Source organism: Anabrus simplex, chromosome 6, assembly GCF_040414725.1.
Source record: "Anabrus simplex isolate iqAnaSimp1 chromosome 6, ASM4041472v1, whole genome shotgun sequence".
NCBI classification, from domain to species: domain Eukaryota; kingdom Metazoa; phylum Arthropoda; class Insecta; order Orthoptera; family Tettigoniidae; genus Anabrus; species Anabrus simplex.
Window position 1 is genome coordinate 161,500,067 of NC_090270.1, and position 72,089 is coordinate 161,572,155.

Genomic DNA, 72,089 nt, shown 5'->3' on the forward strand with positions numbered 1-72,089 from the left:
ATGATGGGGATTGGCACCGTGCAAATTTAAATCGTGAAAACTAGAAGAAGTAGAAGGTCAGTCACTTATGTGAAGTAAGGCGCGATCTTCTGAATAGTAGCACAACACATGCAAAGTTCGGCACTGTCTTCAAATGTTTACGAGAAGAGGTGAACAGTTAAGTGAGCCAGCATGCATATATTATCAGGCACGAATTCACAACATAATTTAATGAATATGAAGTCCAAAATAGTGTAGAAATCGAAGACGAGTCACTTGATTGAAGCGAATTGCTAGCTCCTGAAGATTAGCGCAACACACTTAATGTCTGGCACTATGCTTTCAAATGCCGACGGAACTCGGTGAATGGCTTGATGATCCAGTCCGTAATTGTTTCGGTTGTGAAAATGTGTGTGTGTATATATATATATAAATAATACAATTTGATATAATTGAAGTGTGTAACTAGGATCTTGTAGATTTTTTAGAACAGTTGACGTAATAAACAATTGTGAAGAGAAAAATGGTAAAAAGCGCAACACCAGAAACAAATGAAAAACGTATATGCACAGTGCACTACTTCTTGAAGATAAGAATTCAGGTTATAATTGGGGTAGTCCAAGGAAGCGCAAGACACGAGTTTAAATTTGAATGTAAAGACCCAAAATGCAGGTGGCACTGTAGTATACACAATTCAATTCGGAAAGTAGTAGTTTTTTTCTTTTTCGAGAGGAGAGGTGAAAAGAAAAGATAGAATAAGTTGAAAAAGGAAGAGGATTAGTAGATAAGAGAAGATTAAAAGGATTGGAAGTTAAAAGAGGATGGGAAAGGATAAGATATGGAAATAAAGGACGGGTAGTTTAGGGTGGGTTAGGAGGGTGGTTTATTGGAGGTAGAAAACGTGGGTAGGAACTTTGTAAGGCAGGGAAAATTGAATTTGGAGTTTGAAATTTAGAATTTTTGAGAAGAATTAGGAAGTCAAATAGGATATTTGGTTTTTCAGAAATGTTGTTTAAATTGAAATTAGGGGTGAAGTATTGGTCAAGGTGAATAAAACAATTTTCAGTAGTGTTTAGGATGGGGCCTTTTTTTTTTAAAATGATTTTAAGTATTTTTATGTCTTTTTCAATATTGGTGAAATTATGCTTGGAGTCTTGTATGTGTTGTCCTATAGCAGAGAATCTGTTGTATTTAACGGCGTTGATATGTTCGGAGTATCTGATGTTAAAGTTGTGGCCAGTTTGTCCGATGTATGAGGATCTGCAGCTGTTACATTTGAATCTGTATACTCCGGAATTAGAAAAAGCATTAGATTTATTTACTGATTTAGAGTTGTGTAATATATCAAGATTTCTGTTATTGGTTCTAAAAGAAATTTTCATATTTTGTTTTTTAAGAACATTAGTTATTTCATAAGCATCTTGAGTGAAAGTAAAAGTGGAAAATGCAGTGGGTTTGGCTTTGTCTTTTGATAACGTAGTTTCAGGACAGTGTTTGAATTTGTTGATGATGCGGTTTATGAAAGAGTTGTTAAAGCCATTAAATTTAGCAATAGTAAGGATGGTGTTCAATTCATTATTTAAATCTTTTTTAGACATGGGGGTGTTGAAGGCACAAAAAATTAGGCTGTTATAAGTAGTACGTTTATGTGCTTGAGGGTGTGAAGAATCTTGATGTATTGTGGTTGCTGTTTGGGTTGGTTTTCTGAAAATTTTGTAAGTTAAAGAAGAAGGATATCTAGTTATAGTTAAGTCCAGTAAATTAAGAGTTTTGTTGTGTTCTGATTCAAGGGTGAAATTAATATTAGAGTCAATGTTGTTAAGAAGAAGAAGAAGTGTAGAGGCTGCGTTGGTTGATTCTTCATTTAAGATTACTAATGTGTCATCAACATATCTGGCCCAAAAGAGGATATTAGAGAAATTATTATTATTATTATTATTATTATTATTATTATTATTATTATTATTATTATTATTATTATTATTATTATTATTATTATTATTATTATTAATTTTTGTGTTTTATAAGAAATCGAGGTATATTTGGGCTAGAATGCCTGAAGCTGGTGAGTCCATAGCTAAACCATCTTGTTGGTAAATGGTGTTATCAAAGGTGAAATAAATATTTTTGAGAACCAATTTTTAAGATTGACATGAAGTCTTGAATTTCTAGTTTACTCAGATTACTGAATTTGTTTAAGTTGTTGTTTATTATGGGGAATAATTTGGAAGTTGGAATACTAGGATACATGTTTACGATATCAAATTTTCAGAAAATTGATTTGGATCCAGTGACCAGCCTAATACCACTATTAGGTAGTCTGTTTCTCCATTCACAGATGACCTTTTCAAGAAGCAACTGAAAAGAATGGGTGATGAGAGCCCATCGCTTTGACAAACACCAGTCTTAATCAGAAAGGACCTACGGATTTCCTCCATGAATTTCACTTGTGAATAAATGTTGATCAGAGGTGGTTCTATGATGCAATGAGTCTTGTTATCCATGCCCATCTCTTGAGGACATCAAGAAGACTTAATCGGTTGTTTTGAGTCACAGGCCTTCTTGAAATTAACGAAAGTTAATACAAGTGGTTTAGCATGAAGAGATCTGATTTTGATGATGTTCCTTAGTGAAACTATACGTTCACTGCAGGAGCGGGTCTTACGGAAGCCAGCTGGATATTCACCAATCTGTGGATCAACAGTATGTTCAGTGCAACTTTGAAGTGCTTTTGACAGGATTTTTTAGGAAATTGAATGAAGAGATACGCCTCTGTGGTTGTTCACTTCTGCTTTATTGCCTTTTTTATGCAGAGGATGTAGAAGACTGATTGCCACTCCTTAGGAATAGTTCATGATTCCCACATATCACAGAAGAGTTCCTCCATTTAGGCAACAAAATTGGGACCAGCCATCTTCAGTTACTGAGAAGAGATGAAATGACATAAGTAATATCTTCTCCAATCAGCAAGAAGAGAATCAGGTGATGTAATCTCTGATGCTGAAGGAGGGCAGTTGAGTAAGAACTTAAATATTGAACTATTTTTCACAATTGTAATGATTATTCAGAATAAGATTAACGTTCGTGTCCTGGGGATTAGTAGCCAGTAAGTTAAGATTTGAAAGTATGGTAAAAATCATGAGTGTTGCTCCTCTTGAAGGTTTCTTCTGAAACTTTTCATACGCAATTTTGCTTTACGGATCACTTTAGCAGTCAATTTATGTTGTATGAAGAATTCTTTAAATTTTCATATTTCATTCTGGTAATTTCAGGCTTGTGACCATTTTCCTGGAGCATCATCCCACAGTTCAGTCCACCATGGGTTTTGTCTTCCCACCTGTGTGATTCTAGTGACTTTAACTCTTTCTGGTAATCATGAATGATATTTTGATTTATCAGGAGTTTCCAGAGTATACAAAACCTTGTCTGGAATAATGAAGTACCAAGGAAGTGTAAAATAATAATGCACAAAATGTATTATGCACCCATACTTACTTATGCAGCTGAGACCCGGAATGACAGGTCGGGAGGAGAATAGAATTCAGGCCAGCGAAATGAAATACCCAAGAAGTATGATAGGAAAGACAAAGAAAGGCAGACTGAGAAACAAAGATGTGAGAAAGGAAGTCTGAATAGAAAACCTAAATAAGAGGAGTGATAGCAGTAAACTAAGATGGTTTTGATATGTAAAGAGGATGGAGGAGGAAAGTATAGCCAAAGAGATGATGGAGATGAAGTTTGAGAGAAAGAGAGGGAGGCCTAGAACAAGGTGGAGTGCAAGAAGAAGGAAACTGGACTGGGATAAAATGATGGAAGAGGAATAGTGGAAAGAGAGAGGAATGCAGAGAAATACCATAAATGCCCTGATCAGGCAGGAACTGGATAAGGGGAAAGGAGGATGATGAATTACTGTATAATGGATGCTATCATGAGGACAGAATGGAATGGAGGGACATAATGGAAACATGATGCTAATTTCAGATGATACTGCATTTTGGAGAAAGTATGAGAGAACTGTAAGACCCTTAATTTAGCAAACAGAGAGATAGAAAGATGGGGGATAAGAATCATTATGGAGATAATAAAAACAACATGGGGAAAACAAGAGAGAGAGAGAAGGAAAAGGAGTAATAAAAAAACAGAGATAAAGAAACTGAAGTTTGAGGAGAACCTCAACAAAATTAATTACTGTTTATTTCAAGATTAAATATGGAAAACAGCAAGCTGGTGCAACTTATGAGGTTTCTCAATCACAGAGTGAGAAAATGTTGCAGCAAGCTTGTAGTTTTATGTGATCATACCCATAGGTGTGCTGTCAACTTCATCAATTATAATTACAGTATAATGGATGCTATCATTAGGACAGAAAAGGTAGCTTATGGAGGGACAAAAGGAAACATGATGCTAATTTCTGATGACATTGCCATTTGAAGAATACTTTTGATTATTATTCCTTTTCCTTCCCTCTCTTCTCCTATGAATAAGGATTTATCAACGAAAGGTTGAAGAAGTAATATACAAGCTACATTCTAATCCATTATAATATATTCACCTAAGATCTCCTTATTCAGAAAGAGTAAGGCATGGAGAACAAATCATCTTCTTAAGAAATATGTGATAGAAGAAAGTACTATTCTAAGACAGCATTTGGTGGTATTTTCCCACACATTTTAAGTAAATTGTCCAAGTTTCATAGCCATAAGTAAGGGATAGTGACAACACAGCATTGCTGACATATTGGTCTGGACAGTGAAATCGTGATTGTTGAAGACACTCTTAAGGAGAAGACCAAATGCTATGCTAGTGCATTTGAGGCAATGTTGTATTTCAGTTACAGTTGTCACGAGGTGGCTGCCCAGGTAAGAGAAGTGTTTGATAATGTGCAGGGTTTTGCCAGTCGCAGTAATGGAGAGGATCTACGTCATCTAAGTTTGGTGCAGATCGGTAAAGAACATTTTGTTAATGATAAATTCTATACTGGTATATGCTTCGTTATATGTGTTCAAAATAACTTGTAAGTAAAGAGGACCATACCATGAGTATTAAGGCTATAATTAATAAACATCAACTTTGCGGGGGTATGCCATCCAAATCAGTTTTATTCTCAACTGTGTTACGTACTCCCTAACATACCTACTACATCAATGCTTTACCTTTTCTCCAGCTTCGTCTGCTATCTTTGCCGACCTGCTGCTGTATTTATTTCTACGTGTATTGTCTGCATCAGATTCATGCTGCACCTTGTACTCCGTCTGCTTGCCTGGCCACCTCTATACTGTACTTGTGTTTTGCTCCTTACCCTCCCTTGTTCTACGTCATGACTACGTCACTCATCTTTCTCGTATGTTCTCGCCTCCTCTACCAAATGGCTATAAATATGTGCGCTGGCCCTGAGCTGGCAGTCAGGCATCGAGCGAGGAACTTGCGTGGAGGGAGCATTGACCTTGTACGGCTGGTTTGTGCGATCTTCTTACTTTACATGGAACTGCTACTTCAGAACTGACAACGCTGGACTGGGTGAGCAATTATTGATGTAGTACCTTACTACTTCTACTTAAACTCCTTGTTAATTGTGCCCTTCAGGCATTATGTGCAGCTTGAACATTACACCGCTGGTGTGGCTATTGGTGTGTTCACCATAAGTGAGTTTTTTTCAAATATAATTTAAATTTTGAAACCTTATGCTGCATGACTTGAAGGATAAGCAAATGGATGTCTTTCAACTAGGGAACTAATGCACCTCGTGTGCATGTAAATGAAAGAATTTTGTGAAACCAATGCAGCCCGACTCTTCCTTTCTTTTTACTCACCTGTTCTCCACCTTCTTTCCCTTGGTTAATAAAAGTTATTGTCAATCCATTTTTTTAATGAGTCTTTTAAGGTTTTAGCAGTAACCCTGGTGGTTCTAATTCGTAAGGTGGCCTTTGAGTTTTCATTGTTGAATTGCGAAGTATCAATCTATTGTATTATTTTTCTTGTACCAAGTTGTCGTTCTTTAAAATAGTTTTTTAATACGCTAAAACCAAAGTCTTATCCAAAGTTCTAGTCACAATCCTTAATGATCAATTTTGTTACGAGTTTTGTTATGTGTTAAAATTTAAAACTTAGATGTTGGAAAACAAAACCGTGGGTTTTACAGATGTCTATTCTAAACAAAGATTCAATGATTCAAAGATTCAATGTAAAGATTTTGTTCATTTTTAAAGGTGTCAAAATATATCTTAGTATTGATTTTGTTGTTACGAATAGCGAGTCTATTCTATTTCTCCCCTTTTCTTTGTTACTACTGTACCTACCGTGGACAACCTTCTGGAATTACCTCAGCAACACTTTGCGCTAACTCTGTTGAAACTGTTGCTTGATCGTGTGGTTTGGTCTTTAATTATAAGTTTCTACTGTGCCTATTCTACTTTTGTGATAATATTGGGGCATGAAGATGTTTACACCTTTATGAAAGGTCACCTGCTCCAGCATGGGAATGTTTAAAATCCTCTATGTCATATGATCTTTCCTACTTTTGAGGGCGACTTTTTTCCTCCTCACATCGTAAGCATTTTATCTTGTTCTGTGATGTCTTTTTTTCTGACTTAGGTGAATGGGTTTGGTAATTGGTGTTTGCTTGCCTCCACATTTGGTTTGGTTGGTATGAAAATAAGTGCCCTAAAACGATGTTATCTGTATACATGTGTTGTGTCAGAGAAGATATATCCCTGTCCTCACTGTTCTATCACTTAATACTGTTATTTATTATTTATTTACTAATACCACAAGTTAACTATAGATAGCAAACTATTTTCTACATATTACTACCCAAATAATCACTCAACAAATGGTTGCAGATCATTTCTCCATTTCTTCTTGATTGTATACTATATTATTATTCTCCCTTTTCCTTTTTTGGGGTTTGCTTTTTTTTGAACATGGCATGTTTTTCCAATAACTTCCCATTGGGGGAAGATACTACTTCATCGCCACCCCTATTTTAGCGGAATCTTTCCTTGCCTAACTCCCCTTTTGGTGACTTAATTTCCTTTTCTAGTTCCCCAATTTCATCTACCCATGTTCCTTTTTTTATTCTTACATCTGACTTACTAAATGATGAAGACATTAAACCTTCCTTGTCCTTTCAACAATATCCAATGGCTCCATCTCCACATGTTTATTTTTCTTCTCCCATAACCCAAGTTAATTCAGTCGACAGTTCACTCAATATTCAGATTGTAAAACAATCTTTACTTCAGGTCCCCCAATTACAAGCTACTGACAACGCAATCAAGGAAGAGAACAAAAAAGAAATAAATTTAAAATGATGTTCTACAGTCTAATATGAAGAAGCGTCAAATGGACTTCAGCAACTGGAGGGAGGAAGTTTCTGATTGGCCAACATGTGTACATACTGCCCACGGGGGCCCACAACATTTTCAACAATAATGATGGAGGTACAAGTTCGATTAAAGTAATGAGAGGTAGAGAGAGAGAGAGAGAGAGAGAGAGAGAGAGATGAATGAATTTGCTTTACGTCGCACCGACAAAGAGAGGTCTTATGATGACGATGGGATAGGAAAGGCCTAGGAGTGGGTAGGAAGCAGCCGTGGCCTTAATTAAGGTACAGCTCCAACATTTTCCTGATGTGAAAATGGGAAACCATGGAAAATCATCTTCAGGGCTGCCAACTGTGAGGTTCGAGCACACTATCTCTGGGATGCAAGCTCACAGTTGCGCACCCCTAACCACTCGGCCAACTCGCCCGGTAGAGAAGGGTGAATAACCATGTTAAGAATGAAATGCTGAATGATAAACAAACGTTGTGTTGGTTTAAACACAGTAAATGATAAATGAATGAATGAATGAATGAATGAATGTGTCAGCACTGATCTGCACTCAGACCTGTTGCTCAGGTGGCAGATTTCCAAAGATTTTTTAAATTTCTTTTTACAAGTTGTTTTACATTGCACTGACACAGAGGGGGCAAGAATGGGACTGTAAAGGGCTAGGAGTGGGAAGGAAGCGGCTGTGGCCTTAATTAAGGTACAGCCCCAGCATTTGCCTGGTGTGAAAATGGGAAACCACGGAAAACCATCTGCAGGGCTGCCAACAGTGAGGTTCGAACCAACTATCTCCCGAATACTGGATACTGGCCGCACACAGGAAATTGTGCTCATATTTGCTATACCCACAGTATTGCTCCTGTAAGTGCTGGCTATGCAATATGCCCAACTTTGTAGTTCAAAACGGGGTTGTGATCAGCTGGTGTGACACGGGATTCAAATGGAAACAGAAAGTGAATCGGCACTTAAAACTTCGTAAATAAAGGCTCAATGTACAAAATCTCGTTTTCATCATACAATACTGAGTAAATTGCGATTGTTCGGCATTACCAGGGGTTCACATGCTCATGTGATCTTTAATACAAGACGCCCCTGATATCAAGTAATCCTGGAGTGGGACCAGTACAATGGAACCATATTCTAATTGGAGTCTTACCAGAGATTAATATGCCCTATACTCTACATCTTTATTACAACCCCTAAATATGCTCATAACCATATAAAGAGATATGTAACCATTATATATACAGTCTCATTAATGTGATTACCATAGTGTTGTAGACTATCATCTTGGTGTTCACTGAGATTCATTTTGAGTTGAGTGTTTCTCTGAATGAATATATAGACCCCACTGCTATATTAACACCTTGATACTTACAGTGATCCCCATGAGCTACGTTCACCTCATTAACACAGTAACTAAAACTGACAGGACTTTTCCTCATGATGAAATTTACAAAGTGACTTTTCATCCTGTTCACTATCAAATCATTGTCTGCTGTACATTTCACAACGTTGTCAAGGTCTTTCTGCTGTCCCTCACAATCCTTTAACAGTATAACATCATCTGCTAACAGCCTTGTCTGTAATTCCAGTTTTATTCCTGTATCATTTATATACAAAAGAGAACATAACGGACAATAATACTGCCCTGTAGGACAACCCTCTTAATCACTACAGTACTATTTTTAAGAAATTTAGCCACCCATTCAACCACTCCTTTTTTTTCTAGTCCAGAAGACCTCATTTGAATCAGCAGTCTCCCCAGATTTACCCTACCAAAAACCTTGGATAGGTCAATAGCGATACAGTCCATTTTAAATCCAGAATCTACGATAACTGCTTTCTTGCTACAGTCTTGTAAGTCAAACCTCACTTGAATAACCTTTCTAAAATCCAAACTGCCTCTTTTTTTTCTCAATTTGTTTTACGTTGCATCAACACAGATGCAATGTAACTTAAAGCGACGATGGGATAGGAAAAGCTTAGGAGTGGGAAGGAAGCAGTTGTGGCCTTAATTAAGGTACAGCCCCAGTATTTGCCTGGTGTGAAAATGGGAAACCTCAGAAAACCATCTCCAGGGCTGCCCACAGTGGGGCTCGAATACACCATCACCCGGATGCAAGCTCACAGCGGTGTGCCCCTAACCGCATGGTCAACTTGCCTTTTCAAACTGCCTTTTATCAAACCGTAATTTTGCAAAACATGTCTTAATATAATGAGAAAGAATTCTTTCATAGAGCTTACAAGCTACATGTCATGCTGACTGACCAATAATTATCCGCTTTATATCTATCACCCTTTCCCTTGTACACTGAAGCTACAATAGTAACTCTCCCATTCATTTGGCATAGCTCCTTCACACAAACAATAATCAAATAAATATTTCAGATAGGGCACTCTTTCCCAAACTACTGCCGTTAGCACATTCCCAGAAATCAATCCAAGCTGCCTTTCTAACTTTCAACTGTTGTATCTTTTAGTAAATATCTTTATTTTTATAGGTAAATAGCCAGTATTTGTAACCTACTCTACCTCATTATTTTCCTCATATCCAACTAACTTCACATACTGCTGACTGAATACATCTACCTTCTTTAAGTCCTCACTTATACACTCCTCTTCTTTATTACCACTATCAATACTGAAATATCCTATCTGGAACTTGTTCCTGTCCTTAAAGTACCGATATATACCGCTCCATTTTTCCTTAAAATTTATGAGATTGCCAATTATGTTTGCCATCATGTTATCCTTAGCTGTCTTCTTACTAAATTCAATTTTCTTCTAACCATTCCTAACTCTTATTTCTTTCTAACGTGCACCTCCTTCTTAATCTCTTTGTTTCTCTGTTATAATAAACGGGGGTCTTTACCTTTCTTTACCACTATTAAAGGTACATATCTGTTTTCACACTCCTCAACAATTACTTTAAACCTATCCCATAGGCTGTTTACACTTTTATTTACTATTTTCTACCGATCATAACTACTTCTTAAAAAACTCCTCTATGAAAAATGAAATGGCGCATGACTTTTAGTGCCAGGATATGTCCGAGGACTTCGGCTCACCAAGTGCAGGTTTTTGATTTGATTCCCGTAGGCGACCTGCGTGTTGTGATGAGGATGAAATGATGATGAAGATGACACATACACCCAGTCCCCGTGCCAGGGGAATTAACTAATTATGGTCAAAATTCCGACCCTGCCAGGAATCGAACCCGGGACCCATGTCACCAAAGGCCAGCACGTTAACCATTTAGCCATGGAGCTGAACACTCCCCCATGCACTGCTTATCAACCATACACTAGTGTCCAAAAGTTAAGCATAATATGGAAACTGAAATAATGGAAACAGGAATCCCCCAAGACTGCTGTAAATATGTAGCTCAAAGTGTAATTTGCCTTCTTTTCATATGCAAGCTTGCTGTCAATGTCACAAATGCTCCAGATTGGGCAGTACACAAACCTATGTGAATTCAACCAAGAGTGTCTCATTCTGTATTTGCCTCTCACTATGTTCGGCAAGTTTGGTTTATACTGTGGTTTGAGAGTGTGTCACAAAGATGTCGGTTGGAGCCAGTTTTAAAGGGATGAATCACAAGATGCCTGGAAGGAGGTCAGCCAGACAGAGACAAACATTTTAACCCTTGAATGTCCCAAAAATTGTTATTTCCAGACTTTGGCGATGGTTCCAAGACACAGGAGATCTTAATCGTAGGCAAGTACAGGGCCACCAAAGAGTTACAACTGTACAACAGGACCAATATCTGTCATTAACTGCACAGCAAAACCAGGTGATGCCTGCAAAACAACTCTCCGCAAGACTTGGAGCTGCCTGAGGAATTTGCGTTTCTCGGTAGACTGTGTATCGGAGATTCAGAAGAGCTGGTCTCTTTGCCAGACATACAGAAATGTGTGACCCACTTTCTTGAAACCACAGAAGGGCCCATTTACTGTGGGCTCAGTACCACTGAAATTGGATCCGGAATAAATGAAGGAATGTGCTCTTCAGAGATAACTCTAGATTCAGTTTGGACAATGATTCTCATTGTGTATTCATCTGGAGAGAATATGGAGCACGATTCAATCCCAGGCATGTTATGAAAAGTGATCAGTTTGGTGGTGTGGGCAGGCATCATGTTCAATGTATGTACAGAGCTCCACATCTTCGTTGGAGGTAAGGTTAATGACCAGATGTACAGAGACAAGATACTTGAACATGTAACACTTTTCCGAGGTGCAGTCAGACCAGACATCATCTTCGTGGATGACAATGCACGTCCGCTTAGAGCCATTCTGGTTGATGATTTTCTTGAAGGTGAAAATACCCACCGCATGGACTGGGCGCCAAGATCTCCAAACATGAACATTATGGAGCATGCCTGGGTGCATTAGGGAGGGAGTTGCAGCCCGCCAACCTCCTCCTAAGACATTTCCTGAACTCCGCAATGCTCTTCGTGAGGAATGGAACCAACTGCCAGTAGAGCCCTTGAATCATCTCACTGGGAGTATGCCGCATCATTGTCAGGCATGTGTAGTCATTAGAAATGGTCACACCCAACATTAACCTCTTATCTAGTTGTTGAAGAAGGATGCTTAGTTTCCTTGTTATTGTTGTTCAGTGTCTATGTAATAGAAAACAACTGTTACGTTCATGTAATTTCACTCTGTTGTATACCAGAGAACCTCCACATTAATTTTCATCATGTTTTGTATAATTCTCAAGGTGCTCAAATATGCCAGCCATATGCCAGAAGATTTACTGGCACAACTTTTGTGGGACAAAGTTCTAGCACCTCAGCATCTCCAAAAAAGTGTACAAGAAGTTAGTGGGATGTAAAACCATTATTATTATTATTATTATTATTATTATTATTATTATTATTATTATTATTATTATTATTATTATTATTATTATTATTATGATTATTATTATGCTCAAGCGTTGGAATGGGGCATGCCACAAACAGACTCCAGAGGACGTCGTATAATGGAGATGGTAGCCAGAACAGGTTTGGTGGTCAACAACATTGGAAATGTGCCAACATTTCGACGGCCAGGATGTCAGGGAACAATACCGGATGTAACCTTCTCATCAGAGGATATTACGCCTAAGATTTGCGAATGGAAAGTGATCGAGAACTACACGGGGAGCGATCATCAATATATCATCTTTCGACTGCTCCAAGAATCTCCTCAAGAAAGAAACATCTTGCGCAGGTCAGCACGGTGGAACATAGCCGGTATTGACAAGGATAAGTTCATTGATGTAATTCGGAATGGAATGGACAACATAACTGAAAAATGTTTTGCTCATAGAGGGAAAGAAGCAGCTGGTATATGTGTTGAACTCACTATGCAGCTAATCCATCAAGCATGCAACGCCTCAATGTCCCGAAGGAGACTGCGAAACAGCAAGTGCCCAGTGTACTGGTGGACCGAAGAGATTGCTGAACTGAGAAAGAATTGTCTGCGACTTCGACGCAGGGCTCAGAGGATGAGAGGCAGTCAAGAGAATACCTCAGTCACAGCGGAGTACAAGTCAGCGAAGAAGGAACTCCGTAATGCAATCAGAAAAAGTAAAGCCGATAAATGGTGGGCACTGGCTAAAGAAGTAGAAGATGATCCATGGGGACAAGGTTATAAGATTGTCATGAAGAAACTCGGGACATTTTCAACCCCGAGTGCGGATCCTCAAACAATTAAACAAATTGTGGATACACTATTCCCAGACCATCCAGAGAGGATTGACTGTGACGACGAGAAAGAACTGGATGATATACCCCTCTTTACTGTAGAAGAGCTGAATAGAGCTATTAGCTCTCTTAGAAACAAGAAAACTCCAGGACCAGATGGTATACCTGCAGAAGTGCTAATGAATAGCAGAACTATGCCCAGAACTGTTGCTGAATATGTACAATCATTGCCTGCAAACGGGTGTTTTTAGTCCCTGATGGAAAATGGCTCGTTTGGTTCTGATCAGCAAAGGAAAACTTGGTGGTTATAGACCTTTATGTATGCTGGACACAGCTGGAAAAGGCCTGGAGAAACTTCTGCAGCCCAGAATCCTCTCAGCAGTTCAACTAGCAGGGGATCTATCTGTTTGCCAACATGGATTTCGGAGAGGACACTCGACACTAGATGCAGTGTGGGAGGTGGTGAATACAGCAGAAAGGGCACAAACGGGCCACCATCATTCCCGTAAATTGACACTTCTTGTGACCCTTGATGTGAAGAATGCCTTCAATTCGGCAAGATGGAGCGACATGTTCGTAGCTCTTGAAGAAACTTTCAAGCTACCACAATATCTTATGCGCATAATGAGAGATTATTTCAAAGATCGCACTCTGTTGTATGATACGGAAGATGGAGAAAAGACAAAGCGTCTGACGGCTGGTGCAGCGCAGGGATCGATCCTTGGTCCAGATCTTTGGAACATAATGTATGATGGCTTGTTACGTGTGGAGATGCCAGAGGACACGAAGCTTGTGGGCTACGCTGATGATGTGGCCGCCTTGATAGTAGCTCGTAATGTTGAAATGGCTCAAATTAAACTGAACCAGGTGATGCGGCGCATAAAAGAATGGATGATGAGCCACAGTCTAACATTAGCCGAACACAAAACGGAGATAGTTCTTCTGACGAGGAAAAGGATCGAAACTCTTGTACCAATGACTGTTGGAGAGTTAGTGATAGAAACATCTGCGAGCACAAAATATCTAGGAGTGACACTTGACTACAAGCTCACATTCTGGACTCATATTCAGAGAGTGACAGACAAGGCAGTAAAATACATGACTGCGCTTAGCAGACTAATGGGAAATATTAAAGGTCCGAAATCCAGTAAACGACGTCTTCTCATGTCGACGGTTCAGTCAGTGCTTCTATATGGTTCTGAAATCTGGGCTGAATCCTTGAGATTTGCTTGGTATCAGAGAAGGAAAGCTGCCGTACAACGGAGAGCGGCTTTACGTATCGCATGTGCATATCGCACTGTTTCCGAACCGGCAATCCTCACGGTGGCAGCAATAGCCCCAATAGATCTACTCGCATTGGAGCGGCATGAAATCTGGCATACCAAAGGAGAGCTGGGAAAGAAATGTGCAAAGAAGCGCGCCTTCAGTCAACTGATGAGGCGATGGCAACTCAGATGGGAAAGTGACCCTCGAGGCACATGGACCAAGCGACTGGTACCACGCTTGGATATCTGGGTTGAAAGGGCCCATGGTGAAGTAAATTACTACCTCACGCAGCTTCTAACAGGACATGGATATTTCAGGAAATTCCTGCATAAAGTGGGCAGAGCGAGTGACGCAGCATGCATATACTGCGATGATATTGACGACGTATATCACACCTTTTTTGTATGCGGCCATTGGACAATTCAGAGAAGATGTGTGGAAACTGAACTAGGAGAATTGACAACAGATAATGTTATTTCGGTGATGCTGCGAAACCAGGAATCCTGGGATCGCGTGGCAGTACATGTGGAGGACATCCTTCATCAGAAGAAGAAGGATATGGAAGCATACAAACGTTTGTAAAGGAGAAATGAAGAAAGAAGACGTCTGAAAGACAAAGCACGATATCACCCTGAAGTAATGCGAGAGCGGTTCCGGGGTGATGACTCACATCGTGGGAAAAGGGTGTGTGGTTTTTAGTGGGTAAGAATTCCACACACTTGTGGCGTGCGGACCCTTCACAAGTGTCTTTTTGAAGATTTTCCACAATCCCTCGGAAAAAAAAAAAAAAAAAAAAAAACCAACATTATTATTATTATTATCTAATAGTCCTCATTTTACAACCTTCCCCTCTACCGCATTTATTTTTAACTATGACAAAAACAGCTTTATGTTCACTTATACCATCTATCACTTCAGTTTCTCTACAGAGCTCATCTGGTTTTATCACCACCATGTCAGTATCCCGTCCATGAAGTGTCCCACTGATAACAATCTGCCCTCCTTTAAACTTCTACCTGCTGTCATAACCTGATCCCATACATCTCCAACTATGTTACTACCTATTCCTGCATTCCTTATGTTGAATGATTGATTGGTTGATTGATTGATTGATTGACTGATTGATTGATTGAATGTGCTGCCAAGATTGATGATGATGATGCTTGTTGTTTTAAGGGGCCTAACATCGAAGGTCATCGGCCCCTCTGCTGCCAAGATTAAAGAAGAAGATGAAGAAAAGTAATCAATACAAATCATGTAATTAAAAATAAAAGGAGAGGTCAAGTAAAACCCAGAATTTGATGGCTGCTACTGCTTAAGAACAGCATAAAGCAATGGGACCTGGATGGGAATATGATGGTAGATGAGAGTTAGTGGAAATCTAAAGTAAAATGGAGAGGAATCATATTCACCCAAATGTAACTGCATCTAAATGAGGAGAGATGATGAAGATGATGGTGAAAATGACAATGATGACGACAGCAATCTTAAACATAAATAGGGTACATGAGATACATATTTTAGATCAGAGAACTTCACTAAAAAATTTAAAAAATACTTACTACTACTAAAGTTGGATAAGAAATAGTTTTTCATACTTACCAATCACAGATATACTTGGAATCCTGCAAGAAGAATACATTATTAGAGTATACAATATGAGTCTTATGCATTTTCTATTTAAAGCTATACATTCACAATTTGATATCAGCTGAGTGCCAGGTCAGGGGTTGATATGCAGCTGATGTGCTGATATATGAACAGTCAAAGGCAATGCTAGATATAGTTAAATTGTATTAAAATAAAGTAGGTACATATCTGAAATGAGTAAGATTTATGTTCATGATAAGTTTTCATTAACATGAATGTACACACGTCCACTTCTCGCGGTGGGGGAGTATCCTCATTCAAGAAACGTTTATAGGTCAAACATTAGGTGACGAATGCATTTTTCAGTAAACTTTGTGAGAATAATGAACTTACCTTTCATGAAATATTATTCAGTGTGAAAGCATGGGACACCTTTCCTTTTGTGTTTCCAAGTGAGTCTTGGTAGAGCAATCTTCTTCTTCAACTTAGCGTTTTCTCATAGGTGCAGGGTCCACCCTTGAGTTCAATAAATGCCATTTTAGTTGATCAAATGTAACGTTCAGTGTCAGCTGAATAATCTTCATGTCTGCAGCTTGGGTGTCTTGCCATTGTTGTCTCAGCCTTCTGTGTGGGCGCTTACCATTGACAGTGTTGTATGCATTATGAGCAATGGTACCATTTTTCTCTCTCAGCATATCTCAAACACCCTTCTTACACTTTTTCTTGAATGGGAACAACTCCCAACCTCTTCCAGATCTTGTTATTGGTTATGTGATCAAGAAGTGAAACTCCAGAACATCAACGTAACCTGCATATCTCGATGGTGTGCAGATGCTTTTGGTGACTGACCAGCTCTCAGCCCCATACTATGCCGCTGGACAAACTGCAGTGCAGCACATCTTTGATTTGAGGTTGACCATTGACCGGCACATGCCTATCACACAGCTCTCCTGTGACTCCACCCCCCTCTAAACCATGCTGAATTCACTCTAGCCCACACTTCCTGATCAATGGCACAGTCACTTTGCAGATAGGATCCTAAGTATTGGAATCAGTTTTCACTAGGTCTTGATCATTGATTGTGATGGTGGATGTGTTCAGGTTAGTTTCCAGATACCCAGTCTTCTTAAATTTAGATGCAAGCTGCATTGCCTTAGATGTTCACTGTATGTTTCATCATCATCCTTATTTCCCGTTTCCAGCTTCCCAGATCGGGTTGTGAATCAAGGACCTCCATCGCTGCCTGTCTCTCCACCACTCATCTCCTTTTTAAGTACATCTTCTGGTTTTCCTCCCATTTCTTTTGGGATCTTTCTTGTGGTCTCTTTCCTGTTAACTCCTCTGGAAAAAACTTTTCTTGACACTCTCTATTCTGCCATTCTCATTGTGTGCCCATACCTTTGTTATTTCTAACCTGTCTTGAAGTTTCAAGATTCCTGTCCTTTTCCTTATCTCTTCATTTCTAATTCTATTCTTTCTGGTGTTGCCCTCGATACCTCTTTGTAATTTCATCTCCACTGCCTGTATTCTACTCTCCTCTCGTTTTGTTGTAGTCTACGATCCAGCTGAGTAAGTTAGTATGGGTTCATAATAGGTTGAATATAATACTTTCTTACATTTCATTGGGACATTTTGGTTCCACAAAATATCCCTTACACTCTGGTAGAAGCTGTTTGCTTGTTGTGTTCATTTCCTAATTTCCTCAGTTATCTTTCCATCTTCTGTGATCACACTTCCCAAGTACTTGAAAATTTTAACCACTTCCAGAATTTTACCATTCAGTTTTATCTTTCTTTTTCCAATCTTCCTTCCTCCCTTCCTTCCCCTTGTTGTCCTATTGTGTGTTTTTTTTTCTGTGCTTACTTGCATCCTAAATTTTTCTCTCTTGATTCCATATATCTACTTTGTTTTGCACTTCCGTTTCATTCCCACCCCATATCACTATATCATCTGCAAACAACATGGCTTTTGTTGCCTGTCTTCCCAATCTCTGTTTAATGTTCTTATGAATTTCATCCCTGTTGGAGATCAATTTCAACTTTAAACCATTTTGTTTTTCCTATACTAGGCTATACTATGTTTGATAACGGAACTGTAAATCTATTCCACCAAACATACTGCAGAATTATCAGTGTTGCCTTTGAAGAATCGCTATGGCCCACGAATACATACCCTAAATTGGTATGTGCATTTGTGAAGCATATTCTTGGTCTCTCAATCAAGTCCATGTATGGAATTTCAATTATTTGAACTTACCTGTTAAAATCTTCAATTTCAAATTTTGTAATGTAACTTTGTGGTATCCATTGAATCAATTTTTGTCACATTCATGGACCCTTTTCATGAACTTTAACATTTATTTTTGTGTGTTCTGGCATCCTGAAATATTTTCAAGGCCAACCTGTCTCTTGTTGAGTGGTGGAATCTTACCCAAATGTGGATATATCAAAGAACAATCTGGCAAAAATTTCTTCAAGAAAATACTTTTTGAAACAAAATACATTTGTTTGTTAATAAGGTTGTAATTTCTTAAAGTTTGCTTTTTATTGCACTGGCCATACAACTTTTTATTAATTGAAGAATGCTTTACTGGCTAAGACACTTTGTTCTAGGTTTTTTTTTCCAGATTCTAACCAGTTCTTTTGTAAAAAATTTCATTTTCTACACATGGCTGTTTGTGATAGAAATATAGATGGAGCTTAAAATTATTTCTTTCAACCTTGAATTTCCTATCCCCATTCTAACATATTTTTGTTGTTGTTTTGATGTCATTGAATACTGTGATCTGGCCATCACATGAATGGTGATAGCTATTGCCCTTTTGCCTCAAGTATGGCTTAATTGGAATTTTGCGAACTAGTTTCCTACTGCGTTTGATCCACAGTTTTACCTCCCAATCAGCCCAGTAACTGAGCACTCTGCTATTTGGTGTGGTTTACTACTTTAACCTTATCTTTCCTGCTAGACTTTCTTGACTTTGAATCTTGTACTCTGATAAAATTTGCTCTAGCAACTCATGATGATGGGTCACAAGTAATATTTAATGAGTTGCATTAAGCACGAACTTCCTCATACTGGCGTCATATTGCTTTACTGATATTTCACATATCTTAGGCTGTTTATTTACACTATCAGATGTTATTGTAAAGTAACAGAGCTATTGTCCCTTTGCCACAAGTATGGCTTAAATACCACAGTGACTATTTGTTGGTTATGCCTTCTGTTATTTGATTGTTTAATTGAGATCAAATCACATTCCTTTCTTTGAAATTCTGCACATAACTGATTATCTTACCAACAGATTCCATGTCTGAGTCACTCCTTCCAGGTCTGTACCTCCGTAAACAACAAGTTGCCTATTATATTTAGATATGAGTGTTACAGTTAGAGAATCATTGTTACGTCGAACCCGAAAATCTACCCGATAAACGGAATTAGTCTGATAGTCACACAGGTGATGACTTTTATTTTCCGCAAACTTAAAACTTTATTTACATCATTATTTCTGGTACAAAACAAAACTGTTCTCAAAACCAAAGAGTACAAAATTTGGTGGGTGCATTCCATTTAGTCTTTTTGGTTTTCTTTATTCTCCTGTTAACAAGAAACCAAAATGAACCAATAAAATAATCTGACAGTCATTTCACCTTCACAGTTTAACAAGACAAGAACTTATCACAAAACTAAAGTCCTATAACGTGCAGGGAGTTTCACCAAACTTTTCATTTTCACTTTGTCTTTTACAGCAGAAACAACACTTTCATGCTCATTATCTCCATCATCTTCCACTTGTGAGATATCCTGCGATGAAGTCATCTCCAGTGGGTACAAACACTGAATTGGCCTGATCATGTCCCGTCCAGCAGTCTGCACTTGAACTACTCTTATGTTACCATTGTTACCAGGAAACATCCCAGGAAGCGTCCTTCGACACTTTCCTTTAACTTGCGGCTGTACTAAAAGGCTCAGGTAATCATCACAGAACCTTCTCCTCACTTCCTCCTGTAAACGCTGCAGGTACTTGGCCTGTCTTCTGAGATCAGTCTTGTCAAGGCAATCCAGATCAGGAACTCCAATCGACCGGTTGTCCTGCAGGAACATTGCAGGAGTCATTGGCACTAAGTCGCTTGGATCATAAGACAGGTACGTCAAAGGCCTAGAATTTACCACAGACTCCACATCACATAGGACAGTCAAAGCCTCTTCGTAGGTGAGAGAGGCTCTTCCCAACGTATTCTTCAACAACTTCTTGACCATTTGAATGATCTTCTCCCACCATCTACCCCACCAAGCAGCCATGGGTGGAATGAATTTCCACTGGATCCTCCTTGAAGATGTTTCCTCTTGTATCTTATGTCAGTCCAAAGAGCCAAAGGAATTCACAGTTCCTGCGAAGTTGGTCCAATTGTCACTGTACATAACTCTGGGTCATCCCCGCCTTGCAATAAATTGCCTAAGTCCTTGAAGAAGTGCTTCTGTGGAAAGGTTTAACACCAGATCAATATATACAGCTCGATACACAGCACAAGTAAACAACAAAATCCAAGCTTTCTCTCCACCCCTTAAAATCAGCGACCCAGCAAGATCAACCTCACTGACCTCGAAGATCTTTCACTCTATCTTCTGGCAATGGAGCAGGATCTACATTAATTTTCTTTGACTCAAATCGTCGACATTTGACACATTTTGTGATCACCCTTCATACTGTCTTCCGACCTCTTAAGATCCAGTATTCTTCCCTTAATATTCTAAGTAACACCTCAACATCTGCATGAGAATATTGTATGTGGTAGTCTCTGATTAGAATCTCCACAAGTTTGTGACTGGAAGGCAGAAGAATGGGATATCTAAAATTTTCCTCATCTTCTCTTTGAACAATTTTAGTCTTCAGCCTCAGAAGACCATCTTGGTCCACAAAGGTGCAAAGGGAGTTCAGTCATCGTCATTCAGTTTCTTCCAGAACCCCTGTCTGGACAAGACGCAGGAGCCTTCTCTCCGCCTGTGCTAGTTCTGAAACAGAGAGATCACCCCCACTTTCACAACTGCTACGTTTCAATGATTTTCTAACAAATCGCAGTATCTATCCTATGAGCCTGACAATTTGAAAAAAACTTGGAAAATCTTCTTATGTACCAGGCATCTCCATTCTCCACTGAGGAATTGATCAGTGATGGTGATATTTTTCTTCTCTCTTGTTTGATGATGTCATCATCCATGTTGACTTCTGATGTCGGCCATTCCCCTTCTGCCAACTTCAACCAGTGGGGACCCTCCCACCATTTGGAGTCTATCAGGACATGGTGAACGGCCCCCTACAGTGTTCTCTCAGAGTAACCACATTGAAAGCTTTAGATAGGGAAGAATGGCGGAGTATGGTTCATCGCCTAGAGGGCTGAATATTATGATAGTCACGACGCCTCAGTCATGAGGCAAAACGAAGAAGAAGAAGGACTTCTACAGAACAGCCTCGAGATGGAAGGTCAGCTGGATTCTGCTCCCCAGGAACATGCCTCCAGTCCTCTTGTCTCGTCAGAGATCTAATCTCCTTCACTCGATTGTTCACAAATACTCCCCACGACTCATCTCTCTTGATCCAATACAATGCCGCTGAAGAGTCCGTCCAATGAAACTCAGAGATGTTCAAGTTCAGACTTTCTCTGACCGAGTTTGCTAGTCAACTACCAATACAGCATGCCAGGAGTTCCAATCGCGGCATCGAAATTTCCTTCAGTGGTGAAACTCTTGTCTTTGCCATGATCATCTTAACAGAAACAATCTCTTCAGTACCGGCACAGCTTCATATGAACACAGCTGCAGCATAAGCACTGTGGCTGGCATCACAAAATGTATGTAAACTTCAGGTTTGTTCAGACTTGCTTACTACGAAATGCCTCGGTATTTTCACTGCAGGAAGTCGCCAAACTTCAGCTTCCCATTTTCTAAACTTCTGTACATCCTCTGACAATGGATCATCCCACCCCATCTTTGAATTTGAATTCCAGCTATCCTGAATAAGAAGTTTAGAGAATAGGGTCAGAGGACATGAAAAACCAATGGGATCAAGAATCCTCTGAGCAGATGACAAGATTCTTCTTCATGTAACACATCCAGTCTCATTTTGAGGCCTCACATCACAATACAATACATCATCTTCCTTGTCCCATAATAATCCAAGAACAGGAGAAATCTTCTCAAACATTCTCTTTTCCCCTTGAGGTGAATTCCTAGCAACGTAGTTCAAATCTGGCTCCTGAAAGTAGTTTCATAGATTTCTCAACAAATCGGGTCGTTTCCTACTCTTAGTAAAGGAATGTTACACAGTTGTCGACATAGAATGAGCTTTTAAATAGTTGTGCTGTTTCTTGCAGTTCAGGAGGGCTGTTTTCTAAATGGAGATCAAGAACAGGACCCAACAAGAATGGACTACACTTGGGCCCAAATACAACTCGTCGATGTCGGAATATCTTGAATTTCTTCATTGAGGAATCCTCCCACCATAGGAATCTCAAGAAATCTCTGTCTGAAGGAGCAACAGAAATTTGCAGAAAGGCCCTTTCTATGTCCGAAATGACTCCAATTTCACGACGGTGAAACCTGATCAGAATAGGTGGAATTTGTTCCAGCAGATTTGGTCCTTTCTCCAGGCACTCATTTAGAGATGGACTTTCCTTCCCCCTGCAAGAAGCATCAAATACGGGTCTGAATGGTGTGGTTGAATTTTCTTTGAATACACCCCTGTGAGGTAAATAGTGACATTTACTCTCAAAGTCTTGAAAGGTTACCTCTTCAATCACCCCTTCTTGAAGCCAATCCTGAAACACAACATTGTATTCCTGATACTTGTTGCTACTCAACAGTTTGTTAGTTGTCGTCCTGCACCTCTTCTCAGCAATTTCCAAATTGTCGCGGAGCTCCTCAGATACCTCATTCCATGGCAGATGGACTTCGTAACGGCCTTCCTCGTCGATTGAGACAGTCTTCTTAAAATGATCCAAGGTAGCCATTTCTATTTCTTTCTTCGATGTCTTCTCAGCAGGATCCCTAATTCCCAGGGTGTCCAACTTCCATAAATCAGTGATTACAGTGTTTAAAGTCAACATCGACAATACCACCATACTGAATGAGTCTGAGAGACATTTTTCAGAGATAGCCTCCCCATAACAACCCACCCAAGTCGAGTCTCAAGAGCCATTGGTCCACATCCCATGTTTTTTATTCTTCCAGTGAGAAGTGTTCCGTAGGTGTCCGCTCCTAAAAGAAGTTCAATTTCAGGTGTCCCTTCCCCAGAATCAGAGAGAAAGATTCTATTTTTTTCAAGTTCTTTCATCCAAGGACCACTTTGCATTCTAGGGACAGTACCACAAATAATCGGTTGATCCAATACAGGGATCTTACATGTGTACCTGCCATCTAAACTGCTCAACTGTAGTTGATAATTAAAATTTAGATACTCTTTTGATTCAGTTCCTCCAGAGCATGAATCATGTTTTCAGATCCCGATGGTTCCAGTCCGATGGTATCTACCAGTTTCTTTAATATGTATGATCGTTGTGATCCACTATCTATGAGTGCTCTTACTACCCAATCCCCTTTTCTTCCTGTGATCTTCACCAACAACGTCTGCAGGAGAACATCCCGACTACAGTTTTGGTTACCCAAGGTAACTTTCCCTTTCGTCTTGTGTTTCTTCCACATTCTCCTTGGAAATATTTGAAGGTAATGTTGGACACATTAGAATAACATGTTTCTTTCCACAGAAGTAACACAGTACATTAGCCTTACAGATCTTTGCAACATGACCTGGTTTCAAGCACTGAAAACAATACCCTGTTTTCATCAAAATATTCTTTCTTTCCACTAGAGTCATCTTCTGCGCCCTGAAGCACTCTTTGCTCTCATGAGATTTTCTGCAGAATACACATACATTTCCAAGCTTTTTAATGTCTCCTGTGAACAGACTACTAGCAATGGCCATGTTTTCCACTTCGTTTAACCTAGGTTTCTGCTTTGTAGGCTTCTGATTTGCTGTATTAAATCCTCTTTGGGCAAGTGCTACCCTCTGTTCACCTTCCACTTCATTCTTGAGGAATAAAATCAGTTGCGAGAGTTTGTCACAGTATAATTCCTCGGTAGAGTCACTAACAGGGTGATGGACAGAATTTCTAAGCCATATACTCAGCAAATCTTCTGGTAGAGATGACTCAACTAACGGAAACAAGAATGCTGCGTACTTGTCAGCAGTCATGCCCAGAGATTCAAGGGATTGAAGGTGGGATTCTAAGCGATCATAGAGCTTTAGGAGAGTTAGTCTTTGTGTTGAAGAAACATTTTGAATCACAAGTCCAAGTAGTTCGCGAACATAAAATTCTACGAGTAATTCTTCTTTTCCAAATCTACTTTTAAGACACTGAACTGCACTATCATAATTTTTTGCTGTTGGAGGGAAACTAGTTACCACCTCCCTAGCTCTACTTCCTTCAACAGTACATTGGATCAAATATTGAAATTTATCTTCTTTTTCTATGTCTGAGTCGTCATGAATTCGACGAAACTGACTCCAAAACCCTAACCAGTCCTTAACCTCTCCGGTAAATTTTCAAAGTTTGATTTTCGGCAGTTTGAACTTTTTCTGTGAGAAACCTATGAAACCATCACTCGATATTTGATTTCCTTTATTTGTACGTTGTGTTAATACAACACATCCCATTCTCTGATGAGCTTCATCTACTTTATCATGATATTCATTCACTTTGTTGTATTCATCTGTGTATCGTTCTTCGTCACTGTCGTTGAGAAGCACTTCTAATATTTTCTCATCGGCATCCTTCAGTTCATTTTCTAGTCGTTCTAGTTTAGCTAAATGCAATCTTACCTTGTTGGGGTCTGTTTCCGCCATCACCGCATCGTATGTTTTCGTGAACAATAAATATGTTGGAAGATGGTCCGCCTAGTCAATACTATTCATTTATTTACCTTTTACCTTAACATCTAGTACATGTTTCGAGAATATAATGCATTCTCTTCCTCAGCTAGTAGATTAAAATTCATTATACAATAAGACCTGACTAAAATACGGGGGCCCCCATTAAAATTCAAATCAATGAGTATGACAATGTGACATTTAAAAATTTTGGATAGTACAAACATAGAATTAAAATCCCATTTTGTCAAGTACAATCCCATTTTGTCAAGTACAAAATGGGATTTTAATTCTATGTTTGTACTATCCAAAATTTTTAAATGTCACATTGTCATACTCATTGATTTGAATTTTAATGGGGGCCCCCGTATTTTAGTCAGGTCTTATTGTATAATGAATTTTAATCTACTAGCTGAGGAAGAGAATGCATTATATTCTCGAAACATGTACTAGATGTTAAGGTAAAAGGTAAATAAATGAATAGTATTGACTAGGCGGACCATCTTCCAACATATTTATTGTTACTAAGTCAATACGGATCCAATCCCGACCATCATGGTCAAGATTATTAATAATGTTTTCGTGAACATCGCATGTATTGGTTTTCGCAATTTAGTCAACTTATCCATTTCAAATTACTGCTTTGTTCACGACCTGTCTCGGTGGCCACTAATGTTACGTCGAACCCGAAAATCTACCCGATAAACGGAATTCGTCTGATAGTCACACAGGTGATGACCTTTATTATTTTCCACAAACTTATAAGTTTATTTACATCGTTATTTCTGGTACAAAACAAAACTGTTCTCAAAACCAAAGGGTACAAAATCTGGTGGGTGCATTCCATTTAGTCTTTGGATGTAACAATCATGTTTCATAGCTTACAAATTTTATTAAAACCTCTCTTTGAAGCATTGCAAATGGCTCTGAAGCATGTACTTTGCTGAAGGCATTAAAAAAAAAATGAGAGAGAGACTACTGTATGTGCTAGCAAATGAAATTCTTAGCTTAATAGAATCCATCAAGGAAAGACAAAACAGTTGGATCAGTCATTTACTACATCATTCATCATGGTGCACCACAGTGTTTGAAGAAAAGCGGAAGGAAAAGTAAAAAGAGTATGACCAAGAGTGGAGTTCCTGGACAACATTAATCTTCAGAGCATTGTTGATGAAACAGTTTAACATCAGTGCTACACCATGGTAATGCTAGTGACGAAATGGTTTGTTACTACAAACGCAGCTTTTTCTACATATTACAACAGTTTGAAGTGCTGTCATTTGAAAGCAGAGTTACCTGCAGTCTTATGGTAGTATACAGAACCATTCACTTTACATTTTGCATCACCACAGAGATTGTAAACATAAAGATCCTATAAGGTAAGGGTAAGGGTGTATTTTGCCTGAAGGCAGGTCCAAATCTCCACAGAGGTGTGCCTGAGCCGGAGTTTATGTACGGCAGGGTGGCCTGTTCCTTTCCGCTCCTCCATTCCCTTATCCCACACCAACAGCGAGTGGCAACCCATCCAAGTCTTAACCATGCCCAATGTTGCTTAACTTCAGAGATCTCACGGGATCCGGTGTTTCAACACAGCTACGGCTATCAAAAATTGCTTTGAGCAGTACCACTCACTTCTGAATCACTAAAAGTGAATGAAACTAATGTGATTACATGTGTATGTATATAAAATATAACCCAGTGTTATACGACACCAAGAGAAGGCAAACATGTTAAACTGAGTCGAGGCCTTGATATGGAATGAATCTGAGTGGTGTGAAAATAACTCAGGACAGCAGTTTTGATACAGAAGACTTAAAGAGTTAAAGGATGATGCTCATACTACCAATTGAAAGTTAGCTCAGCAGAGAAAGCCCTTGGAAGACAATCATGCTACCAATCAACCATCAAGATCAGAAGTATTAGGAGACAATGACCAATTAAGTGGAAATGTGTCCTATGCATGCATAGAGGATCAGCAGGAGTGGTGTGCTTGATAACACTATCAGCACAGCATTACCATTTTAAAATAAATTGGGGCAGTAATTTTCCACCAGGTGTGTAATGATGTTAATTCCTGTGGTTCTGGGGGCTTCTTCTTTGCTCCATCCCCAAAATTCCAGCAACTTACACACAACACTTCATTCCTCAACAGTGACAAGCAATTTACTTTCCAACATACAGTACACACCTGACAAACTTATTGGCAGATCTGTTTTACAAGCGCTGCATCAACCAGAAATAACAACATGAAATCATGATTTGTTATCATACTGTCACACATTTAGTGTTCTGGTGTACTTTACGTATGGTACTGATGCAATCATTCACTATTCTGTTGTGAACTATGCCAGTGGAAACACTATTCAAGAGAAATAATATTTATACATTATGTCCATAAATACCTGCGTGGAGAAGTTTCTGCAATATTATCAGGCACTGAAAAACAACAGAAAAATATAATTAGACAAGATCTCTCCTTGTATTTGTGGAAACAATGTTACAAATGAGTTTGTAAAACATTACAATATGCACTGTATAGGTTTCAGTCAAAATATATAATGAATAGGCAAATATTTATTGATTTTATTTCATTTAAAGGCCCAAACACATTTTTGCCTCTCAAAGAGGAGTTCCTAGCTAATGTTTATAGAAAACAACACACTTTTTTGACTACTGTGCCCTGTATTATTACAGTTGCCATGGCCATTGAATTTTATAATTTATTATTAAATGTCTGATATTCTTACAATCCATAAGTCGTGAGCTTTCTGCCAGAGGGGGACTCATCGCTTGTTCCCTATAACAAAAGAGAATATTATTAACTATAAGCTGTGGCACAGTAAAGATAAGTACATGGTGAAAGTATATGATTTATGACCATACAAAATGCAATGCACAGGGTGGGCCAAAAGTCATGATCAGAAAATATTAATAGTGAAAAACATATTTTTTAACAGGTGATAATGACCTGAAAAGTTGACTTAGGTTGAAAGGCATGACTATTCCTCTGTTGTAATTAGTCTGTTTTCCAATAGAGGGCAGTCAGTTCAATGATGTTTCCAGTATGCATGGTACGAGATGGACTTCTCAACTGACCACGCTGAAGCTTGAACTTTCTGCAATGCGATATCTGGTTGTGATCCTTATTAAAGGAAAAGATTAGCAGAATTTATATGAACTTAAGGATTCAAAAGGAGAGATGTCCTCAGAAGGATTGTTACTGAAATGTTAGAATCGACTGGCAAATGCACATGATGGCAAATCTGGCTATGCATCAAGTGTAATGGTCAAAATACCGAGAAGGTGGGCCACTGGAAGCTAAAGTGAATTTAATCATACTGGAATTATCACCATCTCACTCTTCAATTTATCTTGTTCACATTCACTATAGTTTCAGAATTGATTATCTTATATTCCTTCACAACAATATAACATACAACCCATGTCAGATAACTTGAGCTACGCACACCATTCTGCTGAAGTATTGCTTGATTTGTAATATGAAAAACTTCACAATGGGATGGCAGGGCAGCTATCCATTGTTTCTAAACGTTAGCTTCATTGTGATCAGGCTCTCGCACACAGGACTCTATCTGGGGAGGACCCAAATCAGAAAGCTAATTTTATCTAGTGCAACATTTGATATACTTTGTTAAGAATGAAACAATACTTCTCAGTATTCATCATCATCATCATCATCTTCCTTCCAAGTATTGAGCCATGTGACCCGTTACGGTCTTGCATTTTACTTTTTGCAAGACTTGAAAGCAAACTTCTCAGTATTAACTTAGTTAAATGTAACAAAAACTTTTCAGTCCGTCAAACACACTGCAATTCTTCTTCTTCTGCTTTTATGACCGCATAGGATCACTTTAGTCAGTCCATCATTCAGGTCTGTTTGAAGGGATTGTTTGGGCTTTGCAGTCCTCCCAGTACTTCTTCAGACGCTCCGATCTTCGTGCCTTTTCCTCGATTGAAAATATGCATGTTGTTGGTTTGATTCATGTAAGGGTAAACCGGAGGTTTGTATTCTTGAGTTTTGTATTCAATTTTATCTTATTTATGGTGTCTTCTGTTGTAAGGCCTATTTCCTTAAGATCCTCTCTTAAGGGGCCCATAGACGTGCAATATTATTGCGTAAAATGGATTGTGCAATATATTGTTAGCTGCCCATAGACGTGCAATATTATTGCGCAATATCGGGGTTTGTGCAATATAACTGATAGTGTGTACTTAATATTGAAGGGTTGTACAATATATTGTGCAAAGCGGTCACAGACGTACAATATGCGTTGCAATATATAGTCAGTTCATGCCGTTATTTTGTTTGGTGAGCATGTTGAGTGACACTGATCTTTGCTGAGTTTTGCTCGCCGTGGGCGTAAGTGCCAAAAAGAAGCAGAAACGGAAAAGGAGGACATGGGCCAAACAGTGGGTTTTGGACAGAGAAAGGTACACTCAGGAAAATTTACTCACTGAACTGAGAAAATGCGAGCCAAATGATTTTCAAAACTTTCTGCGCATGAATGGTGAATTGTTTGATGAACTTATCGCTTCGGTTACACCTCAAATCGAGAAAAAATATACTATTACACAGAGAATTGATTTTTTATAACTTCTTGTTTATCGGCGTTCGGGTATTTTTCGAGATATTTATCAATAAGCACCTCGTACTGTTCACTTTTTTTAACGCGATTACTGTAATCTTTGCTCTTAACGTCCCATAGAGCCGGAAGGTCATGGTACACAACGATAAACTCCAAAAGAAACTTTTTCTCCTCCTGTTTGTCTGCCATCGCAATACATTCTCCCCCACCTGTTGATAACTCGCGGGAGGATGGGATATTGCACAATATTGCCAACAAACGGCACAGTATTTTGTGGTTTGTGCAATATATTTCAAACTTCTTTGATTTCGTACAATATATTGCACAACCCTTCAATGCGAAGTGCACACTATCAATTATATTGCACAAACCCCGATATTGCACAATAATATTGCACGTCTATGGGCCCCTTTACTTCTCTCATCCATTTACATCCTATTGTGGTATTTTTTTCAGATGAGATTGTGTTGTACTAGTTGTTTCAGAAGTCTCGAATCCTGCATCCTCATGACATGTCCAAAGAAAGAATCTGTCCGTCCATCCTGATCTGAATTTAGGGCAGTCGCCCAGGTGGCAGATTCCCTATCTGTTGTTTGCTTTATGGTGTCAAAAGATGAACATTAAAGGTTTCATCAATGAGCCAATTGAAGGCATTTGAAATGTTGATGTATTGCAAAAGGTTGAAGTACCCATGGGTAAAATCATATAAAGAGTGAGAAGGTACTCTACTGTGCCAAGAAACCATTCAAGTCTAAATCCTCACAAAATGCTTCAGAGCAGGTGATTTTGGTCACATCTTCCGAAAAGACAAATAGAGTCTGATACAACTGATCATAAAAGCAAGATTTGAGGGAGAAGATGACACTCAACACAGAATCTCTGACAATGGTATAATAGTTCATCAATCTCCAATCTACAGGTGTGGTTAAAATGTTACTTACCAAATGTCACTGCGAGCAGGGCTCACCAAGTCTACAGTGCCTCCACTCAATTCTAGAAACAAAAACATATCAATCAATCAATCAATCAATCAATCAATCAATCAATCAATCAATCAATCAATCAATCAATCAATCAATCAATCAATCAATCAATCAATCAATCAATCAATCAATCAATCAATCAATCAATCAATCAATCACCCCTGACCTGCATTTAGGGCTGTTGCCCAGGGGCCTAATATCCGATTGTTCAGAAAGAATAACCTGAAATAACTTTTCCTTAACTTGAACAGTCTTCTATCAAACAAGTTAGTAATTTTGCAGATATGTCTAATAATCAGAAAGAATGCTTTCTGAGAACTTTCATACAACATGTCAGGCTGACCGGCTGACATGTACACTTTTGTACACTGAGCTATTATAGCAACTCTTCATTCATATGGAATAACTCCTTTATGTTAACAGTAATCTAGTAAATAGCCTACTTCAAATATGGTACTATAATTCAACCCATTGCCTTTAGTATATCCTCAGCATTCTCATCAATTCAAGCTGCTTTTTTTAGCTTCCTATTTTTGTATTGTTTTTGTATATTATTATCACAGGTGATTTTCAGTACTTCACTAGCATTATTCACCTTCTCTCCTTATGTTCAACTATCTTAACTCACTGCAGAATAAATATTTCTGCCTTATGTAATTCCTCACATAAACATTCCCTTTGTTCATTAATGATTCCTGAAGTGCTTTTCTGGAAACTGTTTATGCCTTAAAGTACCTCTTTCATTTTTCACTAAAATTCACAAGACTTTCAATTATGCTTGCCATCATGTTATTCTTAACTGACTTTTTTACTAAACTCAATTTCTACTAGGTTCATACAATCTCTCCTTACTTCCACAACAATTTCATAACTCTTTTTCTAGCCTACATCTTCTTGTTAAACTCTTCATTTCTCTGTAATAATGTAATGGGTCTTTACAATTCCTCCCCACCTTTAAAATTACATACCCATTTTCACACTCTTCAACAACTGCTTTAACCCCATCCCAAAGCCTATTTGTATTTATTTACCCTTTCCCACCAATCATAATTAACTTTGAAAGCTCACACATGCCTCTTTTATCAATCAGATAGTAATGCTTAATAATTTTACTTTTACAACCTCCCCTTCTATCTCATTTATTTGTAACTATGACAAAAACAGCTTTATGACCACTTATACCATCTATCACTTAAGTTTTTCTATAGAGCTCATTTGGCTTTATCAGCACCACATATGGAATATTCTTCTCTCTAGTTGGTTCCATCATTTCCTGATTCAGCTGCTCTTCCCAGATTAACTTATTTACCATTTGTTGGTCAGGCTTTCTGTCATTTCCAATACCTTCCCAGTTCACACTTGGTATATTGAGATCACCCGCTACAATAATGTTCATTTCTATGTAATTCCCCACATAGCTCATGACATTATCAAATAATTCCATGTCAGCATCACCCCTTCCAAGACTGCACATCACAAACCCATCAAGTTATCTATTATCTTTAGATATGAACAACACACCTAAAAATTTATGTTTCTCTTCCTAAACTTTTTCATAGCTTATCAATTCTTCTTTCACCCATATTCATATTCCCCCTCCTATCGATTCCGTCTCTACGAACATTCCAATTCCTGGATAATATTTCTGCAACCATAATATTTCTCAGCCATGATTCAATTCCTATCACTATAACTGGTAAATATATATCTATTAAATTACTCAATTCTATTCCTTTCTTTACAGTACTTCTACATTTTAACACTGACTATTTTATGTTATCCTTTCTTGACTTCCAGCTCTCTGTACTCTCATCACTCCTCCTATTCCTAGAATGTATTTCCTTAAAACCCACCTAAAAATCCTCCAAACTTACATGTATCCATGTGGTTCAACCGAAGGCTATCAGCGTGTAGATCGTTATCTCCTACCCACCCATTAATATTTTGCTTCCAGTTTACCACATATCCATTCCACATTCATATCCCCAATTGTCCTGCAGTCAGTATCCCTCCTATAGAGTATCATACTAATAAGAATCTCCACCCCTTAAACTTTTCCTGTTCTGCCATATTCAGATACCACACATGCTCAATTCATTTCAAATTCTATAATTTTAAATTGTTCTTCAAGTGGTGTTACTTTTTTTCACAAGATGATATTATAAACTAGCAAGATACCCGTGCTTCGCTACGGTATTATACTGAAATTTATAATTGAATGCTTATTGTTTTAGATTTATAATCCATCGAAATTCGCGATCTGACTCGTTTACTGCAAGAATCTGCCAAAATTCGCGATCTGACTCGTTTTCCAATAGAATACGGCTAGTTTCCTCCCATTTTTCAATCTTTCTTTCCAGCAATCGATTTCGTACTTCCCGGGCTAGGTCCAGGTATTCCACCTGGTCAGTTGGGTCCCTAAATCTTTGCCATGTTTTCCTATAAGCATTTTTAATATGGATCAAATCCTTCAGGAGATCCAGCGTGGTGTCGTCTTGGGTGCCTTAGCGGTACTGAACCCGCGGCCGGACTGCATTCTTAGTCATTACCAGTCCAGGACATGTTTCCAGTGGGTCCGCACATCTGACGACGGTCCAGAACATTATTACTATTATTATTATTATTATTATTATTAGATGTTCTGGCTACTTGGCAGTAAATTACATCTGCTGCCATTGTCGTTGTTGACAATAATAAGAGAGCTTGGCGCCTGTGGAAAGACTTCCCTAACCCACACACTCACAATACTTCCGTTAAAATCTGCCGCCACGCGAGGTTTATGGTCAGAAGAGACTACAAAACACATGTAGACACTGTCACTGAAAACATCTGCAGCAATCCCAAGCACTACTGGAGTCTCATCAACACACGGAGAAGGACGGAGCGGATTCCTGTCAGCGTGAACCACAATGATGCAACAGCAGATGGTGCGCCGATCGCAATGAACTGTTCAACAGGTATTTCTTCTCCAACTTCTCCCCTCCCTTACAAAACCAACCGCTCTCTCCCGTTGGTACAGCTTCAAACAGAACCCTATCAAGCATAACTACCACACCAAGTGAAGTTCATAACCTTCTTCAAACTCTTTGTACCAACAAAGCTACCGGTGGCGACACTATAGGTCCTCTTTTCCTAAAAAATACTGCCAGCACTCTTTGCGTCCCTCTCTCTAAATTATTTAACAGATGTTTTGCCGCGGGCTATTTTCCTATTACCTGGAAACAGGCAAATATTGTTCCACTTCTCAAATCAGGCAACAAATTTAATGTTTCATATTACCGACCAATCTCTATTCTCCCCACACCATCCTTTATCTTTGAAAAAATTATACACCAGTGTCTCCTCGCATTCACTTTGCCGTATATCTCAACCAAGCAGCATGGTTTTCTACCAGGTGGCTCTTGTCTAACAAACCTGGCCACTCTGCATAGCTTTGCATCACACGCCATTGCAGCTAAATCACAGCTGGATATCTGCTACATAGACATTTCGAAAGCTTTTGATTCTGTAGACCATACTCTGTTGTTCCATAAACTCTCGGAACGATTTAATATACATGGCAGTCTTCTGACCCTTCTTGCTGGCTTCCTACATAACCGTTGGCAGAGAGTGGTAATATCAGGCACTTCATCCTCATGGTTACCAGTTACCTCTGGTGTCCCACAAGGCAGTACTCTTGGCCCTTTGCTGTTTTCTTTGTTTATGGAATATCTGCCATCCAAACTCAACGAAACAGCGAATACCCTACTCTTTGCTGATGACTGCAAGATATTTAGGGAGATCAGGAATCCAGCAGATGCAGCTCTGCTACAGTCCTCACTTAATGCCCTCTCGAACTGGTGCTGTACTTGGAAACTTATCCCCAATCCACAAAAATGCAGCCACATGACCATAACACTGCGTAAATCTCCTCAACCGACATCATATTACCTACTCGAGAAGCCCATCACCGTGGTTACGCAACAGCGCGACCTAGGTGTAATATTCGATACAAAATTACAATTTTAGACCCATATAGAAACATATACAACCAAGGCTATGAAATTACTAGGCATTCTCTATCGCTACACAGAAATTTCTGACCCCATTGCTCTTCATCACTTCTTCCTCACGATCGTTCAACCTCTCTTAAACTACTACTCTCCGATTTGGACAACAGCCGCCCCCTCCAATACTAAGCAGTTAGACAGAGCAGTGTCCTTCTTTGCTGCAATTGTAAGGAACAGAAACCCCAAGCTCAGAAATCTGTCTATGCAGCAGGTATTAATGGCAATTAATGTGTCACCGCTGCACATTAGGCGACAGGTAGCTGACCTGAGTTTCCTCCACGGGATCTTAAATGGACATTACTGCTCGGAACATCTTGTCTCGCTCTTCTCTCTCCGCGTTCCTTCCCGCTCCACCAGAACCAAAGACCTTCTCCACATTCTCCACACTCAGCACTCAATACTTCAACGATCTTTCCTAATCTGCCTCCCAACACTCTTTAACAATATTAATAGGAGACAAGAGCTTGATATAGCATCAAATAAAAGTGTATTTGAGAGGTGTGTAAATAGTATCTTAAAGATAAGTTGATGTGAAGGGATTATACCGCCATCTTGACCCACGACGACTTGGCTATGAACATAGACATTCTCATGGTTTTCGATTTGGACAGTTATTAGTAGGATGTGTACCTGATCTTGTTATATTTTGTTATGTTTGTTATATTTTATTATGAAAGTTTACGTTTGTTAAATAGTCTGTTGACAGTGCAAATGAAATTTGCTCAGTGTAGCTGTATATTGTGCTTCGTGAATAAATAAATAAATAAATAAATGTGACCAGCACCATTGTCGTGCGTAGGCAATAGTGCGGGATTTCTGACGATACGAATGACATACTTCCATGCATTATTGACCTTATTATAGAGGTGAACAATTTGACAGTCAATTTCATTCCTATCGTTTATTTCAAATGTGTTTAAATTTTTATATGCCAGGAGAATCTACTGTAATATAAGAACGTTCTCCGAAGGAAAAGATGGCCGTTGAAAACGAACCCAGGAAAGATTAAAAATGATCAGAATAAGTACATAAAAAATCAACAGCCTGTTTCCAGTCATTCGACAGGGTCAGGAATGGAATGAATAAAGCCCCATCTAGCGGCGACAATAGGAATTGTGCTGGCTGCCGAAGCACTCCTCTGGGGCAATGATCGATGAATGACAAATGAAATGAAATATTGGACAGTGTTGCTGGAATGAATGATGACAGGGAAAACCGGAGTATCCCGAGAAAAACCTGTCCCGCCTCCGTTTTTTTCCAGCAGGAATGTCACATGGAGTGACCGGGATTTGAACCACGGAACCCAGCTCTGAGAGGCCGGCGCGATGCCGCCTGAGCAATGGAGGCTTCTTATAAGTATATTACTAACAGTAAAATCAATTGGTCTCACCTACTTTTACAACCTACCGCCGTTAAGTTTATTTACCCCACCCCCACCCCCCAAAAAAATGAAAAGGTGTATTTCTTTATGTTTAAAGGAGATTCCAAACACCAATGTTCACGTCTATTACCTTCAGTTTTGAGATATAAGTATCCCCATAAAAATAATTAACATTTTTTCACTTCCTTTCACCCCCCCCCCCCAGTGAATTTGCTGGCAAAAAATACTAGTTTCTTTAATAGTAAAGGACCTTCTAAATACCAATTATCATGACTCTAACTTTTTTCAGTTTTTGATTTATGTGTCCTCATGAAAGTAATACTCATTTTCACTCCCCCCCCCCCAAGATGGTTTCCCCCCCAAAACACGTTTTTCTTTGTTTTTTAAAGGAGATCCAAATACCAATTTTTATGCCTGTAACAACTTTAGTTTTTATTAGATGTATGTATTCTCATACAATTAAGTCAATTAATATATTAATAATCCCCCCCCCCCCCCACTGTATTGGACTTTCCGAGAATACGTGTTTCTTTACTTTTAAAGCAGATCCCAAATATCAAATTTCACGTCTGTAACATCTTCATTTTTGAGATATCAGTAGCCTAATTAAAAGAATTCAAAACCATTTTTAGTAACTTTTACCCCCCACCCCCACCCAAGTGGTATTTCCGAAAACTAAAAATACATGTTTCTTTATTTTTAATAGAGATAAAAAATACCATTTTTCACTTCTGTAATATGTTAAGTTTTTTGAGATATACTGTAGAAATTCTCATTTTAAAATTTCACCCCTTTTTGTTTCCCCTTAAGTGGAGTTTCCAAAAACAAATCACCTATGTTTCTTTACATTTACAGGAGATTCCAAATACCCACTTTTTACATCTGTAACATTTTACGTTTCTCAGATATTCTGTAGATATAGTCTTTCAAAAAATTCACCCCAATTTGTCACTCCTGTTTAACCGCCATTAATTGGATTTTCCAAAAACAATAAATACATGTTTCGTTATTTTTAAAGGAGATCCCATATAAAAATTTTCAGTTTTGTAATATCTTCACTTTCTGAGATATATGTATCCTCATTAAAGGCATTCAACCCATTATTCACCCTTTTACACCCCTCCTATTGGGATTTACAGAAAACAAAAAATACGTGTTCCTTTATTTTTAAAGTGAGATTCTAAATACCAATTTTTACATCTGTTAAGTTTTAAGATGTAGAGACGCTCATTTTAAAAATTCACCCCCGTTTTCACCCCCGATTGTTTGGATTTTTTTTAAACGAAAAAATACCTTTTCCTTATTTTTAAAGTAGATCCCAAATACCAATTTTCAGGTCTGTAATATCTTCAGGTTCTGAAATATAAGTAGCCTCATTAAAGGCATTCAGCCACTTTTTCACCCTTTTCCACCCTTCCTATTGGGAATTTCCAAAAACAAAAAAAATACATGTTTCTTTACTTTTAAAGGAGATTCTAAATACAAATTTTTACATCTATAGACTTTAAAAGTTTTGAAATATAGATACACTCATTTTAAAAATTCACCCCCTTTTCACCCCATAATTAATTGGATTTTCCAAAAAAAAAAAAAATGTGTTTCTTTATTTTTAAAGGAGATCCCAAACACCAATTTTCAGGTCTGTAATACCTTCAGGTTCTGAAATATAAGTAGCCTCATTTAAGGCATTCAACCCCTTTTTCACCCTTTTCCACCCTTCCTATTGGGATTTTCCGAAAAACAAAAAAATGTGTGTTTCTTTATTTTTAAAGATGATTCTAAATACCAATTTTTGCATCTATAAACTTTAAAAGTTTTGAGATATAGATACACTCATTTTAAAAATTTACCCCCTTTTCACCCACCCCATTAATTGGATTTTCTGAAAACAAAAAAATATGTGTTTCTTTATTTTTAAAGGAGATCCCAAATACCAATTTTCAGGTCTGTAATATCTTCAGGTTCTGAAATATAAGTAGCCTCATTAAAGGCATTCAGCCCCTTTTTCACCCTTTTCCACCCTTCCTATAGGGAATTTCCAAAAACAAAAAATACACGTTTTTTTTACTTTTAAAGGAGATTCTAAATACAAATTTTTACATCTATAAACTTTAAAAGTTTTGAAATATAGATACACTCATTTTAAAAATTCACCCCCTTTTTACCCCCCAATTAATTGGATTTTCCAAAAACAAAAAATATGTGTTTCTTTATTTTTAAAGGAGATCCCAAACACCAATTTTCAGGTCTGTAATATCTTCAGGTTCTGAAATATAAGTGGCCTCATTTAAGGCATTCAACCCCTTTTTCACCCTTTTCCACCCTTCCTATAGGGAATTTGCAAAAACAAAAAATACACGTTTTTTTACTTTTAAAGGAGATTCTAAATACAAATTTTTCTATAAACTTTAAAAGTTTCGAGATATAGATCCACTCAAATTAAAAATTCTACCCCTTTTTACCCCCCAATTAATTGGATTTTCCAAAAACAAAAAATATGTGTTTCTTTATTTTTAAAGGAAATCCCAAACACCAATTTTCAGGTCTGTAATACCTTCAGGTTCTGAAATATAAGTAGCCTCATTTAAGGCATTCAACCCCTTTTCACCCTTTTCCACCCTTCCTATTGGGAATTTCCAAAAACAAAAAATACACATTTTTTTACTTTTAAAGGAGATTCTAAATACAAATTTTTACATCTATAAACTTTAAAAGTTTTGAAATATAGATACACTCATTTTAAAAATTCACCCCCTTTTTACCCCCCAATTAATTGTATTTTCCAAAAACAAAAAATATGTGTTTCTTTATTTTTAAAGGAGATCCCAAACACCAATTTTCAGGTCTGTAATACCTTCAGGTTCTGAAATATAAGTAGCCTCATTTAAGGCATTCAACCCCTTTTTCACCCTTTTCCACCCTTCCTATTGGGATTTTCCGAAAAACAAAAAAGTGCGTGTTTCTTTATTTTTAAAGGTGATTCTAAATACCAATTTTTACATCTATAAACTTCAAATGTTTTGAGATATAGATACACTCATTTTAAAAATTTACCCCCTTTTCACCCCGCCATTAATTGGATTTTCTGAAAACAAGAAATACGTGTTTCTTTATTTTTAAAGGAGATCCCAAATACCAATTTTCAGGTCTGTAATACCTTTAGTTTCTGAGATATAAGTATCCTCATTAAAGGCATTCAACCCCTTTTTCAACCCCTTTCACCCCTCCTATTGGGATTTTCCAAAAACAAAATATACGTGTTTCTTTATTTTTAATGAAGATTCTAAATACCAATTTTTACATTTGTAAACTTTAAAAGTTTTGAGATATAGATGCACTCATTTTAAAAATACACCCCCCTTTTATCCCTCCCATTAATTGGATTTTCCAAAAACAAAAAAAAAAACATGTTTCTTTATTTTTAAAAGACATCAAAAGTACCAATGTTCAGGTCTGTAATATCTTCACTTTCTGAGATATAAGTACCGGTATCCTGATTAAACTAAGGTTAAGCTATGAGTAGGTTCCCACCTTCCAATACTTATCAATTTTTGTATAATAGGTTTATTAATTACACAACATTTCACCCGCTCTCCTCAGGTCACTTACCTCTCCTTCCGATACTCCCCGCCCACCGCAAGTGCCTTACATACATACACAGGACTCAGTCAGTTAACAACGACACGACTGACTATAAGGTAATCAACTCCATTATCCTTTATTCTCGCGAACATACATTTTTAACAAGGTTTTCTCCTTAAAATATCCTCTATTTTACTCATTCTTTTCTCGTTTCAGACTCATTTCAATAATCTAACCACAACTCAACTTCAACTATGGTTGTTTTATCAAGAGTTTCCCCGATAAATCTACATTAAGAAAATCTTGTATTTCTCCAATTTATCTTCAAGATTAACAAAATGTACACGTCTCCAACATAAAGAAGAACCTTATCGCCGTTTTTACTTCGTCATTTGAACACTGACTTGTTGAATTTTTAACCAACATGAATGAACTATATTTCATCATCATAATTATATGTTTTAATCTTCGTGCCATTTTGTCATATCTTTTAGCTTTTGTATCATCATAACGATGTTCCATAATCGGAACGAAACATGTACTAGAGATTAAGATGGTTTATATTATGTAATTAATAAACCTATTATACAGAAATTGATAAGTATTGGAAGGTGGGAACCTACTCATAACTTAACCTTAGTTGTGTTGAGCCAATACGGGATAAATATGAGATTTATAAGCTATCCTGATTAAAGGCATTCAACCCCTTTTTCACCATTTTTCACCCCTTCTATTGGGCTTTTCTGAAAACAAAAAAATATGTATTTCCTTATTTTTGAAGAAGATTCTAAATACGAATTTTTACATCTGTAAACTTTTAAAGTTTTGAGATATAGATACACTCATTTTAAAATTTTACCCCCCTTTTCACCCCCTTAGTGACAGAATATCAAAAAATCCTCTCTTAGCGAGCACCTAAATCTTAATATGAATATATCCCCAAAATTTCATTTCTTTATGTCCAGTAGTTTTGGCTCGGCGATGATGAATCAGTCAGTCAGTCAGTCAGGACAAGTTATTTTATATATAGGCTATAGATAACAATAACATACAGGAACAAATTTGAGAAAAACAGAATGTAATTACGAACAATAGATAATATGGTAACCGCCGTACACAACCAAGACAGTACAGGACCACTCAAAAAGAAATGAAACAGCATAATGATGACTTGGTGCTTTGAGCAGAAGCCTTGGGAAGAGGAGGCTTTACACCTGGTTATGTGATTGTGCATGAATAACCTGCACACTGCACTCCGGCCTATATAACCCTTGCTCCAGCCGAGACACTTGCTCAAGCCCGGCAACTTGGAATCGATTGTACATTCCCACACTACAGGTTGCTGCTATTCTATGTTAGAGTACTGAGCTGTTGCTTTAAATTAATATTAAAAATCCTTCTGCATATATTTTTCTCACAAACGATCAATGCAGGAGGATTGTGGCCAAGGACAAATTGCTTTTTATGATTGTGGTAAAACATTAGTTCAAGGAATGATAGATGTGGGGAAATTTGACATCATTAATAATGCTATTGGTTTTTACGTCCCACTAAATACTTTTATGGTTTTTGGAGATGATGAGTTGCTGGAATTTGGTCCCAAGGGAGTTCATTTACATGCGAGTAAATCTACTGACATACTTGAGCACCTTCAAATACCACCAGACTGAGCCCGGCTCAAACTTGCCAAGTTGGGCTCAGAAGGCCAGAGCTCTACCGTCCGAGCTATTCAGCCTGGCAAATTTAACGTTAGTTTATATGGAAAATTTTTTGGACCAAATAAATTGAACAATGAATATGGGAAAACAAGTCATGCTCAAGGTTCTACTGCAATTGATAATGGATAAAATAATACACCACCACATCCCTTCATTCTGTATGGGGGAATAAAGTTTAATTTTAGATATACCATTTTAGCGTCTAATACAATAATTTTTTGAACATCAAAAACATCAGTTTCGGATCTACATCCTGAATCACATTAAGGCATCATACTAGATAATGTAACCATGGCAAGAAATGTTTATGAAGAGGTGGCTACTGATCATGGGTTTCGGATCCCAAGATGTGGAAGGTGAGGAACACGGGCCTCTCAGGTCATCATCAGGCAAAATTACTTGTGTGGCAAGAATGAAAGGAGAATTGGAATGTGTCATGTAAGTACTCTTTTAAAAGAAAAAGCAGGATTACTTGTGTGGCAAGAATGAAAGCATAATTGGAATGTGGCATGTAAGAACTCTTTTGAAAGCAAAAGCAGGATAAATAGAACTGAAACTTATGATGAGAAATAGTGATATTGATATTCTATGTGAGACATGATGGAAGATTTGAATGCAGTGTAGGATCCGACAAATACAGAAGGTTATTCGGGATCTCTGGTGACGAGTTTGAAGGCCACTGGCAGCACTATTATCAACTTGATCATGTCAAAATGGGGAATGATGATTCACATCAGTACTATAATGGAGTTTTAATTATTTTACTCGGCCCATGAACTGTTTAGTATCTCCGTGTAACGTAATTACGAGATTTGGGTCCATTGAGTTGGCTGGGAGTTTTTAAAATGTCACCTCATCGTGTGCTTGCTTGGAGAATGCATCCGTGCCGTTAGGTATGTACTTGTCTGAGCGGCTGACTGTACGCTGATGCCATCTTGCGGTATCCTATGAAACTGACTTGATCGTCAACTCATGAGAGGAGACAATGCCTCGTTGCTCTGTTTGTCGAGTTGAAGAAGGAAGCTTGTCACGTACTGCTGCTGGTGTAGCTGATTATTCTGGAAATTAGATAAGAAGAGATGATATTTGGCTTCGATCCAGGCTGAGTCAATTGCCAACTTGGCGTGAAGCCTATCAAATTGGATTTTTTTAAATTAAAAATAACCTTGCCGATAACTGTAAGCAGCTTAGGCCTATAATCTGTATTTCTTTGAAACCGGAGTGACCATTGGATTCAACTAAGAAAGGTACTGTACTATGGAAGTGCAACGGGAACACGTCTGCCTTTATGGATGTTAAAGGGTTACCGTTTATTCAAATTTGAAGAAAACTGGACTTAGCAGTAATGTGGGGAAATTCAGGTCATATCATAATTGTGTAATGTATTGATAGTTAAGAAGGTGGTAATTTAATTGATTATTTACTTCAAAATAACTTCCAAAGTTTTTAAGTGGTATTTTAGGCTAACGTTTAGGAGCTCCTAATAGCTATATTCATTTAAATGTAATGGGTGTAACTCTTGATCTGGTGGTTCAAGTGTATTTCTCTTTAATTAATTGAATTATTGTATAGGTTCTGTTTATCTCACAACCACCTAGATTGTGCGTAAAATGCTAAAGTGAAGGCATTTTCTAATGACTACTGAAGTTGTTTTATGGCTGTCATTTTGCTGGTGGTGTCACATGATTTGTTGCCATGGTAACTTAGTGTAAACGTTTTGTGGGCATATGCCCTGTTGATCTTGACATTTGAGTGTCGTGTTTGTTGTTGAAGGTGACATTTGAAGTTCACCGTGTGTTATGATGATTGATTCTTCTGGTGTACAGTTGGGTGGTGTGATTTGGCTCATTGTATTTAATTTACCTACCGTTCAAGGAGTTTTGGTATTTTAAATACCTTATGTGATTATTCTATTATTACTTCGCGGGTGTTATCTCTGTATGTTTCTCAAGATTTTACCTACCTATCCATGGTTATTTAACCTTTGTTTCTGTCTATCTCGTTGTGTTATTTTAATTTGTTGTTACTCTGGTAGTCGTTAGGAATTGTTCTGACTTTAATTACCTAACCATCGTTTCTTATAGCCAGCGATGGTTATTTATGTAAGGTTATTTACTAAAGAATTAATTTCATGATATATTTAAAAGGATCCTATTGTCATAATTATTAATTTATTTTCAAAACCTTGCCTGAGTTTCTTTATTTGTTCACACTAATTGATTTCAAGGATTTAGATAATCAATAATTAGGTTACTTTTCTTAATTTCATTTATTCATTGTTGTTGGAGTTTTAATTAAAGTATTCTCTTATTGGAATAAGTCTTGTTATTTCAATAATAATAATAATAATAATAATAATAATAATAATAATAATAATAATAATAATAATAATAATAATAATAATAATAATAATAATAATAATAATAATAATAATAATAATAATAACAATAATAATAATAACAACAACAATAACAATAATAACAACAATAACAACAACAACAACAATAATAAGGTAAAAATGCACCTTGTGTTCCGCTCAACCTCTTGTGTGCAGCCTTCTACACAATGTGACGGCTTTCCTACTTGGGATCATGAGTTGGAAAGTATTCCTGAAATATTATGTTACTGTTTTAATGTTTACTGATCCCTGGTCGTGCGAAATGCTCTCGCTGTATTAAGTGTTGTTTGGTGGTGAGAGTACTGAGAATGTGTGTGTGTAGAATTTCGTGACATTAGCTGCAACAATGCCGAGGCGGATTGACCCTTACTGGGAGGGCTACAACATAACAGTCCTTTCCGATGCTAAATAAAGCTATTCTGCAATCCTAGGAATGTGCAAGAAGCAAGATTTCTTGATATCAAAGAACGGGATCAGTGTTGTATTGAATAAAAAAGGCAAAGGCTGACTGGGCTTAATTCCAGAGGGAGAAAACAGGCAAATCCACAACCAGCCATCAGCCATACAGCAGAAGTGGTGAGGAAAGTGAAGGCCCTTGCCCTTGTCTCATGTGGTAACCCTGTCCCCCAAAGGACTATTGCACGTAAGTTGCGGATGTCTGTTTCAACAGTCAACATCATAATCAACAAGGACCCGCAATTTGAAAAGCGGCAGCACCGAATTCACAAGCTGTTGCCTCGTCACATTTCGGAACGTCACACTAACGCAAGAGAGCTGTATGAGGGATATCTGGCAGGGGACAGCTGGAAAAATGTGGCGACATTAGACGAAGCATATTTGTGATGGTGAGCTCTACATACTATCAGCAATAGGTTTTAACACCTATTTACAACACAGGTATCCCAGCACTGTATGCGAGGATGAACAATCAGGTATGGATACATCAAGATAAAGTATCCAGCCCCTCCTCTCCATTTGACTTGTCTGTTCTTAGAGAAAATGGAGACAGAAACTGGAATCTGTTCAGTTCCTTTTACTGACATTCCAGTGAAGGCACCCGATGAGTCATCCATGGACTTCTGTGCAGTTGGACTCCTAAAAAGGACCTTAGGAAATAGATATCCATGCACTATCAATCGCCTCTGGAAAGCCTGTCAGGAGGAGTGGGATAAGATGGACATGCTAACTCTGTGAAAAGTCTGCTGCAATGGAAATTACATTGTCGGTTATAGCTAGAAATGCTGGCTTTCCAAATGAGCATGATCACTTGTCGTGACATGGCTTTTCATAAGCTAATTACTCTTCAAGCATTGTCCCCAGAGATCCTGAACAACCTTCTGTATAAGAGTGTAATGAGAAACAAATGAATTAGGTGAAGCTGATAGATTTTTGCTTACATAATGAAATTGTTATACAGATGCCTTTTATGAACTCTCCATTATAAGGAAATAAACATGGTAGGCACAAGATGAGAGGATATTCCACACCAATGTGAAGAAAAGATACAAGAATCAAGTAAAATCAAGCCATAGTTATCCAGGCGAGGGCATAGACAGTGATCATAACTTGTACTGGCAAGGTGCAATATTAAAGTAGATCTGTAGATATGTAAAGAAGAGCTAGTGCCTGGATAGCTGAAAAAATGAAGCAGCTAGGAAGAAGTTTGAGGTAAAAACAAAGTAGTTAAACAAAGTAATGAACACTATTGGAATGAATTACAACAAGCTGACAAAAAAGTATTATGACTACCGAAAATAAAACCTAGGAAGCAGAATTACTGAAGAAATACTCAACCAAATTCAAGTAAGCAATAAGCTATGAACAAGCAAGAAAATGGAAGAATATGATTTATTTTTATTTAGTGTATGATGCTTGGGCGAAGTACTGGTCATTCTCCCCAGTTGTATCCCTGGCCTAAAGTCTGAATCTCCAGGACACTGCCCTTGAGGCAGTAGAAGTGGGATCCCTCACTGAGTCTGAGGGAAAAACTGACCCTGGAGGGTAAACAGATTACGAACGAACGTATGATGCTTACAAGACAACTTCCAGAAATTACAAAATAATAATAACTTAAATACTAGTAGACTGTAAGTACAACTGACTAACCAAAGTAATAGAAAGTAACTAATTATGAAGAAAAATAAGAAAATGTTACAAGAGATGCTGCACCTAGAAGTATGTATATATACCGTATTTAATACACCAAATACCTAATTTCTCCGCTTAAGTGATCAGGGTCAAGCCGACTCGACATTAAAAGAGTATCACTCTTTACTCTCCAAACTTTGTACATACTTGTAATATATGTTTATGTGTGTTATTTTACATTGTTTCTTTAGTACGAGGACTACTGACATCCACGAGGTTATATTTTTACAACTCTAAGCACCCACACTAGTACTTTGTTCCAAACTTGTTTGTATATATATTATTATTTACTACTCACCTGTACCTACTAACATTTCTCATCTCATTACCAAACTTCACTTTATAAATTATAAAATCCATACGATTATTACAGTTAAAAATAACATGTTTTAGGATTCAACAAAAACTTATGTATGCTTTAATATGGCTGATGATGACCCCTAGGTGGGTCGAAACTAGTTCCATGTAATTTATAACATTGTAAATACATATTAGTACTGAATAGGTGGAAACCTTTACTGTGTTACTATTCATATGTTACCGTATTTATGCAAATAATTCCCGCATATTTTTATAAAAATGTTGAGGCACGAAATGGGGGTTTTATTTGCGTCAAAGTTGCCAACATGCTCCTGGCTCACCTAGTTTTTGATGCTGATTGTACAGTTATGCTTTGTGCAACCATACATGGAAGAAAACTGTCCTCATATGTAGTATTTAAATGGAAAAGAATTCAGACTTTTAATTCTAAACTGACTTGGGGTAGCTTTCCGCACTTTTACTCACTTTGGTGTGTCTATAGTGTGTTTCATAGTTGAAAATAGAGTGAAAACATAATTCTTTTGTATTCAGCATTTTAAGGAACACCACAATATCACATAGCAGGCAGTACGCGGAAAAGCAAAATCCACAAAAACTGGCGAGGGTTGGCATTTCTGAATTACAAAGACTTTGAATTATCGAGGTTTTACTGTATCGCAAAACTGACATCACATTTTGCCGGTGTGTCTATTTCAAGTGTTTACATTGCACAAAAAGAATTATCCACCACCGGTCTTGTTACTGTCCAGTAAAAAGAGACCACATGTGGGAAATGTTTTAGACGTGCAGTGTGACGAACTTGTAAGTAATTTAGGAGAGGATTCTAGTGATGAAAGAGACAACGGATCTTCCCATTTACAGGGAATCAAGTCTATTGCAAGTTCAGATTAATGAAATACCTGTCACGGAAGTAGGCCTACTTGCTCATTTTCATGGAAAATATATTTCATATTAGTGATAGTGTATTTTTATCATCTCAGGCAAAGCAGCTATATCCGTAAATTTACATGTTTATATTTGCGTAAAGACCACGTGGACCTCGTGGAGTGATAAGAAATGTTTGTTTATGCCTACGTTACTCTTTTGATGGAAGAAATTTTAGTTCATTTCATTTTTTTTCAAAATGAGCCTTCCTAAAATGAGGGTGTGGGCATTATTCGATGGTGGGGATTATTCGGGTAAATATGGTAATCATAACACTATCAGATGAACTATGTTATGGCTAATATATACACAGCAACAGAAGATAAGAATAACTTCTCATTACTGTAAGCATTTACATCACTTCAGACTGGACTATAGAAGGAATGAGATTGTTATACAGACTAGGACATAGACAGTGATCACAACTTGTACTGGCAAAGTGCAATATTAAATTAAAGATCTACAGATATGTAAAGAAGATCTGGTGCTTGGATAGCTGAAAAAAGTGAAGTGACTAGGAAGACGTATGAGGTATAATCAAAGTAGTTAAACAAAGTAATGAACATGATTAGAATGAACTACAACAAGCATTGCACGGCTTGAGGCATTGCTGAATGAAGGTCTTCCATGCTTCCAGGGAAGGCACAAAGTAGAAAAGCACAATGTGTTCCATTGTTTGCTGGACTTCTCCACAGTCACAGAAAGTTGACCATCCCCAACTGTATAGAGTAGCAGCAGTTCTTCCCACTCCATACCTTAAACAGTTCAAACTACACCAGCAGGCAGAATCCAGTAGGTTTTAAGGAGGAATTATTAATTTCCACTATGGCACGAGGTGGAGATTATGTTCATTCTGTTAACCAGCTAACATTGGAGTTCTAGTAGCTGGTTTTTAACTTCACAGAAATCTTCCAGGCAGGTTGGCAAGACTAAAGAAGTGTGGTTCTTTGTTGTCCAACATCCTCATGAATAGGGGAGTGCCTCGTACAACAGCATCCTAGACCAAAGCTTGTAGAGGGGCTTCTGTCTTCAGATGTGAGGAGGTTGTATCTTACTGAGCATTGGTAACCAATGAGTTGGAGTAGCTCAAAGCATGCCAGTTACAGTGCACATGGTTCGGTGGAGCTGGATGTCTACTAGCTGAGTATGAGCACTGTTACGCAGTATTCAGCTGCTGAGTAAAATAAAGCCAGAACTGTTGTCCATAATGTGTCCGCATCTGCTCTCCAAGAAGTTCCAGCCAGGCGTAGGAGTAGGTTATTACAGCTTTATAGTTTAAAGGCTGTATTTTAAAGATGGCTTTTGTATGGTAAAAACCTGTTCAACGTTACTCCCAAGTATTTTGGGGTGGTACTTAATTGTAGTTCCAGGTTTCTAAACATAACCTTTGGATGATAGTTTGCTTGCATATTACTCAAGTGAAATGTGGATGTCAATGCTTTCTGAGGATTAGGCTGAAGACTCCACCTTTGAAAGTAAACATCCAACAGTATGAGGTCCTGGATGAGAACTACTTCATCATTGGTGAAGCTGGCTCATTGTACTATGAGAAAGATTTCGTCCGCATATATAAACTTGCGAGACACTGTCTCAGGAAGGTCATGAACATATAAACTGAAGAGAATAGGAGAAAGAATCAATGCTTGTGGCAGGCTATTGTTCAGTTTGTGGAATTTGCTCCTTTTGTGCTCTGAGTAAACTTGAAAGTCGTCTTTTTCTACCACTTTTCTCACACCTGTGGGGTTGCGGGTGCGAATTGTGTCACACATATATATGTATGTATGTATGTATGTATGTATGTATGTATGTATGTATGCATGTATGTATGTATGTATGTATGTATGTATGTATGTATGTATGATGTATGTATGTGGATTTGACTCTGTTTTACGGCCAGATGCCCTTCTTGCGTATTTCTTGATGGTAGTGTAGTGTGTTGTCTGAATATGAAGGGGAAAGCATTGGGACAGACACAAAAACCCAGTCGCTGAGCCAGAAGAATTAATCAAAGGCGATTAAAATCCCCGACCAAGCCGAGAATCGAACCCAGGACCCTCTGAAATGAAGGCCTCAATGCTGAACTTTAATCAGTTTAAGTAGCAGTCCATCTCTCCAGACTATATCGTATGCAGCTGTGAAATCTAAGAAGACGGAGACACTTTTTGACTTCTTCTCGAAACCAACCTCTAGGTATGTGGTTAGGGATAGAACTTGATCACTGCAGTTCTGGTTCGGACAAAATTCTGCTTGCTCAACTGGAAGTAATAACTCAATTGCTGGCGCATTTCTGTTCAGGATCAGCCTTTCCAATAGTTTGAGTGTGACGCAGAGCAGAGCAAATGGATAGTAACTTTGTGGAAGCATTGGATCTTTGCCAGGTTTTAGCAAAGCAATGATTTTTGTATTCTTCTGGTTGGTGGAAGTTTTCCTGACAGTAGTATTGAACTGGAAAATACAGCAACCTATCGATTCAAAGCTGGACCACAGTTCTTAAGTAGCTCACGGTATACACCATCCAGACCTTCAGCTTTGCCATTTTGGAGTAATTTTAATACTTCTTCGATATCTGGTGTTGTGAACGACCATGATAGATGGCGTGGGGCTGTGTATCACATTTTGCTTTGATAAGCTGAGCTTTAACCCTTCTGGTGAACTTTTTATTCTTTGTTGATCTAGAAGTAGAGACTAGGTGGTTTGCTATTACTTTTACTTTAACAGAAGGATGCTGCTTTGGCAGTATGTATGTGCAGTCTAGTTTTCGGATAAGAGACCAATATTTCCTGCTAGAATGGGTGAAATTCAACTCTTCAAAAGCTTTTATCCACTTCTATTTTCTAGCTAGGTCAAGAGACTGTACAAGGTCTGTAGCTTTTTTGTGACTACTGTTCTCCTCAAATTCTTTACTCAGTCTACTGGAGTCCTCATTCCATCCTGGTATACAGTCTTTCCAGATATCTCTTGGAATGGATCTTTTTTACCAAGCCTATAAACCTTGAGAAGTTCTCTGGAACACATTTGATGCACCTGATGTCGGCATCAGTACACTTGGCATAAGCATCCCAACCAGCTTTCTGGAAGTTCCAATGAGGCCTTGGTGTAGATTGTACAACTGGGATCTGAATTCCAATTTTATAGATCATAGGTCTGTGCTGGCTATGGGGGAAGTTGTTAACAACTTGTCTCTGGACACTGAAGGATGGTAACATAAAATTGGGAGAGACGAAGCACAGGTCTGGTGTAAAATCTTGTTTCTAGCAACCTGAGTGAAATGTACCTCTGTCTTTAGGACCATATATCAACGTTGTTAATTTCAGCCCATTCTGAGAGCTTACCCCAATTCTTGTTGTCCCCTTTGTAGCCCTGTTGAAATCTCCAAATAAGATGCTATTTTCAGAGGGGGCTAAGGTGATAGAGTCATGCTACAAGGCAGTTGGTGGCTTCATTACTTTGATGCTCTGTATTTGTACTGATGTGGAAAAATAAGTCTTGAAGGTCTCTTACAGGGAGGACACTGTAATTGCAAATGTTGTTCTTAACAAAGGTAGCAATTCCATATTTAGCATGATGCTGTACTGCTATCAACATATAACCAGGTATCTTTCCCCTTGCCAATAACTCTTTATTACTCTCTTGTGTTTTTCCTGTAGTACTGCGATGTCGTGCTCCTGTAAGATTTTTGATAGGTATTCGCTCTTGGCTCTGCTTATTCCTTTAATATTAAACTTGCAGATGTTAAGCTGAGGGCCAATTATCCATGTCTGAAAAACTGAGTCATTAAAAGAACTCTTTGGTGTATTGTGGCTGTCATGAACATAAGGCCCAGAAGGGCAGTACAGCAGCATCTGTATACTGTTGCTTTCTTAGCACCACCCAAGGGTCACATGTAGAGTACTTTAAGGTTAAATCTACAGACATGAAGCAACTTTCGACCACTGAAGAATATGATATAGAAGAACAGTAAAGAAACAACCTAACCTTAGTTGAACAGTAAAGAATCTCATCACCAAAATGCTTTACTTCACGCCTCTCCCCTTACATCAAACTCCCCTCAACCTCCCCTCACGGTCAGTCCTCAACGACCTTCAAGGACGTCACTCAGTTAGCTTTAGCACTTGAGGTGGAGTGGTTGATGTAGGACGGGCAAGGAGGTGAGTGACTGGATGGACACTTAGTCTACATTTCAATTGAATTTTATTTCTTTACTTCATTCATATATTTTTTTCTTTTTAGGCCCCTATTGTCTACACACTATCAGTTTCAACTTGTATCACCAGTATAACTCCACCTCCTAATCAAGAAAGCTGTTGTAACGTGGCATCACCTCAACACTGTTTTTGTACAATAGGCACATATTATTTTATTCGCACAGCCACTTACTGTGTTTTATACACTGACTGACAGAGCAAATGCAACACCAAGAAGGAGTGGTCAGAACTTTATGCCAATTGCAGGGTAGACTGACGTCACTGAGGTATGCTCATGATGTGAAATGCGCCGCTGTGCTGCGCACGTAGCGAACGATAAATGGGACACGGCGTTGGCGAATGGCCCACTTTGTACCGTGATTTCTCAGCCGACAGTCATTGTAGAACGTGTTGTCGTGTGCCACAGGACACGTGTATAGCTAAGAATGCCAGGCCGCCATCAACGGAGGCATTTCCAGCAGACAGACGACTTTACGAGGGGTATGGTGATCGGGCTGAGAAGGGCAGGTTGGTCGCTTCGTCAAATCGCAGCCGATACCCATAGGGATGTGTCCACGGTGCAGCGCCTGTGGCGAAGATGGTTGGCGCAGGGACATGTGGCACGTGCGAGGGGTCCAGGCGCAGCCCGAGTGACGTCAGCACGCGAGGATCGGCGCATCCGCCGCCAAGCGGTGGCAGCCCCGCACGCCACGTCAACCGCCATTCTTCAGCATGTGCAAGACACCCTGGCTGTTCCAATATCGACCAGAACAATTTCCCGTCGATTGGTTGAAGGAGGCCTGCACTCCCGGCGTCCGCTCAGAAGACTACCATTGACTCCACAGCATAGACGTGCACGCCTGGCATGGTGCCGGGCTAGAGCGACTTGGATGAGGGAATGGCGGAACGTCGTGTTCTCCGATGAGTCACGCTTCTGTTCTGTCAGTGATAGTCACCGCAGACGAGTGTGGCGTCGGCGTGAAGAAAGGTCAAATCCGGCAGTAACTGTGGAGCGCCCTACTGCTAGACAACGCGGCATCATGCTTTGGGGCGCTATTGCGTATGATTCCACGTCACCTCTAGTGCGTATTCAAGGCACGTTAAATGCCCACCGCTACGTGCAGCATGTGCTGCGGCTGGTGGCACTCCCGTACCTTCAGGGGTTGCCCAATGCTCTGTTTCAGCAGGATAAAGCCCGCCCACACACTGCTCGCATCTCCCAACAGGCTCTACGAGGTGTACAGATGCTTCCGTGGCCAGCGTACTCTCCGGATCTCTCACCAATCGAACACGTGTGGGATCTCATTGGACGCCGTTTGCAAACTCTGCCCCAGCCTCGTACGGACGACCAACTGTGGCAAATGGTTGACAGAGAATGGAGAACCATCCCTCAGGACACCATCCGCACTCTTATTGACTCTGTACCTCGACGTGTTTCTGCGTGCATCGCCGCTCGCGGTGGTCCTACATCCTACTGAGTCGATGCCGTGCGCATTGTGTAACCTGCATATCGGTTTGAAATAAACATCAATTATTCGTCCGCGCCGTCTCTGTTTTTTCCCCAACTTTAATCCCTTTCGAACTACTCCTCCTTGGTGTTGCATTTGCTCTGTCAGTCAGTGTAATTGACAATTCGACGTTTTGAACAACATTTTTAACTTATGATTTTATTGGACTTCATGTTTCACATCATGTTCACGCCGCACCATTTTAATATTGATTGACAAGACGCCACCACGCCGCGTCACATGATACTAAGACATTTTATCTACTCAATTCAACATGTCCTCGCCTTATTTTTAATGTTTTGTATTTGTGACTGAAGATGTCCCATAAGAGGACGAAACATGTATCATGAATGTTATTTAATGTAGTCTTTTTAATAAAGACACTTGCAGTATTGTAAAGGTGGAATTATATAATCCAAATTTTCACAAGTTGATACTTTGACAATACGGGCTCTAATATGAAGTTTATTACGTGTAATGTTGATGCCAACCAGGCAGGTAGAGCTAACAAATATTTAAATCTTAAGACCAAAATTGCGAAAATAGGCAAGGACATTATATTCCTGAAAAACTGTCTCAAGAAGGGACTCGTCCCTAATTTTTTGAAATCTGTTCAAAACAAGAATGTATTGTCCTATTGGCATAGAAAGACACAACATAAATCCAACATTCTATGGATTAGGAATGAAATTAAATGTCTTTATAGGAAAAAAGCATTACTTAACACTCAGTTATACGAGGCCCATCTCATCGCGTCTGCCTCCATTGCCCCATTAGAATGGAGTTCATTTCAAAATTATATAAATGATAAAATCGCACATGTACTTGTAGATAAACAGAACAAGTTAATCAACAAAACTAACACGCTTAGGCGCAATAATAAGAGAACTGAGACTGATTCTCCTTCGTCTAAGGATTATAACAATCAGACTCATTCAACCATTCCTGTATTTCAGGAGCCTGTTATTAATCTTTCAGAGACTTGTTTTGATAAGACCGAAATAAGTGTTTTGGAAAAAGGTCCCAAATTCAATTGGCCCGTTCAGTTTAAACTTAAAGACGCAATCACGATCACGGCGGAAGCCGAAAGTGCAATACAAAAGTTACCTATAGAGAACCAAACAGAGACGAGATTTAATATAAAGAAAAAACTTTCTAATTTAATAAATAATAATAAAGATAGATTTTCTAAATGTCATAACCAAACAATAGCTTCATTGAAACAGAAAATTAAGGAGAATGGTTTGATTGTGACTAAGGCAGACAAGGGGAATGCGACGGTCATTATGAATAAAGAATCATACATACAGAAAATCGAAACCTTTTTCGTAGAGGATTCATTCAAAATTATGAAAAAAGATCCGACGAATATCATCCAGAGAAACTTAAAGAAACTTCTTAAACAATCTTCTTTCATCCTTAATGAAAGGGAGTCTCAAAAACTTATTAATATGAACCCGAGTATTCCGACGGCTAAGGCACTACCAAAGGTGCATAAAGATAATATACCTATAAGACCCATCATTAATTTCAGAAATAGCCCTATATATAAGACGTCTAGATTTATACACAATTTTCTAAAAAAACATTATTAATTTGAGGGTAATAGGTCTATTAAGAATTCCAAAGAATTTTGTGATCGTATTAAAGATTTAAACATGCAATCAAACTATAAGATGTATTCATTTGACGTCAAAAATATGTTCTCGAATATTCCAGTATCAAAAACAATAACTCTTGTAAAGAATAATCTACTTAAATATAGTAATTTGAGTAGGCAAGAGATAGCCGATTTCATTAATATTTTGGAGTTCGTCGTCGCTAATAATTACTTTACTTTCAACGGCCAAATATATAAACAGGAAGGTCTTCCTATGGGAGCCCCAGCTTCGGGAATTATGGCGGAAATTTATATGGATTTTCTTGAAAAGAGCAAAATTAACAACATTAAAGGTATAATAAGCTGGTTGAGATTTGTGGATGATACGTTTGCTATAATAGACCATAGCATTACTAATGGACAGGAGGTATTAGAACAATTAAACAATATGGACTCGCAGATTACATTTTCTTTCAAAAGTGAAAATAATAAAGCATTAAATTTTCTTGACATAACAATTATTAATGACTCTAATAATCTTAGGTTTAAAATATTCAGGAAACCCACTCAAACGGCAAACGTAATTAGACAAAATCCTGTACACCCTGCAGCACATAAGAGGGCTTCCTTTTACAGTATGATTTATAGAGCTTATAATATACCCATGTCAGAAGCAGATCGTAAAAATGAGTTGGATACTATTTATTTTATAGCAAAAAGAAATGGGTTCAACAGGCAATTTGTGGATAAAATTATTAGCAAAATTGAGAAAAAATCATTTTCCACATTAACTAAGGATACCAAAAAGAAAGAAGATAGTTACGCCCTTTTTACCTATAGTCACATTAAAATATACGATATCACGAATGTTTTCAAGAAACTTAATATGAAAGTTTCTTTTAAAACAACCAATAACAACGCTCATCTTTTCTTCAATCAACACACTATCAACAGCAGCAGTAGCAAATTTCAGAAATCAGGTGTTTATAAATTAAAGTGCCAGCAGTGTTCCGCCAGTTATATCAGACAAACAGGCCGCAATTTTAATATAAAGTATGGTGAACATGTTAATGCATCAAAGTACAGCAGATTCTCAGCATTCGGTTCTCATATGGACGATACTAATCATTCATTCACAGGCATACAACAAGACCTTCAAATTCTCCATTTATGTAAGAAAGGTAATCTATTGAATATTTTAGAAAACATTTTTATAAATATTGATAAAAAATGCAACCCGATTTATAATCTTAATGAGATATCGGAGGACATTAATATACTTGTCGAGGAGTTAATCAAGAAATTCTTTTCACGAAGGCGCGTGAGTAATGCTTTACCTCACGCCTCTCCCCTTACATCAAACTCCCCTCAACCTCCCCTCACGGTCAGTCCTCAACGACCTTCAAGGACGTCACTCAGTTAGCTTTAGCACTTGAGGTGGAGTGGTTGATGTAGGACGGGCAAGGAGGTGAGTGACTGGATGGGCACTTAGTTTACATTTCAATTTAATTTTATTTCTTTAGTTCATTCATATATCTTTTTCTTTTTAGGCCCCTATTGTCAACACACTATCAGTTTCAACTTGTATCACCAATATAACTCCACCTCCTAATCAAGAAAGCTGCTGTAATGTGGCATCACCTCAACACTGTTTTTGTACAATAGGCACATAATTTTATTCGCACAGCCACTTACTGTGTTTTATAATTGACAATTCGACGTTCTGAACAACATTTTTAACTTATGATTTTATTGGACTTCATGTTTCACATCATGTTCACGCCGCACCATTTTAATATTGATTGACAAGATGCCACCACGCCGCGTCACATGATACTAAGACTTTTTATCTACTCAATTCAACGTGTCCTCGCCTTATTTTTTATGTTTTGTATTTGTGACTGAAGATGTCCCATAAGAGGATGAAACATGTATCATGAATGTTATTTAATGTAGTCTTTTTAATAAAGACACTTGCAGTATTGTAAAGGTGGAATTATATAATCCAAATTTTCACAAGTTTAGGTCTAGTAATAACAAAAAGTGAATTTGAGCATGCTCTTCTAAGTCTTAGAGAAGGAAAAGCTACCAATATAGAAGACACCCAAGATGAACTGTTAAAATATGTGGGTGAAAGATGAAGGAAAAAAAGAAAAGAAAGGAAAAAAAAAAGATTCAAAGTAATAAATGTGAAGGACCATTATGAAATGACAGAGATGTGGAAAGCTACCAGATGACATCTAACAAAGAATAACTTGCATATTATTGGCACATGTTAGTAAGTGAATCCCCCAGAGTTTCTTCACATTTAGAAAACAACTGCATCTTCCTATCTGCTGTTGTTCTTGTTGTTGTTGTTGTTGTTTGAGTCATCCGTCCACAGACTGGTTTGATGCAGATCTCCATGCCACCCTATCCTGTGCTAAACTTTTCATTTCTACGCAACTATTACATCCTACATCTGCTCTAATCTGCTTGTCATATTCATACCTTAGTCTACCCCTACCGTTCTTACAGCCTACACTTCGTTCAAAAACCAACTGAACAAGTCCTGGGTGTCTTAAGATGTGTCCTATCATTCTATCTCTTCTTCTCATCAAATTCAGCCAAATCGATCTCCTCTCACCAATTCGATTCAGTATCTCTTCATTCGTGATTCAATCTAGGTCATTCGTAAGACCGCTCGGTTTACATAAATTATAAATACATATCTACTTGCACCAGCTTGTTGCTCATTTATGTGCCTAACAGAAACTATGTTACAAGCAATAGTATTTATGATGAACAGCCCTACCCCATACTCTGCCCTTCCCTTTTTAAAACCTGTCAAGTACACTTTATAATCTCCTATCTCTTCTTGGTTATCTCTCTTTACCCAAATATCACTTACTCCTAGCATGTTCAGATGTATCCTCTTTGCTTTTCTCATATAAGCCCTATTAATATTGATAGCTCCCCATCGAATTCCATTTCCTCCGCCAAGTTGTTTCCAAGGAGTCCCTCGCCTGTCAAATGTGAGTGGGACTCTGTTACTCTCATAGGTCCGAGGTTTGCTTAAAATGTTCTGAGCTTGGTAAATTCATGAAGCAGGATGCTATCCTACTTACACATAGCCCAAGTGAGGATCTCTCCTCTAACGGGTTAGGGACCACCGGTGGATTGTATAGTCCTAGCTGCCTGAGCACAAGGAGGGCCATGACTCAGAATATGTCCGAGATGCCCACTCCCATTCCATAGCAACTGGTATCCCGACTCTCAGGACCACTTACTAGGCCACTCAGCCGTTGCCTATGGTTCACGAACTTGGACGTGACTACAGTAACCCACATCATGAACCACTGAAACAATAATAATTCCAGAAATGGATTGGGTAACTCAGCAATCTGACGTGAATCCTGTAGATCATCTTTAGGATGAATAGATCACCAACTTCGATCCAGACACTAATGAAACCTATCACAAACTTGCTCCACGTATTGCTCTTCAAAGAGGATTCCTTCAGCCTGGCAGGAAGTCTCCCTGGCAAAGTTATAACTGTCATTAAGGTAAATGTCCACCACAAAGTGTAATTCTCTGGTCTGTGTACTTAGTATTGAGTACTTTTGATCAGATAGTACACATTAAATGTGCATAAGCCAGGAAAAATTATCTCTCTAATCAAAATAATGGATGGATGCTTCTTTTTCTATAAACTACTTTTTTATTTCTAGAATAAAAATCCTTGCAGATGACAAACAAAATTTATTTTTGGAGTGGTCCTTGCATCTCTAGGTATAGTTCTTAAAGCTATCAAGAATAACATGTGTACAATGTCTGTAAAGTAAACTTGTGTCCTCATTCCGAGATGGTGCAGCTCTTTTCAGGCACACCCCCAATGGAGGTGAGCTGCATGTACCATTTCAACTACGTACCAGCCCTCCTGCCATTCTTAAATTTCTGGCAGTAAGGGGGCTCTGAGAACGGCAGCTAATAATGTTAACCATTACGCTACGGAGGCGGACTACAATGTCTGTAACAAATCGGTATTCACAGAAACACTGAGAAATAAATATGTTTTATGTTAATTCTTACCCATATCGGAATCTGGTCCGCGGTCTGGTAGATATCTGAAAGAGAAAGAAAAAGAATGTCTTGGCAATTTCACATTACAAAGTAAGGTTGTTATACAATAATGTCAAGAGGCTAATCTCTTCATGGTAAAGATAAGGGACTAACAGACTAACAAAGAATGAAAAATTTACATTCCACAAAAATACCAACATTAGTATATGTAATAAGAAATATTCTCTAGAACTTTCTTCAGCTTATCTCAGTTTATTTCTCAGTTTGCTGGAACGACCCTGGCTCCTTTTTGGTTTTAGCCAGAGGTTAAAGGCTTGATGACCTTCCTGACACAACATGAGTTTTCTGGTAAAAATTTCAACCTACAATCGACCTGGATTTGAACTTCAGCCATATGAGTCGAAAGCCAGTAGCTAAGCCACTAAGCTAATCATGCGCCCAATAAGAAATATACTACAGCAGAAGGAGCCATTATCAGAAGTGAGGGAAGATATTTCCTGTGTGTGGCAAATACTACCACAGATGAGTGGCTGCTTAAACTATTATACAGACTGTATGAAACATGCCACGGCCAGAGACAGTTGAAATGAGGTTAGGAACCAATATTCTGATCTACAATTCTCATCCATATTCAATTAGGGAACGTAAAGGCATGTAATGTTTTAGAATAGGTGTGCAGCCCCAGAAACATCCCAAATTACAGTTACATTGCAAAACTCCCTTTTCAGATTTTAGTAGTCCTGAAAAGTCACGGTATATCAAAAACCAAAGATTGAATTCTTGCATGAATAGAATACATTCTTCAATTCTATCATCATTCAAAAGTAAAAAAAATGAAATAGAGACCAAGCAAAATGACTGCAAAGGCTCCAGCACGATAAATTATGCGTGTGAAATTGGTCATTTTGAAAATACTTTAAATCCAATGTTTAGGGAGAAATATGTTATGTACACAGATGAACAGTTTAACAGACATTCTCTTTTTGTTGAAATATGCTGCATGTCTAGTAGGGTGGAATGTGTGCTAACGTGATGCAAGTGAAATATTAAGTTAGACTTGTGACTGGGAAATAACATAGTGAATCCCAAATCAATCTCCTCAAGACAAGACAAGATAGGTTATGGTTAGCGGAGACCGCTAAGAAGTAAACATGTCAAGTAAGAGACAATAACAGCGTTATTATGATGAATGTGAGACAAATGTTGTTATATTTATATCATTCTTGTAGGAGTGCAATCTAAGGTTCCTACATCACTGGGAAAATGTGATAATTGATATGTTTTGAGTGATTTTCGGGCATTCTTTTATTGCAGGGAAAATAATGTAGTGCCTTGTTAATGCTGCAATGGCAGCATGAATTCTTTGTAGAATTCTACACACTCTTTCCTTGCCTTCATGAACATAGTCACCTACAATTAGGCCTTTTTTTTCTTAAAAAAAAATACTATTCGTTTGGGATGTCGACCTATGAAGATCTCTTGCCCCTACAATTAGGCCTACATGGAAAGTGTCTTGAGGTCAGATGTCAATACAAACCTCCGGTTCGGACGAAGTGGAGGTGATATAACACTAAAGGCGAACAAATTTTACTTAAACATGTCAGGTTCGCAACCTAATAACTTCTAAAAAATTGATGAATCCCCAATTCCAATGCAAGGCGTATATACTTAGGAGTTGTGGCATAGTGGTCATCGTACTTGTCTGCAAGCGTCGTAGACGTGAGTTCGAGTCTCATTTCAGGGAACGTTATTTAAAAATTGGAACAAAAATATTACGCAAATTATAGTACCGGTACACTTTGTTTTCTACCTGAAATTAATATAGGTGTAAACGTTCTCACAGTTACTGCTGGATCTCTTTCTCTGTATATATATATTAATTTCTTCTTAATCTGTTTATCCTCCAGGGTCGGTTTTTCCCTCGGACTCAGCACGGGATCCCACCTCTACCGCCTCAACGGCAGTGTCCTGCAGCTTCAGGCTTTGGGTCGGGGGATACAATTGGGGAGAATGAACAGTACACCCCTTCCCCCAGACGCCCTCACCTGCTATGTTGAACAGGGGCCTTGTGGAGGGATGGGAAGATTGGATGGGACAGGGAAGGAAGCGGCCGTGGCCTTAAGTTAGGTACCATCCCGGCATTTGCCTAGAGGAGAACTGGGAAACCACGGAAAACCACTTCGAGGATGGCTGAGGTGGGATTCGAACCCTCCTCTACTCAGTTGACCTCCCGAGGCTGAGTGGACCCCGTTCCAGCCCTCATACCACTTTTCAAATTTCGTGGCAGAGCCAGGAATTGAACCCGGACCTCCGGAGGTGGCAGCTAATCACGCTAACCACTACACCATAGAGGCGGATATATTAATTTGAGGTAGGAAATATAAAGTTCCACTGCAATTTGATCATTACTTTTATTCACATTTTTACCTTCACATTCCCTGAAATAATAATTAAATTTGTATTTAAAAAAAAAGTAGGCTAACGCGGGACTCGACCTCTCATCGTCGCGGTTCGTAGACAAGTACGATGACCACTCGGCCACTGCTACACTTGATTGTTTTGCAACTTTTCAAGTATATACGCGGTGCCTTACAATCGGGAATTCATAATTTTTTCGGAAATCATTAGGTTGCGGACCTAACAAGTTCAAGTTAAATGTGTTCACATTTTAGTGTTCTATCCCCTCCACGTTGTCTGAAGCGGATCCTGCCTCATGACATTTGTCCTCATTTTTTTCTAAAACGAAATTGTACGGTATTGACCCAAACCCTTCTACACGAATTACTGTTGAGTTTCCCCCAACAGGTACATTAAGCTAGTTGAAATTGATTGGACGCAGGGTCTGACGCATCCTTGTAAAATCTATAAGCAACTGCTGCACTGGAGAGATTGGTAAGTTGCAATCTGTTGGAAACTCTAACCTATTTTCTACATCGTCTAGTACGTTGTTCATTATGGCTTTGGTAATTAGAAATCTTTCTTCTGACAACTCTAAAAGGTCGTTATTTCTTAGTATGGGTCGTTCTTTGCCTTCTTCAGTTTATAAATAGTCCTCATACAGCAGTAAAGCTTCAAACTTACGTCTTCTACATGCCTCTATTTTGAAATTTCAGCAACTGTTAAGAGGTTTAACACAGGGGTGCTGCTAGGTTAATTTAACACAAGTATTAACAATTGTTAGAGCTAACAATTCTTGATGAGATGACCATTTTGTTAAATTGTGTGTTAAGTCTCCTTAACAACAGTGTTAACACTTAACATTCGTTGAAGAAACCGGGCCTGAGTGTTTCTCAATTTACAGCCTTTGGCTCCTCGGTGGGCTCTTGTCTGCATCTTTGGTTTTTGTACATCCTAACAGTAGGATGCACTTTGGGTGTGGTCCCATTAGTGGCTCCAGCCACCTCAGGGTAAGCATGTTTCCTTTTCTTGAACTTTGAATTATCATGTAAATTTATTTGCTTCGGAGTTTACCTTAGACCCTGGTTTTCACCGTTTCGTTTTGTAATGCCTTAGCTCATCAGCTAGGCATATCCTTTTCTTTTTAGAGGCAATTACCTTTTATTAACCTTTTTTAATTGTGTCATGTAAAATTTAATTTTCCATCCGGGGTTACCTCCCGTAGTCCTGCTTCGATTTAATGTACGCTGTTTGGAGCTATGCGTCTCTCACTGATGTGTATTAGAAAGGCAGCAACTCTAAAGGCCTCTGCATTAAATTTTAAATTCCTTGTCGATTTCCTTGGAAAATTGTCGTAACTGTGTTTAAATTCCCTGTTAAATTTTCCTTTTAAATTTTAACTGCAGATGTTGATCTCATTTTCTTAAATATAATCTTAATATTTTATCATTTGTTGCTGGACAGATTCTTGTGGAGATGAACTTGTAATATACAATTTTGGTTTTCTGAAGAACCATAAATAGAAACCTCGTGGTTCGTTTCTTCTTGGTTATTCTTTATTGATTTTGTTACTTTAATATTTTAAATTTCTGTGATTTAATTATGTTAAACTTTCCTTATTTTGTTAGTAAATCCAGACTGAAGGGTAATCACGTTCACATCCTTTTCCCTACAACATCATGTAAGGTTACATCCTCTTAGAGATCCCAGTCTGCTTTCCCACATCCTTTCTCTAGTTGTCATGTTTGTAATCCTGCTTATCTTTGTTTCTAGCCATGTGTATGTTTTTGAAACTTGCGATGTTATAATTGGTATCTTATCGGTTGACATATGTTCCTTCATGTTTATTACTTTGATTTAATGTGCTTTAACTTAATTTTACCTGCCAAGTGGGGGGGAGGGGGGGTTACAACTTTCATGGTTATTTAGTAACACTTTAGATACACAAGTAAGGTGATGTACTACATTTTCATACCTTTTTTTTTCAGTACCAAGCAAGAGGCTGCAGGGTTTGGATCACATAGCTATGTGAACTTGCATTCAGGAGATAGTGGGTTCAGACTCCACTGTCGACAGCCCTGAAGATAGTTTTCCATGATTTCCCATTTTCACACAAGGCAAACGCTGGGGATGTACCTTAATTAAGGCCACAGCTGCTTTATTTCCACTCCTAGCCCTTTCCCGTACCATCATCGCCATAAGAACTATCTGCGTCGGTGCGACATATAGCAAATTATAATAATAAAAAAGTAAAAAGCCTTTCAGTTGTGTCACTCTTAGCTCATGACATTCATGCAGTCATGAAGGAGGGTAGGGACATTCCTTTCTACGAACTCAAATTCTAGTGCAATCAAACAGCATGTGTCGGAAGTAAAGCACCTTACCAGCACTAGAATATGACCCAAGATTTTTCTGTCCTCCATTGACGAAGACTGCAGCTAACAAATTGGGAACTCACTTTCTTATGTGTGTATTCTATCTATGCGTTGTTACACAGATAAGTTGCTGCTCTCCATCTGTTCCCCAAATGTATATCTATACACTGTTATTGCACTTGCAAAAACCGCTGTGTGCAATATTTCAGCTTAGAACTTTGGCTGATAAGGATCTTCATCTAAAGTTCAATAATCTGCAATGATCCTCAGAGAACTCTTATTCTTAATGAGAGATGTTCTCCAACAACATTTTCACATAGCAGTTTTTGCAGGCACAACAACGAAATATAAAATAAGACTTTTGTCTGTATATTGCACAGAATTTAAAAAATGGTATTTCTGTAGTGGTCATGTCCACAGTAAGAAGGACATGCAATTTTCTACTTGTTCTATATCAATAACACAAGAATAGTCTTCAATAGGTTTTGTCACATGGCTGATGACCTTACTGTTTTCATATCTGTACCCTTTTTTGACTAGACACATAGTTAATTAATTATCTTGACTGCTTCCTCCTAGCAATGCAATAGAAAATACAAAAGAAACTGCCTTTAAAGTGAGAATACAATGTTATTTGAATAGAGAAATATACACATGCGTTGATTTTTAATAGTGGCAACCATGCTGTAACAATGCCGTCAAACATAGTCAGGCAATATAATGTATACCTGAGGTAGCTTAGGTACCCACTCTCCCTCAGCGTAAATGAACTTGCCCTCCACATGCCATGCACATGTGCAGCGACAACAACAAGAATGCAATTTTGAGCGTCTGCTTGTGGAGTACAGCTGTAATGATTTTGAAGCAAGATCAGAGGTGCTGGCTAAAAGTTGAATGCACTAGAGGTCGCAATACAAGGCAGTGTTACAAAGGATTGCAAGAGGCTTGCAGTGAAGTGAATTACCATACTGTAGCACAGTGGGTCAAGGCCTTCAAAGATGGATGACAAAATATAACAGACATGCCGCAGCCTGGTCATCCTGTAGTAAGTGATGATGATGTGCAGAATGTGAACGTGTTAGTGCTGGTGGATTGGAACACCGCAATTCATGAATTGGCCAATGGAACAGGGCTGGCACCTTCGACTGTGCCGCAAATCCCGAATTAGCAGCTGGGAAGAAAATCGCCTCCAAATGGGTTCCACATGATTTAACCGAACATCGAAAATGGCTGTGATATGATGCAGCCCGTATGCACTTGGAGCACTATGAACGCAAAAGTAAGGCCTTCTTACAGCGGTTAGTCATTACTGACGAGACCCGAGCCAGAGCTTGTGAACTGCAGCTGAAACAGCAATCAAACGAGTGGCATCATCACAGGTCACCATGAAAAGTAACGGTTTGGCCGGCCGGAACCACTGTGAAGGGCATGCTAATTGTTGCCTACGACTGTGATGGTATTATCATAAATCATACCGTTCCCCGATGACGCACCTTAAAACGGAGTATTACTGTGCATTTTTGCAAACGAACCTGGTAGCAGCTCTAACAAGAAAATGAGAACACTTCCTGAATAACTCACCCTTCATTCTGTATAATAATGCAAGGCTGCATGCAACAGGAGCTGTGACTGTGTTGTTCAATCGTTGGGGCTGAGAAGTGCTTTACCACCCCCTTATTCTCCACATCTCAACCCCTGCGACTATGATCTCATGCCTAAAATGAAAGCACCACTTCGATGAGTCCACTTCTGCACAGTGGATGACATCCTCCAGGCTACCGAACACTCCATCAGTGACCTCCAGAGATCAAACACTCTCAACGGCATCCAACGGCTTCCACATTGCTAGGAATGAGTGCTACCAAACGGTGGTGATTAATTCGAAGACCTCTAACATACCTTATGTTGTAAGTATGCTATGTATTTAAATAAAAAATAGTTGCCACCATTAAACAATCAATGCATGTACAGTGATTTTGTTCTCACATAACACAAAATTAGAATACTAAAAAATGGAATAAATATCACTTCCACATTTCCACTATTTAGCTCATGTCAATCTGTTTCTGTTATATTGGGGTAATACTCATCATGGACCACATTGTTCAGTTGCCCATACATGTCTGAAACATAGTCAAATACCTCGTCAAGTGGAATGTCACACTTTTGGTGTTAGAATCAGGTTGAATGTCACACATTTGGGTGTTGAAATCATGTATAAATCTTATGGCTTACTTGAAATAAAGTTTGAAAGTATTAGGTCATGTTTAGTATATACTGAAGGTGTATTAAATACAGATCAAAAATGGCCAACTGGACACCAGTGGGATCAAACCCACTGAGTGACTGAATAATTGAGTGGCTGTTGCACAGAGTTCTGAGTTTAGGTTGACCCATACAGCTTACTGTTCAAATATCATCCATTCTGACTGAGCAGCATCCAGCCTGGTTCAAGTCTGTCCAGATTCGTTAATTCACGAGTCTCCTATCTGTTAATTCTAGCAGCAGGCTCTTTTTCTCACCAATCTACCAGAGTAGAAGTGTACAGGTATAATACGATGGAATGAGCACAGGCTCATTCACAGCCGCTACTCTTTCACAATCTCTTCTTCAGATGGGTATAATTGCTTTGTGACAAGTGTACTTAAAAACAAGGGGAAAAAAGTAAGAATGACAAATAGGAAGAGAAATCCCTTGATAGATACTCACAGTCCAACTGCATCTGGTGCAGAATAGAGGAAATGACCTTTTCGTCCAGGTATAAATGGAAATGTTGAATGCCTGAAACATACATGATAAACTATTTCATTATTCTGAATATGCTTCAATAGATTCTCTGAAAATATATGCTATACATGTAATATGATCACTAGAGCTTGGATTTCCATGCAAATGCATGTTTTTAAATAAGCTGCTTACACTTCTCAAACTTTGCTAATATTAGTTTTATGGATTAACAATTCCAAATAACCATTCCTTTTCCCTGCTTGTCTGCATGTTTTGGCCTTTTTAGGAAAAAATTCATGCATAATGCATATTTTGAAGATGCTGGATTTAATAGCGAATATTTGGATGGTAAATATTGCATAATATGACTTTCTTTCTTACTTTGGAGCATATATAATGTTAACTTGCATGATATTGCCTTTCCTGAATGATAGTTTGCAGAATTTGGGACAATTATTCCTTGTGATACAGTACATCTATTACTGAGAGATGGAGATAATGTATTCCTGGCATCCTATATGACAACCAAAGTTAGTACATACAGTAGAGGTCCTATAATCCAATTAACCAAGCACTTTCTTATCTTTGAAATTGACTTTCAACCCATTAGTTCATGTTACGTACATTAAGTATGTGTAGAAGAGATGTTAAGTACAGAACAAAAATAAAAAATGGACAACCAAACACCAGTGGGATACGAACCCAGAACCTCCCAATTTCACATTGGTTGCTCTACCAATTGAGCTATGGTGGCCTAGGTTATCCTTGTTCTGTTGGAAAGGATCTAAGCTACAGGTCTGGCACTACTGGCATCACAATTTAGAGTGCATTCAAGTCGCCTGTTGTGGGCCAAGTCAATGAATATTGAATTTTCACGACCGCATTATAATCAAAACCGACTTTCAACACATTAAGTCATGTTATGTACATTAAGTACGTGAAGAAGAGATGTTAAGTACAGAACAAAAATAAAAAATGGCCTACTGGACACCAGTGGGATCCAAACCCACAACCTCCCAATTCTGCATTGGTTGCTCTACCAATTGAGCTATGGTGTTAGTATAAACATTGATGTAACCCAGAATGCCCCACATCAATCTCTAATTCTTAGGAAACTGACCGAACGACATACCATATAGACTAGGAGTAAAGGATTGGAATCTGAGATAAAGCTTTTTGCAGATGATGTTATTATGTATAGAGAATAAGTAAGTTACAAGACACCGAGCTTGATAGCTGTAGTCGCTTAAGTGCGACCAGTATCCAGTATTCGGGAGATAGTAGGTTCGAACCCCATTTTTGGCAGCCCTGAAGATGGTTTTCCGTGGTTTCCCATTTTCACACCAGGCAAATGCTGGGGCTGTACCTTAATTAAGGCCACGGCCGTTTCCTTCCCACTCCTAGCCCTTTCCTGTCCCATCGTCGCCGTAAGACCTATCTGTGTCGGTGTAACGTAAAGCAACTAGCAAAAAAAAAAAAAAAAAGTTACATGACTGTGAGCAACTACAGAAAGACTTCGACAATGTTATGAGATGGAGAGAAGGTAATGGTATGATCATAAACAGCGTTAAAAGTCAGGTTGCGAGTTTCACTAATAGGAAAAGTCCTTTCAATATTAATTCTTGCATTGGTGGGGTAAATGTTCCTTACTGGGATCACTGTAGTTCCCTGCATGTTAATATATAGAAAGATCTACATTGGGGTAATCACATAAATGGTATTCTACGATATATAGTAGACTGGCTCTATTTCGATCACCTTGGGACCGGACCCTAGATTGGACTTACTTTCACTTAAGTGAAATACAGTACATAAATAAGGAACCAATTAAAGGTAAGTAGTATTAATGTGCCTTTACCAAGTGTACACACCTGAAATGAGTTCATGTTGTCTTTATGTCTCCATACACTATTGAAGTTTCACTCTCGATGAGAGATAAACAATCGCGATGGAAAATTAAATGCAGAAAAACATATGACAAAAAACTCAAAATCCAATCTGTAATGGTACACTAACACTTCATATAAACATCACAGACTATCACAAACAAAAGGAACTCGCATTACAGTATAGTACTGTGTCATAAACTCTACAGAATTCAAAAATTAAAAGAAATCGGTTATCTTTTCCTGTTCTTTTGTGTTTATTGTCTTTTAGAAGCAAAATCATGCCACTTCCTTATAAACATCACATCAACTGCTGTTGCTTCTGACTGCTGCTCAATATAAGTCGCTGCTGATTGTAAAGCTGCACTTCCCTCAGCGTGACTCATTTTATATTTCATAGTCAAGTTCTTTTTTCACAGTCTATCCAATCTAGAATGCCTTGTATTACAAGATTGCCCAAGTTAGGCGGTTGCTGTAGGTTGTGTAAAAGAGTTGCATTGTCATCTTGTTGAGAATCCTGAAGATTAGGCTTGTTATCTGCTTTAAGGGTTTCTTCTTTAAGTTCTTCAACAATCTCTTGAACATTTGGCCAGACTTTTCTCCAAGACTTTACAAGTGTAGATGCCGGTATTTCATCATAAGCCTTAACCACCATGTAAATCACATCTTTTACGTTAATTTTCTTCAAGGCCTCAATCAAATTTATGTTGTCTTCATTTTGGTGGTATTTCCTCTTGAAACATTCAATGACTTCCTTGGTCCATTGGCTGTGCAATGCTTATTACATTCGGTGGCAGAAATAAGAGTCTAATACCACTCTCACCTTCAAATCCAAGTTCCTCTGGATGGCTGGGTGTGTTGTCTAGCAATAGCAATGCTTTTACTGGCAACTTCAAGCTCGTCTAGTGGTGTTTCATTTAAGGAACAAATTCACTTATAAACCACTCTTTAAACAGGTAAGAGTTCAACAAAGCTGATTTTTGTGACCTATAGCACACTGGACGGGATGACATGTTCAAGTTATTAAAAGCCCTTGGTTTTGCCGATTTTCCAATCACAAAAAGGGGCAGCTTATGGGTCCTTGATACATTTGAACATAACGTAACCATAATCCTTTCTTTATTGGGCTTAAAATCTGGGGCTGAAATTTCCTTAGCATCAGCAAAAGGTTTTGTAGACAAAAGTTTGTAATATAGCCCTGTTTCTTCAATATTATATACTTGCTCTTGAGTAAGATTTGCTTGGGTAATGAAGTCAGTAAACATTTTCAAAAAATAACTTGCTGCTGTGTTGTTAGCTGAAAGTTTTCCACCATAAATGCCAAGGAGATGTATTCCATGATGTTTTTTCCAGTGTGTAAGCCATCCTTCACTAGCCAAAAATGTCTCCTTGTTTTGAAGTTTTGTGGGTACGGTAATAGTTCTTTCTTTAAAAATTGGACCAATTATCGGAGTGCCTCTTCCCTGCTCCTGCATGAACCACACCTATAATTAATTAATCAATTTTATTTATTTATTTATTTATTTATTTATTTATTTAATTCATTTATTTATTTATTTATTTATTTATTTATTCACTAGCAAATATACCTGTGCTTCGCTACAGCATTCTACATTGCATACCGATATCGACGTAAATACTGTGCGTGCAGTAAATGAGATTGTTTTAAAATTGCATGTCTCTTAGCCTTATCCGAGAAATAGCATGGGAAGGTCCCCATACGTTGTTAACAATGTAAAGTGAGGGTTGCGAAGTTGTGATGATAACGGCAGGCTCATTAAATGGTAGGCCCTCCTTATTAATGCCAGTTACACAGGAGTCGCAGAAGGACCCCATTCCTACTGCCAGCAGTCAAAGTCGGTGTAGGGAGTACTGATTACAATAGCAGACACACCCTTTCTCGATCGCTACAAATCGACATCAGTGAATATATATAGATGGACATACGAAAGTATATGCATGTTTATAATATTGCAGACCTTAATTTAGAGATTAACTGCTGCTAAACGGTACGTCATATTGACAAAGGATTGTACCGTAAGGCGCAGTATTTAGCGATCTAAATGGCTGGTCCTATGATATTTTCTCCCATCTCATCTATTCATGGGTCACATTGAGTCAGAAACCTTGAATAGGTTGAAATTTATGTAAGATTATCTTACATTGCATTACTTTTCGGATAATTATGTGACATAGCATTTGGCTCACACATGGGTACTGGGTGGGCCAATGTTCGTGTAGAGTTTGATCATACTATCTTTCCTGTAAGTGATTGAAAGTATGAATTATATAGGTAAAGAGTCCACATTTACTTAAAATCGAGAAATAGAGACGAATCTAACGTATAAGCGATACAGATACGACAAAAAGTCATAAGACCAAGGTTGAAGATCACTCCTAATTCAACAAAGATTGTGCCATCCGTTATGTGATAGGACTTCCCGTTTATCCCACGAAATACCTCGAAACGAAGGTCTCCACCATCATTAAGATTGCCTCCATATTTCGATATTCTTCGGGGATAAAAAATGAAAAATTTAAGATCAGTGAAGTTTTTCGTTCCTTACGGGCTGACACGTATAATTTTGCCAAATTTCAATTTTCTTGCTTGTCTGGCAGATTATGCTGCAACCTGGATTTTAAATGAGGGGGTAAAAATTATGACTTTCAGGAAATTCAACCAAAAAAAAAAAAAAAAAAACATGCAGACGATCATTATTACCCCTCAAACGGGTATCTGTACAAAAATTTCACCAAAATAGTCAATGTACAGGCACACACAGTCGTTACGATTTTATTTATATAGATAGATAAGGAATCTGCTCCACGTACAATACATTTTGGCTACGTCCGCTGGACTTAACCTGCAAAACCAACCGTTCATGATATCTCACTTATTAATCCTCCTGTCGAAAAATTCACATGAGAACAAAAGTTTTAGAAATGGATTTCCATTAAGGATTCTAGATTTCGATTAATTTCGGATGTGCATATTTTGAGGAAGTGCAAAATCATGGTTCCGGTTTCGGATAAATCCCCAGTAAAGTTAGGTATTCAGAAATAATATTGGCCCTAAAACCTACATAAGGACAGGCAGATTCTAAATATCAAGTTTGGTAGAAATATATTCAGTAGTTTTCAAGTTATAAAAACTCATACATTCAAACCGACAAACAGACACAAAAGTTAAGAAATATGCAGATGGTCATTATTACAACTGAAACGGATAACGGTACGGAAATTCCGACAAAATAGCCAATGTATAGACACACGGTCGTTGCGATGATATTTATATAGATGACAGATAAGCATGGGCACGTTTGAAAGTGCAAACCTTCATTTCGAGATTTACTGCTCGTAAACGGTACATCATACCAACAAACGGTTTGCACCCTCAGACGTCCCTTTTATCGCTCTACATGTTTGGTGTTAAAATATTTTCTCGTATCTCATATATTTATGGGTTCGATTGAGTTACGATATTTGAATGGGGTGAAATTTGGGTATTCATCATTTTACATTATTTTTTACATACTTATGTGGAAGCTAGAATCATGAAATTGGGTTTGCATATAGCCATTGGTCGTGTCAATGTGCGTGCCAAATTCGATGACTCTACCTTTTCTATAAGTGTGTCAAATACACGTGTAAAAAGCACAAAATTTATGAACCATCGAAATATACAGCCAAGTCTACCCTATAAGAGAGAGAGAGAAGTACAACAAAATATCACAGGACCAAAGTTGTAGATCACTCGAAATTGAACGGAGATCGTGCCATCCGTTTTGTGATAGGACTTACAGTTTAGCCACGAAATACCTCAAAACGAAGGTCTGCACAGTCATTAAATTGCCTATATTTCGATATTATTCGGCATAAAAAGTGAAATATTTAAAGATCTTGGAAGTTTTCCGTAGGTTACCGGCTAAAACGTATAAATTTGCTTAATTTCAATTTTTCAGCTCGTGTGGCAGATTGTGAGGCAATCTTGATTTTGGGCGAGGGGGAGGGGTAAAATTTAGGACTTCCAGGAAACTATAGCTAAAAAATTTGCAGGTGGTCATTATTACCCCTTAAACAGAAAGCTGTACGAAAATTTCTCCAAAATAGTCAATGCACAGACACACGGTCGTTACGATATGATTTATCTAGATAGATAAGGAATCTGCTCCATATATAACACCTTTTGGGCTATGTCCGCTAGACTTAGCCTGAAAACCGACCTTTCATGTTATGTCCCTTTTTAATCCTCCCGTTGAAAAATGCACATAAGAAAAAGAAATTAGAATTGGATTTCCAAAACAGTTTGATCGATTTCCAGTCAGGTTGGTCTTGTACTTTAAATATTGTGGGAGAGTAAAAATCACCATTTAGGTCTGCTATAAAACCCCAGTCCATTCCTGGAATTTGAAATGGTATAAACCTTAAAACCTACCCTTGGAGGGGTGGATGCTAAAT